General features: G+C 43.4%; 2 protein-coding genes and 3 long non-coding RNA genes across 11 annotated transcripts in view; 4 read left to right on the forward strand and 1 right to left on the reverse strand.

Annotated features, from left to right (window-relative positions):
- LOC110394844 lies at window positions 7816-18282 on the forward strand. 2 transcript variants are annotated; one of them, XR_002435957.1, is made up of 4 exons: window positions 7816-7906; window positions 8014-8138; window positions 15740-15995; window positions 17191-18282. It is a non-coding gene; the product is annotated as an uncharacterized LOC110394844 (long non-coding RNA). The 2 variants fall into 2 exon arrangements; XR_002435958.1 differs by having other exon boundaries at window positions 15740-15897.
- On the forward strand, window positions 19601-26625 carry C1QL3 (complement C1q like 3). Its single transcript, XM_021387732.1, has 2 exons — window positions 19601-20404; window positions 23852-26625. Exons 1-2 carry the CDS (start codon window positions 19817-19819, stop codon window positions 24029-24031), a joined length of 768 nt encoding a protein of 255 aa, XP_021243407.1. The 5' UTR covers window positions 19601-19816; the 3' UTR covers window positions 24032-26625.
- On the reverse strand, window positions 26422-47887 carry PTER (phosphotriesterase related). Of its 5 annotated transcripts, XM_021387730.1 has the most exons (7): window positions 46900-46918; window positions 43746-45832; window positions 43511-43627; window positions 37087-37566; window positions 34440-34705; window positions 30817-30957; window positions 26422-27587 (listed from the first exon to the last, which is right to left on the reverse strand). In XM_021387730.1, the coding sequence occupies exons 4-7, from the start codon at window positions 37516-37518 to the stop codon at window positions 27377-27379; spliced, it is 1050 nt and encodes a 349-aa protein (XP_021243405.1). In that variant the 5' UTR covers window positions 37519-37566; window positions 43511-43627; window positions 43746-45832; window positions 46900-46918; the 3' UTR covers window positions 26422-27376. The 5 variants fall into 5 exon arrangements, with proteins under 5 accessions (XP_021243405.1, XP_021243403.1, XP_021243402.1 ...); XM_021387728.1 differs by having other exon boundaries at window positions 43511-45832; XM_021387727.1 differs by lacking the exons at window positions 43511-43627; window positions 43746-45832 and having other exon boundaries at window positions 46900-47887.
- On the forward strand, window positions 48137-57046 carry LOC110394974. The gene is made up of 3 exons (XR_002436074.1): window positions 48137-48510; window positions 56248-56396; window positions 56881-57046. It is a non-coding gene; the product is annotated as an uncharacterized LOC110394974 (long non-coding RNA).
- Window positions 61831-71225, forward strand: part of LOC110394870 — a 10732-nt gene continuing 1337 nt past the window's right edge. The window contains exons 1-4 of one of the 2 annotated variants that reach the window (XR_002435988.1): window positions 61831-63693; window positions 69131-69291; window positions 69621-69716; window positions 70079-71225. The exon at window positions 70079-71225 is cut by the window's right edge and continues 1337 nt beyond it. This is a non-coding gene — a long non-coding RNA (uncharacterized LOC110394870). Of the gene's footprint in view, window positions 69292-69620; window positions 69717-70078 lie in introns of both variants that reach the window. The other variant, XR_002435987.1, reaches the window with a different exon arrangement.

Consider the following 71225-nt stretch of genomic DNA (forward strand, 5'->3'; position numbering starts at 1 on the left):
GTGCTGGGCCAGATGCTGGCCTCCTGAGGAGAGGCACAGAGAGGGCCCTTCCCATTGCCTCCTTCCCAATGCCTCCTTCCCATTGCCTCCTTCCTGCCCCAGAGCAGAGAGGGGCAGGAGCACTCCCAGCCGCAATGCTGGATGCTCTGTGCTGCCCGGTGCCATTCTGCAGGTGGGAGAGGTTCATGTCCTTCTGCTGGTGAGAGCAGCAGGTGCCTTGGAGATGGGCAGTTCTTCCTGTTCAGAGCGGGTGGGAACTGTTAATATTCTCATGACAACCAGGAGGAGTGAGACTGTCGTCGCTTATATCAGTTGTTAATTTTGTAAATATTAACAATTTCTAGGATTATGGCACAGGATGTGAGCTGTCAGCTCGCTTATTTCCCTCCTACTCCTCCTTGCAGTGACACATCCCTTCCATGCCAGGATTCGTGCCATGTGTTCGTTGCCTTTCGCTGACACCGGGGCTGGCAGATGTGCTGGGAAGGAGCTATTATAACCTCCCAGAAGTTAGATTTCCTTCCCCTGTTGAGTGCTTTGTTTCCTCTGATCTAAGAAGCTGTGTGCCTGTGAAACACAGAGGTCTGTGGATACCTGGTCCTGGTTTCTGCCCGAGGCTGTCATCTCCCCTTTCATCTCCCATCCTTCTGCATCAGGAGCTCAATCACCACTCCAAGGAGCAGTTTCCCTGTTTTGAAAAGCCCTTAGAAGTGTCATTTTTATGCTGTGTATCAGGAGCAAACTTCTTCCATATTTTTAGACCTAGGAGCTGTGGTGTCGCCCCTGCAGCTTAGTTGCTATTTGGAGCCACCTTTAGCAAACGCCTTGGGACAAGGTTAGGGTTAGGCAAAACGCTGGGGACAGCCAGACAACAATGCTTGTCCACAGACCACCTCATTTCAATAACAGTTTTAATGGGGTTTTAATGGAAATCAGGCTCCTGCTCTGCCTGGGCAAGTGAGCGCCATGTGTTGCTCCTCTTGGTTTACTGATCATCGTTTTGCCAGAGTTATGGCAAGCTGCTGGCCCTGGAGCATGGGGCTATTCCCAGGGCAAACACTCACAAAGCCTGAGGAGCAGGAGCATCTCCTGGCCCGCTGATGGCCCCACAGAGCCTCATATGCCAGCAGGCTCTCACCCCAAGCCCTGGGGCTACCCCAACTCCATCAGCAACACTGCCGAGCACCGAAGTGCAGGGAACAGTTGGGCGTAATGTGTGCTGGGGCACGGGCAGCTCATCCTCATGGGAGAGTGGATTTCTGCTTAATAATGGTTATTGGTTTCCCTTCAGCCCTGTGGATGTAGTGCAGTGGGGACATGGAGAGCTGGTGACCTTATCAGTTGATACTACTGTGGGCATCCGCTGGGGGAAAGGTAGGAGGCTTGTTCTTGTTACACGTCTGTTTGGACACAAGGGTATTCATAGAATCATTAAGGTTGGAAAAGACCACCAAGATCATCTAGTCCAACCATGAACCCATCCTCGGTATAATGCCCATTCCTATGTATAATTAAACAAAACAAGCGAATGTGGAAATACTGCTCCGTCAACATGTCCGCAGGGTTTTATACAGTGGTAGCTCCACCTGAGCTGGGGAAATGCCCTCCCTCCCCAAGGAGTTGTTCCACTTGTTGGTCAGGTACAGCACTTTGAGAAACCATACAGACGGTTCCTGGCTTTCAGCTGATTTGGGTACCCTCAGCTGCCTCTTTTTTGTTCTCATATTGATGTGGATACTTTAGTTGCTCCTCAAGCATGCCTGGCACATGTGGTCACACAGAAAGGAGCAGCTGTGTTGGAGTAGAAGTGGTCTCTGATCCAGAGAACAGGGTGCATGAGTACTTATTGGGACATGAGTTTACCATCCAGACCATACAAAGCAGCTTTCCTGCGTTAATTTCAGGTATTTGAAGATTTCTGCTCCAAGGGTGATATCCATTAAACACCTAGTAGATCAAGAATTCAATACTAATCCATTCTGAGGGCAAACAGACAAAGCAGAGCTTTGATTTAAATTCAGGAACCTTGCAAATAACTTAGGCTCGGAGCTTGTCAGAGGTTTTCAGCTTCTTGTGTAAATAGGAAGAATGACCAGCAGCATCTACAGATGCAATTTTCAGCCTTTGCCAGCAGTGGGTGCAATAATACAATTAGAACACCAAGGAAAAAAAACAGACTCGGGGAAAAAAATTAAAACATAGAAATTAATCCCTGCAATTCTTTCATTTCCTTGTGTTGGTGGTATGGACACGTGCCGAGACAGCTCCTGCCTGGCCCCGCTGTCACCCCCGACGTGGCAGGACATCCCCAGGGAGGCCGCTAGTATTTCCTCTCCCCTCCTGCTTGTGCATCAACGCCTCCAATTAAGAAACCAAATAATTTGAAGGCAGCCATGCAGCACCAAGCTAAAAATAGCCCCCAGAGCTCAGGAAATCAACCGACTCCTGGGCTCAGTGAGAGCAGTTCCCCACTGCAGTGAAGGCAACGGGACCATGACCCTGCTCAGCCCGTGCTGGGGCCTCACCGAGCCCCCAGGCCGGGCCTGGGGCCTCCTGGCCACCGGGAAGCCCCAGGAGCAGGAGGTGAGAAGGGGAGGGCAGGCGGCTGCTGGCTGCTCCCTGGTGCTGGATTTGCAGTTGGCCACCTTGCCACGACATGGTGACCAAGACGTCCCCCTTGTAGATCCAAGTGACTCAAACACCTGCTGCCAGGCTGCAGCTTTGCTTTTTTAACCAAGCGGTGGGAGGAAAGTACTTTCAGTTTGTTCTTGTAGTTCTCACTGTCCTGTTCTGTAATTAATGGGCAATGAATTAAATTAATTTTCCCAAACAGAGTCTGTTTCGCCTGTGACAGTAATTAGTGAGCAGTCTCCCTGTCCTCACCTCAACTCATGAGCTGTCCCATCCTATCTTCTTGTTAGGTTGTTGTGAGGTGGGGTCGGCCTCTTCTCCCAGGTAAAAGCAATAGGATGAGAGGTTATGGCTTTAAGTTTTGCCAGGGGAGGTTCAGGTTAGGTATTAGGAAAAATTCTTTCTCAGAAAGAGTGATGAGACATTGGCACAGGCTGCCCAGGAAGGTGGTGGAGTCATCATCCCTGGAGGTGTTTAAGAAACGTGCAGATGTGGCACTGTGGGACATGATCAGTGGGCATGGTGGGGATGGGTTGCCAGCTTGACTAGGTGATCTTAGTGGTCTTTTCAGCCTTAATGATTGTATGATTCTCTCCCCAGCCCTGCTGAGTGAGGGGCAGTGAGAGCAGCTGGGGGCAGCCTCCCATGCAGCCACTTCAGTCCCGTGGCCACCATTCTCTGCAAGACCTGTAACAGCAACATCTACTCTGAGAGATGAAGGTGGAAAAATGATCTCTCCAAAGTCCTTGAAGCTTGGGTTTGGGGGGAACATAGAATTTTGGTGTGTAGTTACTGAGGTAGCAGGGAAGGCTGGGCCACCCAGCAGAGCCTCACAGCCGCAGCTTAGCTCAGGCAGGGCACAGGCTGCTATGAGAAATAAGGCAGTGCATCCAGTTCTGCACAGAAGTTTTCTGTTCTTGTAAACCAAATGAAATTAATCATTACATTTATCTACAGGCTGTTCTATAAAATCAATAAGCTCTAGCACTGCATAGCAATCAAAATATGACAGGCACTTAAACTTTGCCAACTCGATCCAATTAATGATATCTTCGTTAGAAAACAGTCATTTTTATAGAGTCGGTTGACTCTTCAAGGACTATAATATAAGCTAGCTATAAGCTCATTGATTTTTACTTTATGATTTCCAGTTGAAAGCAAACAGAGATCACTTGCTTTATAAAACTGTGAAAATATGTGTGTATTTAACATACCGATATTATTTATAAGCAGTAGATAATATTTAAGTGCCTCTTGTACGCCTTGATAAAAGTGGTCCATGAATTCAGCCCGCTCAGATGTTCAAAGGATGTTCTCCTACATTATTACCACCATCGTTTGTCTTGCATCTCTGACATGCAATTTTTTATGTAGGAAAACTCCGTCAGTGAGGCTCGTCAGTAAAGAGGAGGGCAGTGTGAATACCTATGAGGTGTCGATGGAAAACAAGTGCCTTGTTCGTGTTGGCACCTCCAAAGAGCCCAGCATGGCTCTCCCATCTTCTCACATGACAGCCTGGGAGTTTGCAAGGCATAAGAGTGACCAGCAGGACCTACAGAAAGACAAACTGGGATCATACTGCAGGAAAGGAAAGGTATAGGGGGAGTAGAGGTAGGGGAAATCTTATAGGATGGTAAAGATATCTTGTGGCAGTGGGTAGACCTGTTTTGGGATAGGGATTGGAGAGAGGAGGACTCCAGGGCTCACCAGGTGCTTGTGAGACTCACAAGCTGTCTTGGGAAACAAGAAGTAAAAGATGGCAAAAACATCAACCAGGAGGTGAGCAGCATCAAACCCAGCTCCTGTCCAAAGATTTCATTTTCCAGGAGCACCCAGGCACTGAGAAACAGATGATGGACCTAAAGGGAATTTCAGACTTCTTGAGCTGATGTTTGTGGAGTTAACATGGGAACTCCTGGTCTGAGCCATGGTTTCACTGTCAAGGTTCAGTATCTCCTGCCTTCAATAAGCGTGTGGAACAAACCAATTTAACCACCAGGGTGGTGCTTCTCCTGAGTCCTCAGGACAGGACAGTGAGTCTCACACCTGAGCCAAGCTGGTGGCCCTGTGCCAGGCCATGTCCTCACCTCCCCTTGCACTTGTTCCCTTCACCCACAGCCAAATGACCATTTCTAGTGCGTCCTCTCAGGGGAGATGATAGCCAGGCCTGGTGGAAGCATGGGTAGGTTGTGTTTGATGTGTGTGCTGCAAAGCAAACTTCACTCAACCAGAGGGCTTCCTCTTGTCCCAAGTCCCCATACAAACTCCAAAAGACAGGCTCTAGCAGTTGAATACAGAAAAGCAAATCTATCAGCAGTGGCAGGAACACTGAGGTAAATCACATCGATGCCACACATCTCTTAGTAACAATCCTGAACAAGGCAGCAGCATTAGTGAGCACAAAATGAGCCAATAATGGCAAGCGCTTGGATTTTGGTAGTTTATTATCATTAATAGGAAGCTCTTGTTAAAAGTCTGAATCTGAGAGGGAAGAATGAGCCATGCTGCTTCCTTCCCATCAACACCTGTCTCTCCCCAGAATTCAGAAGGGTCTCCAGGGAATACACAGCAATAAGGACCTAGAGTTTCAAAGATAAAGATGAAAAATGAAAAGAGGAGCAAGTTTTGTTTCCTTTCCAAAGGCACGAGTCTGTCTTCAGTCCTGCTGCAGAAGAGCTGGGGAAGGCCAGTGGGCAGCCAGGACCATCACCACCTGGGCACGTATGCCTGGGCTGTGCTCAGCATACGGCCAAGACACTCCACAGCCAGAGGCAGTAGCAGGGATTGCAAGGCATGAAATTCTTTGTGCCCAGGGAGCAGGGATCTTCAGGGAGGCAAGCTGTAAAGATCACAGGTGGAGAACTTGTCTCCATCCTCCAGCTGCTCATTCCCCTTTCTCCATGGGTTCTAGATGCTGGAAGAGATATAAAGAGGTGAATAATTGGATGAACCTCAAGACAGTTTGTTTTTTTGACAGTGTTGAAATCAGGCAGGTTAATAACAACTCCTCAAATCAGTAGCAGGGAAAAGGAAGAAAAAAAAAAGCAGTGTCAAGGAAAGGAGATTAACAGGCTGCACCTGAGGGAGCCCAGCCTGGGTCAAAGGGAACTGGTATGCAACCAGTATCATTTATCAAGGCTTGCCTAGGGCAGAAAATTCCTTTCTGACTAGAATTAAGTGTGAACATGTGTCATGGAGACCTTGATCCATCTACTGCTCCCCCAGTGTGGGCTGATGGGCGTTGGGTCTGCTTCCCGATGAGGATACACACATCACTCAGCCTGTGAGGAAACACCACAGAGGGCTGTTGCTTGGGGCAAATGCCTTGTGAAAGGAGGTGGTGGCACCCAGCAGGCCACAGCTGTGCCCCTGGCTGTTCCCTCCTTGTCTCCTCACCCTGCAAGGGAGGGCTGCCCTAACTTCACACAACCAAGGCAGCAAGATGTCTCTATCAGGAGTAGTGAGTGATGGCAATGGGAGGTTGCTACGGAGAAACCTTCTTAGTAATTCACTGCTCCCATAATCTCCTCTGAAGTATGGTTATGACTGCAGCCTGGCAATTTCTTTGCCTTTTGCCTTAAACCAGTTGTAAACTGAGATAATCAGTTTCTGTGGGATTATTAGGAAAATTACACATCTATATGCTCCTCAAATCGGCCATTTTTCCACTTTGTCTGAATGCCTTTGCACTTTTACTCACACTTTGAAATGAAGAAACCAGAAATAGTTTGTTACTCATGCCTGCTCTCATGGCGGACCACAGCAGACATTTCTACCAGGAAGGCAAGCCAATCTGGTCAAAGCTCTTTAGCACCCTGCAGGGCATCGCAGCCCATATCTGCAAGGTTTATGGTATCTTGAGTTGGTGGAGCACGATATGACACTACAAGAGATCAAGGAGGCCAGCAGCCTTTCTCTGGTAATAGGGGTCACCCCAAAGTAGGCTGAAGAGCACAGATAACACAGGACTGCATGTAAGTAAGAAGTGCAGCAAAGCTGGAATCTTTGGATACCTTGGAATCATTGCCTATGTAACGCTACCTAGCAATCCTCTGTACTGAAACACAGGCCTGGCTTCCAAGCAACCCCATGGCCCAGGCACTAGCTTTCTGACCCATCCCAAGTGCAAAACTGCCAGAAGCAGGTTTCCTGTGCCTCCCACCTTGCTTATTATCAGGCAGGGCCTCCACCCGCTTCCCTCCTGCCTCAGCTTGTAGAGCAGCTGTGCTGGGAGGGTGGGGGCCTTTATATGCAGTCTGCAGCACCATTGCTCAACAAATCCAAGTCTGACTGTGAGAGGGGAGAGAATGCTGTGTTTTGCTCAGCTATTTTCTGCTGCAGCATTACCAGGTAGCAGTGGAGGCTCAGCTGACTTTGAGGACACGTTCCTGCAATGTCTCTAGCTTGCTGATGTCCTGCGCAAGGGCGCTGTTGAGGGCCAAGGGCTGGGCTTCAGCATGGCCCTAGAGGAGACCCATGGCAGCACTCCACATCAGACCTTATCCTGCATGCTGCCACCTCCCCTCTACTCATTCACCCTGCTGGGATTGCCTTGGGCTGGGCTCCTTGAAGTATATCTTTTCTCTACTCAGGTCTGTGACAAAAAGCAGTATTCTCACATTGCTGAGAGCTAGGCCTCTTCTTGAGGTGCTCTTGAGGTATTCTTGAGGTGTGTGACAATGGCAGCATATTGGCACCCTCTGCTCTTGCTTCACAGAGTACGTCCCTCACAATTTCAAGTAAGAGAAGTTGACCATGAAGCTGAAGTATTTCCTCTGAAATCCACTTCTGGACACAGTATATGAAACCTCTTCTGAATAGTGCAGAGGGCTTTAATCCAGTGCTGTGTACCCTGGTATGAACATCATGCTTCCCTTGGTTACGGCTCCTTCCAGGCCCTTTGTGAGGTGACATGGAGTCACTCCCTTGGGCACAGGCGGTCGGGCTGTGTCAATGCAAAGATGCCGAAAGCTCTGGTATCACCACTATCATGTATAGGCATTATCATTTGGGTGCACACAATCCCTGAGGCGGGCTGTGGTGGCTGGGAGCAGCTGAGGAGGAACGTGAACAATTCTGTATAGGGGATCTGATCGATATTTGCCTGAGCTGGGGGCTCAGTCACATCGAATCACTCTCTCAAGGCAGTTGCCCCACTACCTGCATGGTGTTGGCATCTACACAGTAATTCATATAATGCTGTTAAAACTGGGGAGAACAATTACACAGCCTGTTTCATTAGGAAGCTGTCTGAAGTAACTGCTTTGATTATGGGGTAAGGCAAGGAACAGAAGTAACGCAGCTTCCTTGCAGCTTTTTAGATATTCTGTTGGTATTTCTAAGATTTCTCATCTCCTGTCATGCCGAAACATCCATCTTCAGATACAGTGAAAACCCACAAGCTGGCAGAGAAGTCAAAAATTTGTCCTCATCTGCTGTCTGTGATCCAATCAGATGTTTCAGCCCAGCAACTCTGGAGCATCTCATCCCTTCGGCAGTTTGCTCAAGTGAGTCCACTTGTCCCGAGTTTTCTGCTCCTCTCGTGCTGTTTCTAAGATAATGGCTGTGTCTGAAGAGGGCTTCACCACGCACTTGCAGCAATACGAACATCAAGAGCTTTCAAGGTGCTCTGTGAAGAGGTTTTTAAACTACTGTGCAGCTGGAGGAAAAAAAGTGATATTGAAAGTAAAAGCAGTGTGGCAGGGCCGTTATACCTCACAGAAACACAGCAACAAAAACACAAGGGGTACAGGAGGACTAAGTTAAATGGAACTACGGGATGATGCCAGTGGGGAGAATGCAGATGCATTTCTCAGACAGAAAAAGAAGGGAAATATATTGTAATTCTGGGCAAAAGTCTGAAGCAGAATATACCTCCCAGCTGTTGATTGTTTTTTCCTGAGCTGGTGAACAGAATAATTCCTATGGAAAAAAAACAGAGCAAAGATGGGAAGAAAACATATTAGTAAATCAGAATACATTTGTCAATCTAAATCACTGAGGCTTAAAAAAAGATGGAATACAAATAACATTCATAGCATAATCCACATCCATCCACACAGGTTCATGGGGTGCTGGGGCACTTACGGGCAGAGGGAGGCTTTCAGAGGGGCAGAGGAAGGGGTCTGGGAGCTGAAGGAAAGTGGTTTTGCTGCTCCCTGGGCAGCAGCCTGGCCCCAGCCATGCCCAGCTCCCACTGCGTGCCTCAGTGCCAGTGTGGGAAGAGCAGCACCAAGTGAACTGTGCTGGGGAGGAGGAGGTACCGTGTCTGGAGGGGTGCTCACCTCTGTGATCTCTGTGGATGAAGAAGTCCTGAATTAGCCGGATTTTTTTCAAGCGGGAACAATTGCACTTTTTGGCTGTAACAGAGAACACACTTCATTCATATCAAAATTGGGTAGCACTGTGTGAAACATATTGTGTATTCCAGCATACAGTTCGTAAGCAAAAAGCTGGTGCTGCTGGCTCTCTGAAATCTCCCAGGTAATTACATGTAATTTTAAAACTGGTGGAACAGCGGATGCCCTGAATTAACTACAGCAATTAGAAACCAATTTTGTGTCGCTGGCAGAGCCCTGCACGTGGACACTCTGCCAGCAGACGGAGCGCTGCGATTTGGCTCGGCTGTAGCTGGGCAGCAGGCTGAACCGATTCGGCCGGGCAAGGCGGTGTTGTGCTGGGGTAACTGCAGTGCTGGTGTAACTAACTGGGGTGCTGGTGTAACTGCGGTACTGGTGTAGCCGGGGTGCTGGTGCTGTTAAACATTGCACCTGGCACTGCTGCTGGAGGCAGTTTTCTTTGACATGAGGGTTTCTTTCAATTTCACCCTTAATTCCTGACTGGAAGTTGTTGTAAGTGGATGCAGTGAATGTTTCTCCAGCTATTGCTTAGGCGTGCTCTTCCTCTTATCTCCTCTTGCATGACAAAACAACAGTGGTAACTGGCACTTTGGTAGGCAAATATCCCCTTTGCAGTGGACTACGGAGCTATCAATCTCTTCTCTTTCCCCTACAGTAGCTATGAAATTGTGTATCTATATCTCCTGTATTTTTTTTTCTTTTAAATAAGCGTTTCCTTTGGAAAAAGGCTCTTCTGGGACTTTGAATCTGCCTGCCTTCAGAGGGTGATGCTACCAGAGTCCTTGGCTGTACAGAGGTTGTGCCTTGCCAGGCAGCAGGCAGCGCTCCCCTTGCAGACCAAACATGTCCGGTCCCTTTTTCCCTGTGGTCCCGTGTCCCAGCAAGCTGCTGCTTTCCTGGCACAAGTGGGCGGCCACACCCTTGGCCTTTCTGTGAGCCTGGAGGCCTCGGAGCAGCATCCTTCTTAAAGGGGAGCAGTCAAGGAGAGCTGTGCTAATTGTCTCGGGTAGAGGATCCTTTAGGTCTTTGCCAGTTTTTATCAAAGCATAAAAAGCAATTATTAAAATTAATGCAATTTACCATGTGTTCTACTTCTAGCAAAGCTATTTTTGGCATGGGTTGCCATCTGTCCCATTCAGCAAGCTCAGCCGCAGACTTTTGCTCTCTGTTCCACTTCCCACAGCTCTCATGTGGAGCGAGGCAGGCACGCGCCTGCTTGCAGAATCAAGTACCTCACCTGCAGTGCTTAACTCACCAGAGCATTGTCCATCGTCTGGTGGCGAGAGTCCTCTGCATGGCAAACATTTCTTCTTCCTCCTGATGTCCTCCATCAGAGGTGGGTGGGTCAGTAAGGGTGGTGCCTTTCCCCAGACCTTGCAGCCATGGAGCTGCATGGACAACATGGGGTAGCGGCTGGCAGGGGTGGGCAGAGCTTGTCTCTCTGCTCAGAGATGTGCCCTGGCACTGCCCAGTATTCCAGTATTGGCACAGTATTTGAATCCAGCAGCATAGCTGGGACCTGTCCCCCTACGTTACCCTTTTCTTCCTTCTTGTTTCAGATTATGGGTGTCAATTCTATAAAATACAAATCATGCTTTGTTTCTCAGCCAAGAGCTGGAAAGTCCAGTCCTGGCCTTTTGTAACTCCAGTTCTTTAGGGACATGGTTCTGTGGGCATGGTGGCGGTGGGATGACAGTTGGACTAGATGATCTTAGAGGTCTTTTCCAACTTTAATGATTCTTCGATTTGCTCTTTGTAAAAATGCTGATGCATCATTTGCATCAGCAGAGCCAAGCATTAGAACACCTTGTTCCCAGGTGTTCACAAAATACATAGTTGGGGCTTCAGACTGAGCCTAAATGTGTTCCTTTACTGAGAGAAGATCAGCTTTTCAGTCTGACTGGAGCAAGTGGAAACCAACTCACTTAAGTTTTTGTGTAACTGAAGATGAACCAGTGCACAGAGAATAAGTGATGTCCAAGCGTGTCAGGAGCAAAGCCCAGAGCTCAGGTCAATGTCTGTGGGCTGGGGGTGTTCAAAGTGCTCCCAGGAGGAGATCTGGGGAACTGGCGCAAGATTCTGAGCACAGGGGAAAACTACAGCTGTGGACATCCCAGCAAAAGAAACTTCTGAGTGAGTGGGTGTCAGAAACAGAAAGGATGACTGAGTCCATCCTCATGCCACTCATCTGTAGCTGGGTGGATAAATGAGACTGCTCCAGAGTTGTGGAGTTGTGGTGAGCCCATTAAAATCTCTTCTTATTGGAAAATATTTTTTTTTTTAATTGGCTTTTTTAACTGTTCACTGAGCATAGCAAGAGGCAGAGAAGCACAGATGTGAAGGTGTCGCTGAGATACCCGCTTACTGGCTTCAGGCTAGTTACCTATTTGCATGTCACAATGCAGAAAGTTGTAATAAATGGAGTGAGAAGGAACAGTAGCGATGTAATTAAGAACAGAAAGCTGTTAACAGATATACGTTAAATGCAGAATAGAAACCTAACAACCAAGGAAAGATCTGTGGTATAATCCATAAGGAGATGATTAAATGCGTGAAGAAGGAACTCTGACTCGAGGTCTGCAGGCTCACACTGCTCGATGGCTGGATCTCACAGCATCCACGCCTGGCAGCGTGACAGCGTGTTGCTTTCTGCTTGCCATCCTTCCTGAACGGAGGAGTCTGAGTGACAAATTTAGCACCAAATTAGTCTGTGTAGAGAGCAGTTAGCATTCCTACCTGGTGGGAGACAAATGTTGGAGGGGCAGATACCAGATGAGAAGTCTAGAGGAAGAATTTGGTTGAGGCCGTCTTGAGGTTGCTGCTCTGTTCATTGAAGTGCAAGGACTCCTCCTGTATGCGCACTCTCTGCTTTGTGCTCTTCCTTCCTCAAAATTAATTTTCAAAACAGTGCCCAAATTTGTCCAGTGCACTATTATCCCAACATTACTGCTGGAAATGCTGCTCTCTGGAAGTGATATTTCCTTTGCAGTCCTTGCCCACAGCAGCTCCTCGTCTCACTCTGCTCAGAGGCACTGCTCTCTCCTTGTGTCCTTTCTCTGATTCCCCCCGGCACCTCAGTGAGAAGCAGCATTTGCCAGGGTACCCCATGCACATTCTTTGCATTTCATCCTCTCTCCCAAGCATTAAGCTTGATAAAAGATTCTTGCCTCTTTTAGATGTTTAAAGACTGACATTAGTGGTTTAAAGTTAATTAAACAAAAGATCTCCGTTAAATTCTATTCTCCCAAAGACCAGGGAAACTCTAATACAGGCTCAGTCAGCTTCACTGCATAGTAATATAAGAGCGAGTGCTGCTTTTAGGCCAATGGAGTCGCCCATGTGTTAAGTGCAAACACAATTTGGCACTCTGTCAATTAGCTCAGTGGAGTAACTCCGTGTGTCCGCCAGTGACTGAGAATATTTTCACAGAATATTGAGTATATCATCCTGCTCTTTTTGGTTATATTTCAGCAATGATACACAAAATGGCAGCTTGCTGAAATATAGTAACTGAGAGGCTCAGAGTTCTGCTCTGATTCCAGCAAAAACATGCACAGTTTTGTCTGTGTGTGTACATGTGCACGTGCACAGGGCGGGGAGGGGGGAAATTGTAAACATGTGTATAATGTCTCACTGTATGCAAGGAAGATTCTGGCTGGGATTTTATCCCTCTGGAGAGAGAAATCCTCAGTCCCTAGATGGTAGACGTGCTCTTCAGCCAGTCACATTCCTGTTCTCACTTGACGATTTTCGGATTTGTGCAGTAATTGTGGCATCCTAGATTTGGGTTTTTTTTGCTGTATAGAAAGAATACCGACAGCCTAGCTAAAAATGTATGCATAGCATAAGAACACATACATATCTCTGAAGGTGATAAAGACTTTGATTTTCCTCTCCAATCTGCACTCTTTTTTTTTTAGCTGTTGTTGCTAAATGTATAAATGCAAGTTAAATTCACAAATATCAGAACTATAGTTACATCCATATAGGATAGCCTAATAATAATGACATCAGCACAAAGCTGAGAAACACACACAATGGTTTCCTGGCATGGCTCGTATCTCTACAGTGCTGCGAGGAAATATCCCGGTCCCCTCCTCATTGTGGAGGCACAACCTGTCCCTTTTGGGGAAGAGTGTATTTGTGGGATCCCTCTGTGCTTTGCAGCTCTCCAAATGCAATTTAAACAGTGGACTCAGTTATGATCCCATGCACATGTGTTAACTTCTCAGCTGTATCTTTTTCAGTAGAGCTATCCCGATTTGTGATGGATCAGGTCTATACAGTAACACGGTCTTTATTAACAATGCAAGGACAAATTTTACAATGTCCCAAGAGCAGTTGCCTGCCATAATAACTGAGAGCTCAGCATCCTGCAGGATCATGCCAAATTCCACTGTGTGCCATTTTGTTGTAAGGAAAACTGCTTGGGACCAAAGAGCCTTTTGCTTTAACAAATGAAACCTACAGAAAGAAAAATGAATTATCAGAAATAATTGCAATTTGCAAAGTAAATTATACCATTAACTACTCCAAAAATCAATAATCAAGCACAGTAAGAAGATTGGTTGAGGGGATGATAGAGGAAAAAATAAATCTCTTGGGCAACTTGCCACTCTTGGGATTTTAATTCTGAGTTTTCCACTCCCAGCTATCCATTCTTATTGCCCATCCATCAACCTCCTGATGAATATAAAGGACCGTGGTATGACACACCAGAAGATTGCTGGGTTGGTATTACAATGGAAAGGGAGTCTTTTGGATCTGGAGGATGTAGGGTAAATCGTGGATGACAGTTTAGAAAAGCCGGTCTCTGCTCTTGCATTTTTCCCCCACTGTCACTCTTTAACAGTCTAGTAACCATTTCAAAGGTAACCAAAACTGTACTCATGGGCAAATAACCTGGAAATCTCCTTCTGATTGACTCTAATAACTGACATAATTTGTAATAGAAGTGCAACGTGATTTATGCCTTTGCTTACTGGTATAGTTTTAAGCAGGCACAAAGTGGTTGTTTAATCTCACTCCTGTGTTAGAGGCATTTATCTTCCATCTCTTTGTATTTGCTATTTACATCTTCATAAGAATTCCGACACCGTATCCTTCGCCATTACCAGTGCTCTTTGATTGAACAGCACTTATGAATACCTGTATATTCGGGGGTTATTAATGAACATTGTGAGTTCTTCTGTCTGCCTGCTTATGACAGATTATCTGCAGTGGATTTTGATCAAGAGGGAGCTAAAGGTGAGGGTCAAGCAGAAAGCCTACATGAAAAACATCTCAACCACCAATGTACTTACCAAGGTGGTTGCAGAAGCCAAGACCTCTACACCAAAAGAGTGATGAGTTACCGTGCCTGCTTTACAGGAGCGGTAGTGGGGAGGAAGAAAGGTCCAGCTGACCCAGACCAAGTGAGAGCTGGAGCCTGCCACAAGCAGGCACTGTCATGGTCCCTGGGCCACTGGATGCCCAGGCTCCTCTAAGGAAAGATGGGAAGAGCTGTGTAAAATAATTCATTGTTTTAAAGTCATTCCAAGAAATGTAGTGCATTTACTGGCAAATCAAGGCTATTTATGGAGAGGCATTTACCAGCTGGTGCAAGGTACTGCTCAGTGACAGTACCACAGTGCCACTGTTCTTAGTGATCTCTTCAGGAACCATCTGAGTGACAGGTCCACTGCTAAGGAGAGCAGAGACCAGCACTTTGCAGGGAGGCAGATCAGAGAAGGGGTTCAACAGGTACCGCGCTTCCCAGACAACACAACACTGACCTTGGGTAATGAGTACAGATCCCACAGTTGCATACTGTCACCAGTGCAAGAACCATCAGCTGCTCAAGTGCCCCTGGTGCTGGCAAAGATATACCAGTACTGCTTCCAAAAAGTATCTTAGGGTTCACAGTACATCCCATGTGCATTGCAACAGCTTTGTGTTTGGCACCTTAGGGGACGGGGAAGGGAGGAAGGGGCAGAAGACAAAGACAGGGGCAGGCCTGCAGGCACACATGTGCAAGGAGAGGAGAGGAGAGACCTGAAGGAGCAGCCTTTTTGTTTGCAGCTGATGGCTAATCTTTGGAATAAACAAGGGCACTTGCAATCATGAATACCTTTTATGCTTAGTTACTGTTATTTAGGTTAACAATTACCAAGTATCATCTGCGATTATTTTATATTCATAAAATTGGTCAGTTGAATGTGCAGTCTTTAGTTCTTGCTATGTTGAAGGCTTATTTTTACATACGTGGTCTGCAGTAATTCACTCATCAAAACATGACCTGGGTACAGATCTTTCCATTTTAATATCTCCTCCTCCAGTAACCAGCCATGTTTGACTGATCTTTTCAGATTAAAAACTAAAAAGGAAAAGAGATATGGAATTTATTTTCAAATTCTCCTTGAGCCCTGTCACTCTAGTGACAGTCCACCCTGCATTCTCCCCCCATTTGGCTTTGAAAAGCGGTTGTAACCCTTGCAAGGCCAAAACAATACTTTCAATGATACTTTGAATCATTTTGCTGTTTGATTTGAGGGTCAGAGACTGATATTCATGAAGCTATTGAAGGGCATTATTAGTTATAGGGAAAAAAAGAAAACAACAGCAAACATCATTAATCTAGACTGCTTTCAATCACACACACAACGATTTAAATCCTTGAATAGCAGAGAATATCTAGCTGAAGGACTTCTTAAATATCAAATAACAGGTAAAAATTCCAAAAGATTAACAATTTTTTTCGTTGTACACAGAAGCTGAATTTCCTTCAATGAGCACAAAAATCTTAATTTTAAAATGAAGTCGGTGGGCAACTCGCATCACTATAAATACAAACATTCTTCGTTGCTGACGGTGCTGCCTGCACCATCCTCCACCAGAAAGCGGAGCAGGAGCCTCCCCAAGACCCACGGTATGAAATATCAGTGAGGCGGGTGAACAGAACTGAAACAGTACCGGGAGTGGCTTAGGATAGCAGCAGCAGCATTTGGACCGCTCGTCATGGTGCCTGTGAGCCATCTATACCGATATGATTATTTTCCCCCCATTTATAATTCAACTTTATTCTGTAGCACTGAACCCAGTTTCCTTTTGGGGTGAGCGCTTGTCGCTCTTTGACCACACCACAGCAGAATTCAGCCACTGGTGCCCAAGCTGAAATGACAACACTTACATACATGGTTCAACCCATATTTCTGAAGATGCAGTATAGCAATGTCCTAATTTGTGAGTTGACTGGAATTCAAAATGCTTCCCTAAAAGATTTTTTTAAATGAGTTAAAATATAAGCAAAAGCAAAGCAGATGCAGATAGAAGTGAGTGGGATGGCTGGAACTTGGCCTGGTGTTGGAGCAGTCCCTTGCTCAGCATTTGCCTTCCTCTGTGTTACTGCTGCTCGCTGTGGTATTGAAGGGTTGCCCCTTCCCACAGGCTGTTTTTCCCAGGCTCACACTTTGGGCTGAGCAGCAGAGGCTGAAGGAGCCATGTTGTGCCTGGTGACTGCAGAACACCTTTCTTTGACAAGTTGTTCAGTTTTCTCACATTTTCCCCTATCCCGGTGGTGAGACAATGGCACCTGCTCTCTCACACACGCAAGGAAAATTAACATGCATGTTATGCTCTACATCTTTAAGGCTCTGTATGAGCATTAGCTAATTAGTCAGTGAGGGAAGGAGCTGTGGGCAGGCTGCTTCAAATGCTGCAGGGGATGCAGCTCACATGGCAGCCCCAAAGAGAAGGGGAGGTAAAGGACAAAAAAAATGTAGCACTGGTCACTGCATTAGGTCTGGCGGCAGCAAGCCTTGGTGTAATAGGTTTGTTAGGAATGGACGTCCATCTTCATTTTTAGCCTCTCGTGTGGAGAGGAGATAATATTCTAACAGAAGTGCTACTCAGGCCTTAACTGCAGTGAGTCGATCCTTTGACAAGTCACTTCAGAGCAACAAATGTCCCATTATAAAAAGAGGTTTCTACGTTTTCCTTTTTCCCAGAGTACTGAGCCCTGCAGTGCATAAATTTCAGCCCTTTGGTTTTCCATTTTTAGTTTCCTTGGAAAATGTATTTTTACCTTGAGGCCCAAGGATGGCCAGGTACCTGAAGCACTGGTGTAGAGCTCACGATCCCAGGCGGTGTTCCCAGTCAGCACACAGTCTTCATGGACAACAAAGCACAAGCACTCACCCTGTGCTCTCCTCTGCTTGCTCAGGCTGTGACCTTGTGGCTGGCTCAGACCTTCTTGGAGAGAAAGTCTGCAGGATTAAGTGAGCCTCAGAGATGGCTGACAGCACGCACGAGGAGAAATCGTTGTATTAAGAAGATACACGTGGTAGGTTGGTAGGACCTTGCTTTAAGAACCAGGATTCCAGAGCTGGAGCAAGGAACTGAGAGCGTGCATGGCACACTGCTGCCGACACCGTGGCTTGGCAGAGCACAACGGGTCCGTGTCCGTCTGAAGGTACAAGTGCGCTCCTTCCCAAAGGGTAAGGTGCAATGGAGGCTTCAGCACATCCTGGTGCCGTGAAATCCTGCTGGGCCAGAGATGACGGAATGCAGCACCCCGAGGGCCATCTGCAGCCTGACACCGAGCTGTCACTCTGCACAACTTTTCTTCTTGCACAGACTAAAGAGCAGCGTTGAAAGCCTCTTCCTGTGGGGCAAAGAGAGCAATGAGATACAAGAGTAATCCTCCCGATGCGTTCCGCTGCCTTCCCACGTCCTGAGCGGGAGCCCTTCGCTGAGGGAAATGCCTCGCTTGTGCCAGCACCAGATAAAGAGTCTTTTAAAGACGGAGCATTAAAGAAAAAAATAAAGAAAGAAAAAGGGGGAGCGGGGGTATTTACAAGTGTGTGAAATGGAGGCTTTATCGGGAGTTTTCTGGGGAGATAAGGAGCTGGGAGGGCCCATCTCTGCGTGGCGTGGACACACTCACTGCCTTTGAGTCTCCCAGGAAAGAGCAAAAGGAGCCGCTGACATTTCTGCTTAAAAGGAAGAATCAATGAATCTTTGTTTCCCACTGCCTGCTTGTTTGACCTTATTGTGCCGTGAAACAGAAAAGAAAGAAAAGAGAGCGGGGAAAGGGAGAGGGGATTCGTGCTAATAAAACCCGAGACAAGATCACAGCCCGCTGATCATCGCTGGAGATGCTATTATTTGGTTGTTGTCCTACTCGCTGCCGCCGCTCATTTCGGATTCTCGCCTTGCCGTAATAAGTCACACTCTTTCCAGCCATCATCCCTGTATTGACAGGCAAATGTCACCCACATTTGATTGACGTCCATTGCTCCTGAATACAGAAGTATGATTTAGGAATCAATTCTGTTTGTTTATTTAAGCAGCTCTTTGTGTACCTTGTATATTTGTGAGCGAGACAAGTTGCTTAATATTTCCTTGGGAGAAATGCCACCAGTACTGCACATTCACCTTCCTACTGTGGCACAGAGGTGCACACCAGCCCTTGGGGGAGGAGAAACCTTTAGAAAAAACAGAACAAAACAAAAAAACTGAACCAAACGCTTTGCTGCCCTTGAGTTGAGGCAGAGACCATTTTCACTGGTCTGGGCATCTGCTGGTCTGCGTATGCCCCACACTTTCCTTGGGTTTCTGAACAAGAGGAAACCGCGTTCCCCTGTGTCACCGGCAGCAGAGGGGTGGATGCTTTTAGCACCGGGAGACGCTGCAACCGGTGATGAGAACATCAGTTTTAATTCATGGAAAGAAATGTTTCCCTCTCTGCATTTATGGCTGTAACTGGGGAGAGGTGAAGAGGGAGCTCCGGAGTTGTGAGAGGCGCCGATCCCTGTGCCGGTGCTCGATGGCAGATTGTCGCCTGATAACTTCCACCTGAGCAGTCGGTAACTGCAGAGCACCCCTACATTTAAAGCGCTATTTCCCAAGAAACAGGAGCGCGGCGGGACGGCCCCGGGGCAGCGCTGGGGGCAGGTGGGGTGACCTTTCAGTTCTCCGCCTGTGGCCCGGGGGCTGCCCAAAGGCCGGCACAGCTCTGCCCCTCGCCGCGCTCCGAAGGAGCTGTCACCGCGCGGCGCAGCACTGAGCGAGGCGCACGATTTTGCTGTTCATCCGTCTGCGGGGGGGGGAGGGGGGCAGAGCGGGGGGGAGACGCGGGGAGGGCTACGGGGGGGAGAGAGGAAAAAAATATATATTTCCCACACTGCCAGAGTAATGCCAAACTCCCTGTGAGTGGGAAGAGCGGAGCAGATGCTGGAATGAGATGCCAAAGCAGCTCCCCTTTCCCCTGCGCTTTTGGGTGCCTATAAATTGCTCCAGCGCGCTCGGCAGCCTCCTCCTCTGCTGGCAGGTTGGCACCGGGCGGGATCCCGCTCTCCCTCCGGCTCCGGCTCCGGCTCCGGCGGCGGCGCGGGCTCTGAGCGGCGTCGGGCACCGGGCAGCGCGTCCCCGCTGAGCGCCGTCACCTCTGCGGGGAAAAAAAAAACAGCGAGAGAGAGAGAGAGCGAGCGGGGCGATCGCGAGAGGAAAGGCAAGTTCCAGGGAAAGTTGACTCGGACTGGCACGGTGTGCAAAAAAAAAAAGTCGATCGCCGGCGGGAGCATAAAAGTGCGGCGGTCGGGGCGGCGGCAGCGCTCCCTGCACACCCGCCCGCAGCGGCCGCGGCGCAGCGCCGGACCCGCCGGCAGCGGGAGGGCCAAGCCCCCGGGAGCCGGGCTCGCTCGGGCTCGGCGTTTTTTCGGCTCTGAGGAGGTCCCCGCACAGCCATCAAGATTCTGTCCAAAAGCAGGCAGGAGGATCGCCCTGCGCTGAGCCGGCTGGTGGGCAGCAGGCGGCGGCTGATCGCGGCCGGAGCGCTGGGAGTGGTGATGGTGCTGCTGCTCGTCGTCCTCATCCCGGTGCTGGTGAGCTCGGCCGGCACCTCGGCGCACTACGAGATGCTGGGCACCTGCCGCATGGTCTGCGACCCCTACGGCGGCACCAAGGCGCCCAGCACGGCGGCCACGCCCGACCGCGGCCTCATGCAGTCCCTGCCCACCTTCATCCAGGGGCCCAAGGGGGACGCCGGCCGGCCGGGCAAAGCGGGGCCCCGCGGGCCGCCGGGGGAGCCGGGGCCGCCCGGGCCGGTGGGGCCGCCGGGCGAGAAGGGCGAGCCGGGGCGGCAGGGGCTGCCCGGGCCGCCCGGGGCGCCGGGGCTGAACGCGGCGGGGGCCATCAGCGCCGCCACCTACAGCACCGTGCCCAAGATCGCCTTCTACGCCGGCCTGAAGCGGCAGCACGAGGGCTACGAGGTGCTCAAGTTCGACGACGTGGTCACCAACCTGGGCAACCACTACGACCCCACCACCGGCAAGTTCACCTGCTCCATCCCCGGCATCTACTTCTTCACCTACCATGTGCTCATGCGGGGCGGCGACGGCACCAGCATGTGGGCCGACCTCTGCAAGAACAACCAGGTGGGCCGGGGCGGGGGGGCAAACCTGCGGGAACGGAGCCGGGACGGGACGGGAAGCCCCGGTCTGGGCCGCCCCGAGGGAAGCGGGAGCCGGGAGGGGGCGGGGAGCCCCGAGCGGGGAGGAGAGCCCGGCTCTGGGCACCCTGCGGGGAGCGGGCACCCCGCGGTCTCGGCGGCCCCGGGTCCCGCCTCGGAGCGGGTCGGCGCCGGGGGAAGCGCCGGCGGGCGGCGGCTTTGTGCCGAACACCCTGAAGAACACCATCGCGGCCCCGGCTCGCCGCCGTTCCCCGCGGGGGGATGGCGACGTTCAAAATAATTAAAGATCTTGCGATGCCGCCGCGCGAAAGACGACGGAACAATCCGTTTTAATTAGGAGAGACGCTGCCGCAGCGATCGCCGGGGCTGGGGCGGGTGCCGCTGCCCCCGGGGCCGCCCCGCGCTCCCTCGGCGGGCCCGGGCACCGCCGCTCCCGGCGCCGCGCCCCGAATTGCCGTCGGGCAGCAGCCGCGTCCCGGGCGGCGCGGGGCCGGGCGGGGCCGTTCGCTCGCTCACCTCCGCCGGCGGCGGCAGCCGGGTCCGTCACGGCGCTTAACCTTTTGTTTATGGCTCCTCAGAAGCGCTGTGAAAACGGGATAATGAGGACATCAGCGGCAATTAATTAAATTAGAAAATGTCTACCGTAAATATCATCGCAGCAGATAAACCGGGACCGGTAAAGCAGAGCGCGCTGTAATGCATTCGCTTTGATTACTCCGTATAAAGGCAGCGCTGCCCGCCGTGGGAATACCACGATGCCGGCAATTAGAACGTGAATCCATTCCCGGTCCCTATAATAACGCGTTTTAAAGTGTTTATTTTCCCAGACCCCGGCGCTTCTAAAAAAAAGTAACGGGCTGTAAATATTAAACGGGGCCCGAAGTCGGGGATTCCAAACACGACAACTTCCAGTGTCAGGCGCGAGACGGACTGAACTCTGTGGCTCACATTAAATGAGGAGGGAGGTGTCTGTGTGTGGAGCTGCAGATGTGCGTGTAAATATTGAGGCAAATATCCGCACGCAACTTATTTCTCACAGAGGCGGTTTTAGCACAGCAGTCCTTCCTTTGGCTCTGCTTTATCCTTGCAACACCGGTGGCTGGTGGCATGTGTTGTTTGTAGGAAAGTGCAGGTATTCTGAAAGTGAGGCTCCGGGGAGCCTGACAAAGATGACACGGTAAATGCGATGTTTTCTACCCGTGGAAATGCCGGGTGGAAAGCGTGTGGCTCGTGGAAAAACCTTCCATACCCACGCAGTGCCAACGAGGAATGGGGAGGCCAGCGGCGTTCATCCATCACAGGGAGGTGCTGAGTGCGGAGCTCAGAGCCGTGTCCCCGTGTGGCTGCAGGATGAGGTGAGCGCCGTGTGACTCCCGGCCCGCACGCGGCTTCGCTCTGAGACACGCTCACACTCACTGCAGTGCGTGGAGCAGTCACCGGGGCTCTTCTGCCAGGCTTTACCAGGAAATGATGCTGGCTCACCAGACCAGCGGGTGTGAGCCGCAAGAACAGCACAGCACGCTGGGTTTACAGGACGTTTACCATCGTGCACAGAGCAGTGATGTCTGCACTTGGGCTTCTGGGTCTTTTTTTTTCTTTCCTTCAGGCACACGGTCTCAAATCTTAACATGAAATGTCTGTTGCTGTACTCAGTGTCCGTACGCTGACCTTACGACAGTCAGGAATACAATCTGAGTTTGCTCCTACTATCCACAGTCGATACAAAATTTAGAGAAATACACTAAGTCGCATTTAATTATGAGCTAAATGGAAATTTGGAAAGCGTTTTAAGCCATTTTGTTTGCCAGCAGGCGAGATAGTTGTTCTCTGTGAAAGTTTCTCCACCTCATCTGCAGCCATTTAACCCCTTTCCATTTGCCCTTTCCATTTACACCACCAGCAGTCTCAGCCCATGCTATTTTCTTTGGGGGTATTTCTAGGGTTAATGCCCAGAGCCTTCAGCTCCACCCGCTGGTCATTAACCCAGAGGAAACACCCTGTGCTTGGAATAATTCTTGCTGAAACACCAGCAGAAGGGATGCGCTCTGTAAACAATACCAGGCGGTTCGGGATCAAGAAGCCCTGAAAGAGCTGGGGTTTGTTAACAAGCAATAATAAATTTGCAGGCTGTCAAAGCACTGCAAGGCTTCTCAGCCGTTCTCACCCATGCAGGATGCACAAAGAATTCCCACCTGCTATGATTTTTAATGCTATGCGATCCTCCACGGTAAAGACCCCTCCTCCCTTTTAGCATCTCAATATTAATGAGAGATCATATCCCATGAAAGTTTAATCTGGAAATTTGTCATTTAAACTTGAAAGGGATCCGTGGCAATTTGTGACTTACAGCCTATGTGTTCAGTTCCAAACAGAGAAAATCCCACACGTAGTGCACCAAGTCATGCATTATTACTTAACTCAGGTTTGCAGCGCCACTAAATCACTTACTGCTCCGTAACCACGCCAGGACAAAGACAAGCAACAAGCAGATGATGTGTTGCTCTGAAATAAATCACACACAGCCAAGTTTAAATATTTTAACAAACGGGGTCAAATTATATATACACGATTTGGAGACTCACAGTGCCACAGACGTTACTGGAAACCAGCGTACGTCCTGAAATTACAGATTGCATCCAGTTTGCTGGAATGTCACATCTAATCAGTAGTGGCATAGCCAGGGGGAAACGGGACAAAAATGAATGTGTGAGTGGAAGTTGTAAATGAAATTAGAAGTCTTCCATTGGTTGTAAATCCCCAAACCTCCCAAAGTAAACAGCGACGTACTCGTCATTTTTCAGATGTGCATCGTTTACACTGCATAGAAATTAACTGCGTGCTCAATGAAATGTGGCACTAAGAGCTTTTCCAAATCCTGACTGGTTCCTGACCTGCTCGTGTGCGTTGGGGCGTGATGTGGGTGTGTGGGTGTGCCCTTCTTGATTCTTCTTGCAGCACGATCCTATTCGCTGTACGGCAGTAAATCGGCTCTGGAAGAACTCCAGCCTGGCATCCATAGGGCCTCGCTGCGGACCCTCACCAATGTCAATCAATTGTTCCACTGAGAGAAAAGTTGCACCCATGTAAAGCTGGCACATGACCAGACCCAGTTCTCCCAGCTCCAGCTGTTATGACGTATATGTTTTCAAAGGCACAACACATTTACTGGAGTGCAGGAGGTTTTGTATTAATCAGATGGCTGAGGAACGAGCAGGTCATTGCTTTAGTTTCCAATATTGTCTTGTAGGAGAAAAAAAGCAATACCCATAAGAAAAATGGACAGTGTATGTTTTCAGACATGTAAAGTGGCCATGTACGGATGCTGAGTAAAATGCTGAGGCTATGCTTTAATCTCACCACGCTGGGAAGATGATCTGGGTTTCCTTAACCACTCCTTATGTATTTTACGTAGGTTCGAGCTAGCGCCATTGCTCAGGATGCCGACCAGAATTACGACTACGCCAGTAACAGCGTGGTTCTTCACTTGGAGCCGGGAGATGAAGTTTACATTAAATTAGATGGAGGAAAAGCACATGGAGGAAACAACAACAAATACAGCACATTTTCTGGATTTATTATTTATGCCGACTGATAGCGAGTCAAAAGACCCACCCAAGCACTCTGAAAATGAAGCTCGCTCTCCTAAGCAATGGATTTGCGTGGCAAAAGTCAATGAAACAAGCACCCCAGCAGAGATCGGCCGCTACACCTCACCAGTGGGGGAACGTCGAATGCTACCTGATTCACATCTGTACGACACAGAGAAACTTTATGTTAAAATGATTACAAAACAAGCTAGACAGATGTGCGATCCACTACCGCCAAAGCAAATACTTCCTCATTGTTAGTGTCCGTGTGAATGAAGTCTTACATAGATCGAATTTTTATAGGAAACAAAGAAACAAACACAAAAAGACGCTGAGTTATTTCTTCAGTGTATATGATACTTTGATGTGTTATGATCTTGCTGCTTTATCCATACTTCAGCTTTGGTTCTTGTGACTTACCTGCTAACAATGATGCTTGGAGTCCACTCGTAGTGTGGTGAGGAATGATTTTACAATAAAAGGAAGAGGTAATCCAAATACACTTTCTCTCTCCAAAGGAATTGTTTGCCTTGTACTTTTCTTCTCCTTCCACTTAAAACTAGAAACTAATCAGCTTCGAGCCTTAACTCAGTGTTCCTGCTTTGTAGGTTTACATTAGACTTTTAACATAATATCCAACCACCGAAGCTGTTAAATTTTGTCTTCCCCTTAGCTGTGTTCTAAAAGAAAAAGAGAGATAGAAGAAACACTTCATTTTTTTCCTGAAAAATTTAACAGCTGACAAACTATTATATTGGACCAAATCCCCGATTACTCTGAAGCCAATGGCAAAACTCCCATTGATGTCAGTGGAAAGAGGATTTGGCTGTTAATTTGTAAACATGTGTAAATATATATTTAGCCAATGTTACGGGCCCGTTCCTGATCGTTAGCTGTGTAAATATTTAGGCCTAGAATCCACATCCTCAGACCCAGGTCAGATGTTTTCTTTGCAGCAACTAGTCTTCATTAGTCCTTGAGCACTTAGTCTGTACTCGGCTGCTATTTTTAATAAAACAGTAAGGACTTAACATACTGCAGGTGTTCAACTAGAATTCTGTAGGAATGGGTCAACACTTAATTGTCTTCAGTGTCTTGTCTCACTGAAGTTGGTGGGATCATTCCCACAAAGGAAGAGTGGGAGGTGTGATGTAAGAGAAAATGTTGGGACACAGGCCTTCTCCGTGGTAGCGCGCTATCAGTTTGTAGTAAGGTGTGCCTATGAAATGGACACAGAGAAGCATATTACCAAAAAATGAAAACACATATGCAAAGAAAGAAGCAGATATTTACATGCAAGAGAGTGTGTATTAAAACCTATTTTTCTCATTCATATATATATATAGATATATATATCTAAAGTCTCAAAGAAAGACATTTAATACATATAAAGGATTAATAGCTTGGAGAATTAAACTAAGCACAGGTACTATGAGTTACATAGTTATAAAAATGCTTTAAAATCAGTCATACCAGGAATAGCCACAGAATACTTTTATTCCAAAAACAGATTTATTATTTGCTTTGTTTGGGAGAGGGGAGGCTGTCTATTTCTCTCAGGTTAAAACTTGCAAATTTCCATCTAAAAATGTTATCAAGACAATTAACTAGCTCCTCAGCACAGCTGGTTATGTTATTTTTAACATTTTGGCAAATTCAAGGTAAAATTGGTGTAAATCACTGAAGAGTAATAGAGGCAATCCCTAGCATTTCAATTTCATGCCATTTGCCACAAGCAACCTTGTCTAATCTACCAAGGGTATGATTTCTCTGCACTAAGTTGCCAGCAGAGTCTGCCACTGGGACAAAGAGCTCTCCAGTGCTGATTCCTCAGTAAAAGTCTGATGAAGATTTTAAGAACATCTCTAAAAATCTCGTTCGAATGACTAAAGCTTTTAAGCAGAGCACAGTACTCATTCTGTTTCTGGTTTGAGTTGTCCAGTTCAAACAATACGCTGAGACCGTCCAGGCTAAGGGGATTGCCGGCCTAATTCATCTTTTTACAGAGGTACAGTGAGTTGCAGATTGCTTGTGTATCATCTCATCAGAGCAGTTACGCTTTTAGTCTGCGACAAAGCGCTGAACTGTATCTGTACATCGCAGTGATCACTCCTGGCTTTTCACTACTACGTGACGCATTTCAATAGCAGATGTGGAGCTGACTTCTTGTCTGTTCATTCCAGGATTGCTTTGATCACTTAGCGCACTGCCAGCAGTGTAGCTAGAGATTGTCTGCGTAGTATCAAGCAGTAATGTAACAAGCTAGAGATCATTTGCAACTAGCAATGCGTATTTACTGAGGTATTTAGTGGAAAAACTTCAGCACGACAAGACATATGAGGTCAAATCTGAAGAAGCTTTTGAAATCAGGCTACCATTGCTACTGGGAAAGACCTTTTTTTTTTTTTTTTTTTTTTGATAAATCGCTTGCCCTGGTTAAAGATAGACAAGAGGAAAGAACACACTTTATGTGAAAAACACATATAAGGCAAACATTTCTTCCTTTTTCATCATATCTTGATATACTGATTTGTAAAGACTTCTACCACAACCTTTGTTATAACTATTGCAACTCATTAAAACCATATTATGTAATATATTTTGACTTTTGGTGTTGCATCCTTACAAAAAGCAGCTGGTCTGTATGCAGTTACACGTGATCACTGGGAGATTCCATAAATTCAAGATGAAAAACGAATGTTTAAAAAAGAAATCCATAACGCTACCACATACAGGGGTCTACAGATTGCTTTATTAAAAAATCATTTCATTCACTTCTTTTCTTTTTACACTTTCAGTTAAAAAGAAGTAAATTGTTCAACTAGAAAGAAACAGTGTCTTTTTACAATTATTTGAAATTTTGCCCTCTGTTCTCTTTGGAAGTGATTTAAAAGTGCCAGACCTTATATCATTTAAATAATGCTTAATAAAAGGATAATTAGCAGATTATCAATATTACACAAATTAAAATCACACCCTGGAGAAGGGGAATTTAATTGAAAACTGTAATTTCTTTCAAAGCCCACATGATGCTTCTTCAAAAATATTTTTAGATAATGTAATAATAATATGAGATTGCTCTTTGGTAACAATTATTTTAATACACTGAAAAGATTTTGCAGATGGGTGCATATCCAGTAAATCATTCATGAACAGACGTTTAGAAGGGAGAAAATACAGAGAAAATATGTAATTCTGTTGTTCTAATTCAAAAGTCATCATCACGTTGTTCGTAACACTAATACCTTCCAGTTCTCTGAAAGAAGCACATATTTAAATGGCTCCTCTCCTAAATCACATCTGAATTGTACCACTCTTCTCTATAAAGTAGAAATATTAATTCACTGTTCTTACTTAAAAGTCAACCATCGCTTTGGATTTTCTATCAGTATTTTATCAATTCTATCCTGGGATATGCCTCTAATCAGCATTTTAGGAACGATATTTTTAAGAATATGCGAATATCCATGACCTCCGTATTTCATCAACCTATTCTTCGTGTGCACATCATGGGCCATCAGAATTCTGTCTTCATAGCCTTCATCCATCAGCATACGAATCCTGCAAAAGCAAAAAGTGTTCCTCTCACTGACAGGTTCTCAACACAGGACTCATCAGTATTTAAACTTTCTATATCTTTGTACTCCTACATTGCATCATGACTATTTTTAGGTACTGAAAAGACGTATTCCTTATATTTAATTAAAACTGATAACATTTGTTTTATTGAACTGAAAAAGCCCCACACTGCCACACATCTCAAAGTGGACAAGGAAAACTCTTTCCAGTTGGAACAACTTTGAATTTCCAACCTCACCGAGTCTATGGAGGTATTCAAGAATGTCACTATCATCAAGCATGGGGCATGGTTTTTATATGTGCAAGTAATAAGTTCTCAGAAAAGCTCCTTTTCAGCATGATCAGTTCCTGGGGTCAGCTGTTGCTGCTGACAAAACACCGGTCCTGTAACGGCCATCAAGGATCCGACTGGTTGTGCTCAGTTACACAAATGCTTTCACTTCTTCAGTTAATTCTTATCTAGAATAACCAGGCTGATAAAAATTCTGAATTGTCTGCACCATATTCCATGTAGACAGTTATCAATCAAACATGCTTCCAATGTGCTCATTAAATTAGAGAAATAAGATGTAGGGTGCTGGCATATGCCAGCAAGTAAGAGGAGTTAATGCAGCAGCCCAACTAAACAGACGTGGCAAACTGCTAAGCTTGACTCAAAGACTTCTGGTCACTGCCTTGTGGCAAGCCTACTACAAAGAGGCCTTCTGTTCCCCATTTCACTCTGGTAATCTTAATCCCTTGCTAAACTCAGTTTTTAGAACTTATTCAGTAGGAGTCCAAACTTCTGCACTGCATGACTTTTTACACCCCTAAGCTTCCGTTTTTCACTTGCACTGGTACCACAGCATTAAAGTGGTGGAGGCAGACAGACCAGACCAGGAAAGTGCTCATTTCTTACTGAGCCACCCAATTCCACCATACGCCAGCACTGTGAAATTCTAATTTTTCACCTTCTTGACTGTATTTTGATCAGTAAGAAAGCAAATACTAGTTTTATAAGTAACCACACCGTATCTGGAAACCCTTACTGTCAGTTTTTATTACAATTACTTATGAGGAGATATATCTAGCACAATCTAATTAATATGGGCACAGTAGGAAAACGTCAAGTGTGATAGACCTTGGTAAGAAAACATCTTTCACAAAGACAATATAAATAGTGCTGTACAGCACACAATGGTATGTATATTGTAGGATTACGACGTCACTAGTATCTTCTCTAGCTTGAAACACAGACACCACAAGCTAACCAGAGAATAATTGCAACAACAGTGGAGGGCTGTCTGAGTTCTTGGCTGACTAAACATCCTCTTAGAATCATCTTCCACATTTAGACTCATTTTTTGGTTTGGGGAGGCATAAGGTCCTTTACATTCCACATTTGAAGCTTGTTCATTCCTCTAAGTTCAGCTGGTGCTTGCTGCTGTTTCAGGGAAAAGCTGCCCTTGCAAAAATTCAGTTTTCTACTTGTGCTGGCAATAGATTGCAGCATAAATGAGTGAGTACACACAAATTAAACTGTGACTGAGTGAATATTGTATGACTACGGAAGTTTACTTATATTTTGAATAGACAAGATCTGAACATATTTTTTTCCATTTAGTTTGGTCAAAATCTGTTCCACTGACACATTTAAAGACCATTTTGATTTCCACCTCTCCGCCAGTGCTTGACTTAAAAAAAAAACAACCCAGAAAAACCCAACAACTCAAGGAGATTGCCATTGTCATCAAATGTCCAGTGTGCATGCACCAAAAGCTTAGCAAAACCCACCTAACAGCACTCCTAACTCGAGTGCAGGTATTCACACCATACAAGAGAAAACAAACTTTCAGCATTTTCTGCCTATGAGCAGTCTGCTGCAAAAAACATTCAGCTGTCAGAGAGTTTAAGGAGAGACGTTGGTGGCTAACCAGGACTCATAGATGGAATGAAAATTTTGCCATGGCTGAACAAACACTTATTAACCAAGGCATAGTTCATTCTTCCGCACGTTCTATTCACAGTGCTCCTATGCATGTTGACCTGTTGTGGCAAAGGAGGGGGGAGCAACACATTCACATTCTCAATGTGAAAACTGCAGACTCATCCCAGCAGTTCAGAATACTAAGCACAAGACTGAGAGTTCTGTTAGAGAAAGGACTCCTAGTGTGAAAAGGAGCAGCAAACGCTTGCCAGTAAGTGGAACAGTAATTACAACAGCCTTAAAGCAGAGAAGTTTTGCAGCTAATCTGATGGTGAATGGCAGAAAAGCAAGGTCTCAAGTGCAAGTGAAAGCAAGCAAGCTACTTGATTGGTGATCAAGGACCTTACAGGCTTTCTCATGAGTGAGAAAGGAAGAATTGTTTCTGACTCTGGAAGTGGAAAAGACGTAAGGCACACTGGTATCCCACCCCTCAGAAACCTGCCGCTTGACTACACATGAACACTGAAGATGAACAGCAAAGGAGGATGGCATCTCTGGACAGAAAGGATGGAGCAACGCTTTGGCAATGCTTTGTGTTAGCAGAGCACAGCAGTCCTGTCATGCAGGGACTGCACGCTCTGGTGAGAAATGGAGAAGAGAGATCCTGCCAGTAGGGCCAACATTTTCACACTGTGAATGCGAAGAGAATGACAGCTCTGAAGAGATAGGAACCTCATCCTTCCAAAGCAGGAAAGGACAAGGGAAACGGGGAAGATAAGTGATAAAAAGTGTGGAAGAACAAGCGTGGTTTTCAGGATGGAAAAAGAGAACCAAATGAACACAAGAAAAACAGTGAGTTTTGCTCACTTGTGAGAAGACATTATAGGCTCAGACAATGCTTGGTAGTAACACTGGGTTTCAAAAAAAAGTCAAATCCTAACACATATCCTGTATTTCCAGACTTCTCTTTTATAATTTGACAGTCTATATACAAGCAGTAAATGATAAAATTAAACCAAATCAGCATGGAATTAGGACAGTGAATGAAGTTAAAGTAGCTTTTGATCTTTTTCTCAAGTTACACTCCATGACTCTCTGACGCCACGTTTTCCTTTGCAGATAGAAGAAATTATACATGGTGCCCTAAAGAAGTGACAGCAGCAAAAAAAAACCATTATTTTAGTATGAGAAAAGACAATTTTGAACTGTAAGCAGAATTGCTCTGTGATGGCCTTTAAGATGTGTACCAATAATATTAATTTGTCAGTGGCAATACTATTGCTTAAACCACACTGAAGCAGGTACCTTGCAATTCTGTCATTGTCGCTCGGCATGTCAATGTCAGGTTGGAACTGGTAATGGATAAATTCTGTACCAAATAGGTCATACTCTAAGTAGCATCCAAGTTTAGCAAATTCCAGAAGTTTCTTTGTATCAAATATGCTCCTGCAGAACATATAGAACACAATGTCAGCACTTTAAAAGGAAAAAAAAAGTCTCATGGTAGGAGGGTAAGGTATTTTGTGACTTCCTATTTGTAAGGAACAAAAACAATAACGTAAGATGTTGAAAAACAGAACTCATGTTTGACACATGCAACTTAACCTGATACACAGCACTGTCTTTCTTCCAATCATGCATTAAATACAAATGAAGCAAATGCAACTCTTCCCCCATGATATAATAAAAACATTTACAATCATCTTTAAGTAGAAACAGAAAGGTTAATTACTTTTGATATCACTAACTAAACTACTAAATAGACAATCTAACAAGGAAGGACATTTAAGGAGGAGGTTAACTCAGCGACATTTAAAAAAAAGACAATGGATTGCTTACATCCGAGACAGATTTACTTTCCCAAAAGAGTTACAGGAGACAGATACATCCAGGGCTTGTTTCATCCATCAAACACCGTTAATACATAACTTTGTCTTTAGTTTCTATAATGTACAGTGATTTTCCAGACTGTCACTGGAAATGCAATATATCACAGTCTGCACTGGGATCTGGCCAGAACACCTTAAGGAAATGCTCTTACGAAAATATATAACGGGACCGCGAGCAGCTGAGGTATGGGTTTTGCATCAGATTTGAAAAGTGAAGAAACAAAGCTACCAAATCTCATCACTCATTTGGCAAAGAAGGATAACTCTGCGGAATTTTTTTTCTTTGAAACATTTTTACCAAGAGTATAAACTATGCAAATGAAAAACAAGAACAACAAGAAAACCCACTATCCAACCCTCAAATGATACCTTGTAAATTTATTCTTACAACCATTACACAATTTTTTCCATCTAGGGAGAAAATAGCTTTCCACTAGGGCAACACAGTTAACCAGAAGGGCTGTAGTTCTATTCTTCTCTTACTGCCGATATTCACATCGTAAATTAATTTTATCCTTTACAATTACATCACAGTCTGTTACTATGGAAATGACTGATGTCACAAATTCAATATATTATGACTTAGGATCAAGGAGGAGGAACAGATGAGTTGAGAGAGAAAATCCTTGTTCAGAGAAGCCTGCCATCAGTAGGAGTCTAAGACTTGCCAACTGAAATTAATTAAAAGTGTTATCTTTAAATAAATGTTACAGTTTACAGAGATTGAACATTTATTAATACGTGTGTTTTCAAGGTGCAGAGCAAGGGAGTGGGTTACTGTAGATCCAGCCTTACTCAGTTCAGACAATAGCCAAGAGTACCTATTCCTGTGCAGTGACCCTATGTGTTTTTGAAAACAAAAACCAAAACTAACCAAATAAATAGAAGAAAAACCCCAAAACCAAAAAACACTCCACCAACAATATATTTCAAAATCACACCCAGAACAACAGGATTTGGAAATTACTCTTAGCTTTTCGAAGCTCTGTCCCACCAAAGAGCAGAAGAGCCCAATTTCCCCAGCCCTTGGGTGTCCTTGGAGGCCTCACGGATGTAGCAGCAGCAGCAGCTCCCAGTTCCAGTGGCTGGTGTGTGTGCTGGAACTAGGTGTTGGGGCAGCACGGCCCTGAGCTGTCCTGAACGCAAGGAAAAGGAGATGGGACGCAGGTCCTGTAGGCTGGACTCCATCTGTAAGTCACCTAAGGGACACCCACCAAGACACATTCAGATCAACCATCCCAGCAGTTGCTGTGAGTCTTTGAACTAAAGCTCCTGAAGCAATGGATGCTGGTCTCTACCGAGATACCTTCACAACTTCAATCCCCGATAAGTGATTGGATTCAGCAGCCAAGACTCAGGAGCTTTTGCTTCCTAGCCTGCATGCGCACTGTATTTCCAAGATGGACACTTGCTACCTTTTGTTCTAAGATGCTAAATGGCAAAACATGGTGGCCTGCATTTTAGTTTTAGCATTTGACTGTAAATCCACCTGAAAACTGCCCCTCTGTGTATGTCAAAAGCTGGCATGAAATATGGAGCTATGTACAAATTCATCTCACATTGAAGGGGCTGGGATGCTCCCACATGGATTCTTCTCAGTGAAAGAGACTTAAAATGTTAAATGCACATTGCAAAGCCAAACTTCACAGCAGTTTAGAGCCAATGTTACAGCATCTGCCAACCTGAATGTGTGAAAATAATGATAGAAGAAAGACAGAATAAGGAAATGCCATATTGTGTATCAGTTGTTGTAAGTGAAACTGCACCTCTGCCTTGACTGTTTTCCTGCTTAGGTTGTTTATTTTTTCCACCAATAATTCATTGAATCTGATAATTTACAACAGTGTATAAAGGCAAAAAAACCAGAACCAATGTTTATGTTGTAGCAAAAATGGGTCCGTAAGAACTGACGCTGCAGCTCACTCAACCATCTTTCACAAAAATATTTAAGCCATCAGTTTTTCTTAAGAACTCAGAAGGAAAAAAAGAGCTATACCTGCAATGGAATTTGGGTAAAAACATGAAGAAAGCCCACATCATTTCTAGATCATTGAATATAAGTAAAATTTCATGACACTGAATTTTATGCTCCTAAAACTCACATACAAAACACCGAGATCTGTACAAATACACAAAACCTGCAGCAAGCTCATAGAGACTATAATGATTAGAAATTTGGAGCTCAAAGCTCTTCCCTGCATTACACTCACACTGAGGACAAACAATCCAATTGCTGAGAGTCATATGACCACAAACAGTCTCCATTATTCAACAACTATCCAAACTAATCAATGCTTGGACTTTTTCCAACTCATCGTGAGCAACACAAGATCACAGAAAACTGATTTGTTAATAGAGAATGTGTTTCTAAATTGGAGTGAGAAAAGCACACTGATTCCTCCACATGTCTGATGTAGGGCTTCAGGTTTTTGCTCTCAAGGAAACTAGAAGTTAGCTCCGTGGTCTAAGATAAGGATCATCCAAAATCCAATGGTTTTCTTTTTAAGTAGTATTTCTTCCGTCTGATAGCAGAACTGAAAAGATCCAGCTTTGATCCAGAATCCACCCAAATCAGTGAGTGCTCCGTTGGCATCAGTGAAGCTTTGGCCAGGCCCATAAGAGTGGCCCGGTTTCCAAAACGCTGGAAGCCCAGCAGCTCCCACCTAGCCTGGTGAGAGCTACTCAACATCCAGTGCTCGTGACTTGCACAGGTAGATGAATTCACCAAATCCTCTTTAAGAAGTAAAAAAAATGCAAAATGCAGCTACAGTTATTCCTAATCTTGCATCCAGAGCTTCTAAAGGAGTGTTTAAAATTCCTGGGTGTTTTTATCAGTATGAACCTAAGAGCTGATCCAGATCAAAGTGCTGGAAACTGATCAAGCTTTCTATAAGCAGTTACCTATTTTTAAGTCAGTAAACATGGAAAGAATACTTCATGTCACGATCTCAGAGCACAATGAAAAATAGCAGAGCAGTTCCCCAGAATTCCACAAGTTGTGGCAGCACAGCCAGTAGGAGAGCTGAGCAGCCCGCTTACCTGTCCAGGTGAGACATGACTGTTTTGGAAGCATCAGCCCCAGCTTCCTGCAGGATGCGGACTATCTGGAAGGGCGCATCGCTGTGCCTGCCGGGGTGGACGATGACGGGGCACCCGATCTGTGCCTGTGCGTGCGCAGCCGCCTGCAGCACCCTGCGCTCGCTCGCAGTCATGGGCCAGGAGCAGCCGATCTCTCCCACCACACCGCACCTGATGTCAGTCCCATCTGCTCCGTGGAGGATCTCATCAACAATGATGCCTGTGAGCTGAAGAACGGGAAAATGAGACTTTTCGTTAGTAATTGTTTTTTTTAAAGAGCATCAAATGTGGCCTATGGACCCTGTGCTAGCTATACTACTGAGGTTCTTTTGGACTTATTTAACAGTTGGGTGTGTAGAAACACTGCACTTAATATTTAGTTTCTGCCGACTAATATTAACCTAGCCATTTACTAAGACCAAAATAAACAGAGAAGGAAATCCATATAACAGTATCTACACTTAAAGAGCAGCTCTCCCTCAATTTTCCAGTTTGTAGGGAAAGTTGGTCCACACACAATTTGAGTACTGATTTAAGCTGGTGGGTCCAGAAGCAGTTCCAGGTTATGTCCTGCTAGACCAGGGCTCAGCAAATAAGGAATCCCTGTCATTCAGACAGGGAAGGAAGAAAGTCTGGCAAAGATTCCAGGCCACAGTCCCCAGAAAGTCAAGTTTAAGGCAAATCTTGCTCTTTGGAATGCAAATGTAGAACTACAATAACTCAACCAACTCCAGAACTGCAAGCACAACACTCAGCTGAGCATATGCCCAACCCTCCATCCTATGATCACACACCTTCTGCTTCATGTATAATCAACCTAGCAAATGTTTCTACAGACAACCACATGGAGAATTCACTTCTCTCTTGAGAACAACCCAAAGAACATTGCTCCTGCATCAATAATACCCTCATTTCACTAAAAATCTCCATGACCTTACTCATGTTAAACACCTACATATCTCCCTCACTCAGCTAAGGCTAGCAAAAAATTATTACCCAAATTATCTTTGTCTAATCAGAAGACATATCGTTAAGTCAAATTAATCTTACCACAGATCAGTCACTGTACAATTCTTTGTTAGTAACTATAAGGGATGCCCTAGAAGTAATGCCTCCTATTTTATTATGGTGGCCCACAGCATCAGAAGTGTATGTTGGTGGTAAGGTAGTAGAGGTTGAACCTTCCCTCCAGTATTTCATTACATTTTGTTGCTGTGTGACAGATGGCAGCAGAGGGGCAGTCTGACAAAATGGTGTCTGACATGGAAGTGTGGATGAATCAAAGGTGTGTCACTGAATTCCTCCATGCGGAAAAGATTGCATTCAGTGACATTCACTGATGCTTGCTGAACGTTTATGGAGACCAAACAGCGGATGTGAGCACAGTGGGGCAATGGGCAGTGCATTTCAGCAGTGGTGACAGTGACACTGGGTCACCTCCGCCGGTGCAGACCGTTACAAGCACAGCATGCAGGCAATTCACTGGTAAAAATGCATAGCTAATGGTGGTGACCATGCTGAAAAACAGCGTTTGTAGCTGAGGATTTGCTCTATCAAATAGTGTTACTGTGCTCTTTGTATCTTTTGTACTTTCCATGGAAATAAACAAGAGGTGTTACTTCTGGAGCAACATACATAATTGTCTTTTGGACTGGATTAAGTATTGATTAACTGCTGACTACAGGACACCTGTGGGTCTTCAGCAGTCCATCAAATGCAAGGGGGAAACCTTTGCCCAAAGACATCTATTTGTACCAAATTCTAAATTTTTAGGAAAAGTGGTACCCCACAGCTTGTGCCACTTCTGTCCACTGAGGTTAACGGTACTATATCACATTACATCTGCTGAGGTTTTAAACATTTATTTTTAAAATGAATTTGACTCATTTGTAAACTGTGATAGATTAAAAAAACAACATTTCTCAACTCTACTCATTCAGATTCACAGCCTCCTGCCTTGGAGAGTTCCCTTCGTTCTTCTCCCTATCATCACATTTTCTTAATAAAAGATGAATGAATATGTATTATTACAGAAATATCTGGGGAACTCAGTCATTATTAACACATTGTCTTGGGCACCGTGCAAACAACAGGATTTAGATTCTGCCCTGAAAAGCCTGCAAAACGGCAGAGAAGAGAGAAATAACTGGCAGCTTGAGCAGAGTGATGATTTACAACTGTCCTATAAATACTGCTATTTTTTATGCTTTTTGCAAGAATTCTGGGTGATCTAATTGGGAAGTAATTAGCCAGGAAAATAGACAAATGAGGAAGAAGGGATACGCTTCTTCCCTAAATAATTGTAAAAAGGATAATTGGTGTTGTACCAGATGCCTACACATGAAATATTTTATTTTCCTTTTGCTGCTGTATTATAACTAATCCCTGAGAGAAAACAGAGCTTAAGAACTGGAAATGCTGATAGATAATCCCAGTACACACCAGTAGGGCTGGTCCAGCTATTACACAAAAGCAGGAACACTGCGCTCGAGTTTTGCAAATTAAGAACTTTAAGATTTCATCCATTTTGCTTGAACTCCCCTCCAACTTTGACTCATCCAAAGATAATTCACAGGAGAGAGGCTCCCAAGAAATGGTTAAGACTTACCTGCTCCACTGTCATAGCCTGTGTTTGAGAAGAATGCGTGGAATCCACGTAAAACCCAGCTCCAGCTATAATATGGACTCCTGTTTCTTCAGCAAGTTTCTTCAAAGTCTTCATATCCCGACCAATTCCCGTGGTCGTGTTCTCCACAATAGTCCTACCACCTGCTGCCTTAAAATGGAGCAGCTCCTCCCTCACGGCATCCATCTCCTGACACAGAAGAAGGTTGTCTTTATGGCTGTAGGGATTCTGCTTGATCCAAAACAAGTTCTTCATCTTGATGGGCCCCTCAGACAAAGGCTCTTGGCCTGGTGAAGGTGGACAGAAGAAGCTGCTGTAGTCCATGGACAAGTGTTCGTGAGTCAATGTACAGCCGAGCTGCTCTGGCTCTACAAGGCCCAGCACAGTTTGTGCCTTTCCTCTCAAGGAAGGCATTTTTCTTCAAGTAGTGTAACGAGGAAAAAAAATCAGATTTGAAAAATTCTGGGAAGAAGAAAGGAAACAAAACGTTTTAGAAAAAGCAAAAGCATTTCTTAGAAAATTTCTGAATTCTCTCTCACGCACATACACACAAACACACAGCGTGTGTTTGAGTGGTTTCAACAATGGTTTCAGCAGAACAATCAATACGAAAAACAAAGCACTTATGTTATCCAGTTACAATTGTACCAGTACCCTAACACTAAAAATATCACATTTCAGTAAAAGGAAATCATCATCATTTATTGTGCAATAGCCGATACTGCATTAAGATAAATGTTTCCTATTTAATAACAACCACTGCATGTTCATTTTGGATTCTCTACTCTTCCGCAGCTGTCAAATTGTGTCATCTTGAATTTTGTCAGCTTGAGCCACCAGATGAACACACTTGGCACCCAAACTGAGTATTCCTGACTGGTACTTTCATTCTGTGTCCTCCAAGACATGCCTTCCCCTTCCCACGCGGAGGAGCCTTGCGTGCTCCAGCACAGGGAACACAGGGAGGGGGGACCACGTGCTCAGGCTCTTAGCATGGGCTGAGTCCCGCCAGCCCCTCTGGCCCAGCCCCAGGGCAGCTCCTCCAAGTGACAACAGACACGGAAAACCCAACCTGGCCCCCAGCCAGAGGGGCAGAAATTCCAGTCTGCTTCCAAAATGCTTTTTCCGTCAGCTTCCTTGGCCAAATATTTTACCAGCTGAGAACAGACCTCAGCCTAACATTTAATTTACATGGCTCAGCCTCTAAGCTGAGCTTTTTTCCTTATCTTTAACATAAATGAAACCATGTTATTTTTCAAAACTTCAAATGAATGGTGACAGAGACATACCTGGAGGCTACCATCTACAGTTGGCTCACATCACAGACATCTGCTCGGTGGAAGTTTAGCCTCGATCTCTACAGGTTAGAATTAGCTGCTCCATTGGGATTTGGGGGGATTTTTCTTCTTTTGGGAGTGGGGGTGGTCTTTTTAGTTTATGTGCCGCATTAACATTAAACATAGCTGACTACTCAGTTCATGTTAGATCTTCCCGATGCTAGCTGCAAAGGCTTGAGGATATGTAGTTACAATCCCTAGTCAACCAAAATCAGCAGTTATGAAACAAAATACATGTTTAATCATGTCCGGAGGACAGGACTAACTAGAGCATGCATTATTGATTAAAGAGAGAGGTCTTTCCCATTTCTGTCTCCCTTTAGTGAATAATATCATAAACATGGATTTGCCACTGGTGAAGCCCTCAGAAGACATTTTCCTTTTAACTGCTAATGTTAATCTACTAGGATGGCAAAAAGCTGAAATCTGAGGGGCACTCAAGTCTGCATATCAAAGGGCAGCAGAACACCTATAGCTCTTTGGAGATACTTTCTTTTCATGAGCAAGACTCTGTCAGAGTACACCCGTCACAGTGACCTGTAGAAGGCAGACGTCACCTGTCGAGTTAAGTTTGCACTGCTGGCAGTTCCTTTAGCTGAGAACTCAACCGTCCATAAGAAAAAGAAAGGACCCACTGACCATATTTCTTGCCCTGTGGGTAAGGAGACGTGTATGATAATCCCATTTAGGAAGAACTGTTCTTTTATGAATTTCATTTGTAGACTGGTGCGTTGACTTGTTTGAGAAGGCAGAAGAATAATTACTCTCATAGAACAGACTGCTGGCTGACTAATAGAATGATTTATTTTTTGCCAAACAAATTATGAAGCGCATGATTTCAGAAAATATTATTCTTGAGCAAATACTTAAAAGCAAAATACCTGTCTTAGTCAGAAACTGCCACTAACTGCAATTCAATTAAGTTACCCAGCCACTAACTGCATTCTGGAACAAAGTGGGTATTCTATAGAGCAACCCACTATTCTGGAGAAAGTTCAATGATCTGAGTCATTCTCATACACCCAGCAAAGAGACTGTGATAATTGTACCTTTACCTTTTTTTTTTTTTTTTTTTTGCATTAAACATCAATATTCTGGTATGCAGTAGGACCCCAGCAATGCAAAGAGTGATATCCACTCCGTATTGCAGATGCATTTTTTTCCCTACGTTCATTTACTGATGATTTTCAAATCAATGTATTAAGTTAAGAAAACAAACCTATATAAATATTTAGGTCTCAAAGTAAATATGTACATATTGAAGCTCTTTTAAAAAATCAGACGCAAAGTAATTATGGTCTCTTTCCTTAACAAGTTTCCACTTTATTTATTCAGTTACTTGACAGTTCAGTGACTCAAAATAGCCATTCGATGTGATTCAGAAGTTTTGCTCACTTTCCAATCTTTTTTTTTAAATAAAAACTTAACTTTCAACATTGGCTCCTGCCAATTCCTTTCTGACACCGCTAAATTAGACTACCCTCAATTAATCTGGCCTGAAGATGGGGAAGACCTATGGTTATGTGAAATCTTCGTGCAGCCCGAGGCTGCTGTCTTCTGATTTACAACAGCAGGAAACATCTAGAATTACCTGTTCTGGTGCCAGGATTCTCTTGTACCAGGTATTAATCTGTCAATTTTTAGACTCTGGAGTTCAGATTATAGCATATCTACAAATCTTACAAAACCACTACCTATTATTGAACCTTTTGATCGAGGCCAAGTATTTTTATGACTGTAAGAAGCATCTCAAAAATGGAAACTGACACAAACAGCATATAAAGTAGGCCTAATTTTATCTTACTGAAAAATATGATTAACATTAATGTCAGTGCCTGCTTACTAACACGATTTTAGAAAACCAACACTTCTAATAAAAAAAATATTATGAGAACTAAAGACAACCAACAATTCGTGACTGGAATTATTTTTAAAAACACTGTCCTGTTATCTTCTCTACTGTCATTTACACAGACAGCATGCCATGAATATGCTATAATGATACATTATTCTTGATAAGATTTGCCTAATGGAAGCATAATTTAATTAGTGACTTTAGAACAGATTTATGTGCAAACAGCTATTAAATCAAATAATGACTGCTGCTTAATTTAAACACATATATGTTTCTTCAGAAAGCAACGTCCATATCCTTTACTAATGACTTGCATGCCATGTTTTACACATAACTTTCTTCCAAGAAAGTTTGTGCTTTCACACTCTTGGGGACTGAATTTGTACCCATTTATTTAGCCATCTAGAATGGTGCACATCTGCTACAGAGGAATTGCCTAGATCATTTTTGTAGTGGGATAGAGCACGTATCTATAGGCAATTCATGCAGCCTACTGTGAATGTTCGAGACAGGCCGAGACAAGTTCAATTCTGTATCTATCTGCCTCCTTCCGCGGGCTATGTAGAGAGTCAAGAAACAATCCTGGACAACCAAGTGTATTTTAGGTGGCCCCAAATGAGACGTGTGGATTGTGCCTCCTGAATCCTCACTTGGGTTGAGGGGAGGGGAGAGAATGGGAAGGGAAAAGGGGGAAAGGTGTATATGCCAATGACAAAGGATAAAGGGGCAGCTGCCTACCTGGCCATAACAATATTTTGGGTTTGGAAATCTCTGATTTACTCTCTGGTAGTACCAAAGTACTCCCCCACAGACCAAGGTTTCTCTAACAGAGAAATAAATTATATTTCCCGAAAATTACAGACTGAGATAAAAGGGAAATAGATGCAATCTTTAAGATACAATCAAAATATATTTTTTTTCACAACAGCCTTCAAACAATGTCCTAACATTTCTGTAATAAACTCTGGACAAATATTTACAATTCATTGTATGGTGCACAAAGTACAACTCTCACTGTTAGCCTACCGTTAAATACTGGTGAGGTAAATATTTTTCCTAGAGGTATTATTAAGAGAAAAGAAACTTGCTGCTAAAAAGGTCACAGTACTGCATTCCTTGCTCCAGTAAAAACTCCACTAAATTCAATAGATGTTTTGCCTGAATACTGATGGCAAGATTTGTGCTCCTGCTTTGCCCATCTGAAACGTGCACGTCAGCCATTGTGTCATTTTAATGGTCTTGTAATGGGATGTCTTCCTAGGTTTGGATTAGTTGCTTCCTACAGTAATCTCATATTGCTGAAACATTATAAACGCATAGGCACGGTTTCCACATGCTAACGCTGCACTTGTTTTGATTCGGTAAGCACATTTTAATGCTATTAGCACAGATTCTCTCCAGACTTGTATGAGAATCATTTTATTGTCATTACATTACAATGCGAGATTACAGTGACACTAAACCCAGATTGTGGTGACAAAAAAATTACAAAAAGAATGGCTGGTGAATAGATATTTATTATATGCAAAAAAAAAAAAATTAAGCATGGCTGCCATTTAGAAATACTGGTTGCTCTGGCTGCATGGGGAACATTGTAAGAGGGTCCTTCCCTGTATAATCAGGTAATCCTAGGATGCGTGACACAGCACAGGTTTGCTATGTATTTGTAGCTGGAGGAAATGCTTTGAGCACTCAGTTCTACTGTGAGTGACCTCTACAATGCATGGAAAAGCCCCGTATCAGAAATACAGAGCATATGTGTGGTAAACTACTGCAGAGGTTTATAGGGTGAAAGGAACTTGATACTGCAGGCACAATTCTCCCTTTTCCCCATTGGACAAGCAAGTTTTCTAAGTTCTCTGACATACAAAAAACCTGAATTTGGAAATGGGGTCGAAGGACAATGAAAACATGCAGGTTTCTGGGCAAACTCTTGTCTCTTCTGCAGAAACAGCAGATGTGCTTCTCTGAAGGTGAAGTAGATTATTTCCATTAAAGTCCTAACTGTCCTTCCCCGATTGAATGATAAGAAGTGACACTGGTCGTTTTCTTATCCCAGACTGGAGCTATGAGACTAACAGACTTTGCTGAATTTCATGCTAACTCAGAAAACGGAGCCACGGTAAGTCATCTTACCCTTCCGAGTGGAGGCAGAGCTTTCTTTATTCACTAGCTTTATACTCTATTGCTTTAAAATAATTAAAAAAAAGCGTCATGACAGCTTTTCATTGTATGGCCCCTTGCTTAGAGCAGTACTAAGGGAAAAGGGACATACAGTGCTGGCTTTCCTCCTAGCTTCCAGTAAAAATGCATCAGAGTGGCCTATTAGTACCTCCCTGCATGTAACTCTGGGGCAAGCCTTAGTGTCCTAAGGATCTATGTGTGCCAGGAGTGATTTTTCTTACCTTGACTAAAGCTCTCTGACAGGAGGGCAACACTTACAGCATCTCTCTCTTACAGAAGCTCTCATCTAACCCCACAGAAGCATAAACTGTAGCTCTTCCCTTAATAAGGCACCTGCAGTTTCTCATCTGTGCCTGGCTATACTTTCATGAAAAAGTAAGAACCTCCCCATTTCATGTGTCTGTAATCTCCTGACTGGGTAGGAATTGGCCAATGGATCCAAAAACAGAGATCTTTTGGGGGAAATAATCACAAAGCATCGCCCATCCCTATCTTGCATTTTTTTCCCTTAAGCACATGGTTTCAGAAATATTCAGAATAATGTGTTAACACAGTGGCCTTCAACAACCTAGTTCTGGTCCTACAGCAATGAGAAGCATGAATTCCTTTAAGAAGCCAAGGTAAAATAAATTTCAAATACTGTTTTTCCTCTACAGTTCTTACATACGATTTGAGCAACCAAAATGTTTTTACACAATAGAAGAAGGAATAAGACTTTGCTTTGTTACAATATGTGCTATGAAAAAAAGTTACAAGACCTTTAGCCAAGCACTACATAATCCTGTAATGACAAGGAGAAGTCCCAACAAAACACACATGTACACACATCTCAAGCAGTTACATTGCTGGAATGGTTCTGGCAATATCCTACAAATTAAAAGCAAAGACATTTGAGTTGTAAGAGAATTTAAACACTATTTCAACATAGGTGAAAGGCCAATATATTGATTTGTTGCCCTCGGAACCTTTGAAAAGGACACCTTTGGGAAAGGAACTGGGCAAGTGAGAGCAAAGCTTTTAAAACATTCACCTGGAAGGATAAGTGAACATTCTCACTGCACACCCCCTCCATTGCTCAGCTACTGGCAGACAGGCTGACCTTTCAGCATCACGCAGTCTGAGGGTCACATTCTCATGTCACCTTGGCCTAGAGTCAGACAAGCACAGAACTGATTTCTTCCTTACCGTTTAATACTTTGCACACTTTTTTAATTTGGCTAAAGTTCAGCTGTTGTTAAGACAATAGAGTCAGACTTTCATTTTACCTTATTTCTATGCAGATACCACACTCAAAACAGGCCTTTCACAGCAAAGTCACATGGAAATTTCTCTTCCTCAGAGATCTGAGACCAACATCCCCATAAATGTTTTTTTCATCAGCTTCTCCTTTATAGGAACTCCAGGGGATTTTGTAGTTTGGGCAGCTTCCAAAATTCCTCCTGGTAAAAGGTCATATAAAAATTCTCCCCTAGGATCAAGCATTACATTAATTATATTTTACATGCACAGATAGTGGTTTTAGGCCAAAAATCAGGACTGAAGTCACTTCACACTGTATAACAGTCTGCGCAAACAAGGGCCAAGGCCTGCATGCTGATACATGTGTTTGTATTCCTAAGGCAAAAGGAATCTTATTTGCTTCTCATGGTGCTGGGCTACAAGTGCACACTCTCTTGCTATGACAATGTAATACAGGAAAACAGTCTGTGCTTCTTAGGAATATGTCTCCAGTTTTCATTCCCTCTAAATTTCAGATCTAAAACTTAAGCATACAATGAACTACCATTATTCTCATTGATTTAATTGGTTTTCTCTTTACTTAATATCTCCATAGCATGGATACAAGGTTTAGTGCCTCATCTGAGATGGCAGACTGGAGCAGCTTCTGCTCCAGCAGAAACTAGCCCACAGAGCAAAACACAAGGCAACCGAATGCTGGGGTGCAACTTAGAGCTGTCTTGTAACTCAGAGACCATCTTTATAGAGTCTGTATGCTTTGTCAGCAGTCAAAGTCAATCACAGAGTCATAGAATGGTTTGGGTTGGAAGGGACCTTTAAGATTATCTAGTTCCACCCCCTGTGTTACTGGCAGGGACACCTCCCACTAGACCAGATTGCTTAATGAACTCTTACTTCTAGAACCTGGACTACGCTCTTATCCTCGGCTGGGTACAATATCAGAACAGCAGGAACAACCAACACACAGAAGCTGGCAAAGCTGCCAGCTCTCCTGCATATCCATCTGCTTTTTTGAAGTACAGCTGAACGGTCGCTGCTAGCAAGAACTGTACGTGGAACTGTCTTGTCTTTCCGTATCACAGAATAACAAAGAATGTTTGCAAGAAGATACAAACTCAGTATCTTTGTCCTGGAAACTACTAATTAGTTGCGCTGCAAGAAATCTTTGCTACCCAGAGTGAAATGAGCAACAAAGAGTGGGAGCCCTGCAACAAAGTTTACAGCCCCCAAGAGTTCCAGCAGCTAGACCAGATTAACTTTCCCAGACCTATCTGAAAATGCCCAATGGTAAGCAAACCATGGAGAAGGTGGCAAGTCTGATGCAAGCAAAAATCCAGCTTTCTTAATTTTCATGAAACCTTGTGAAATCTTGGCTTCAGCTTGCTGAAGAATGAACGTTGTTCAATGTTTTAATTTCTGGGAGATGGAAAAAAATATTTTAGATCTACATGAAGTGAAATAAGAAATAAAGTACATAATGTTCAGAGAAACATTCCTTTAATAAACACTCTCTAGTGCCATATGGCTGACTATATACTGATTTTGATATGTGAGGAGCGAGCTGATGTCTTCCTCAGCACAGAGGGAAGTGGTGACTCTTGCTCCTGCTCCACCACGCATTTAAATTAATAAGTTAACACTGGTCACCTATACGAAATGTAATTAAGCATCTGAATGCCATTGTTGCCACCTTTGATTAGAACTACAAAAATGAATGTGATGATGGTGACATGAGGGCAAATATTATGTCTGTTAAATTCCAAAACATGAGAGGCACACATAATAATAAATGACACATACGTAGTCTTTCATGTAACAGTCCCGAAGTACCTGACAAAATGATACAAAATTACCTATTACAAGCATCACTTCACCCATCGCCAAAACGCAGCCCCCAGCAGGAAAAAGGCAACAACCTTTAAACACTACAGAACATATTATGGCAGATAATGTTGAATAACAAACACATCCAGTATAAACCGCGGGGCAATTCTAGACAGACAAAATACTATTTTCCAAAAAGGAAGTGACCTCTGGCTAAAAACCTGTTTCATTCAAGAGCTATCGCATGCTTCCAGCACACAGAAGACAGCATCCTCAACAAGAAATACACCTAAAAAAAAAAAAAAAGAATATCTGCAAATTTCCTAGAGATCATTTATATTAATGATGAACTTGCTCGGCCACAAAAGTTGTTCATCTGAGCTGGTCACTAACATGACGTACATGTTTCAGCTCAGGACCAGGCCCACCACAGCGCAGGACCTGCTGCAGGGGCTGCCCAGTGCCCAGGGCACTGCTGAGTGGTGCCAAGGGAACCTTGCTGAACATCTGCCCTGGCTCAGCGTGCTCCTTCCCGCAGCCCCCACACCGCTGCAGGGCAGGAGAAAGTGGGGCTTCACTGAACCAAGCTTCCTAACGGGTGCTGCACCTCAGGCCACGGCAAGCAAGCCTGCAGGCCAACCTGGAGCTCTGCTGCCGAGCCTTGTGGAGTTCTAGCAGCTATGGAAGCATCTCAGAGGGAAGCGGGAGCTTCCATGTGGAGCAGCAGCTGAAGGCAGCTTTGAAGGTCCGAGTTTGGGATCGAGGCACTTGTTCCCTCACAGAACTACCCTTTGACGGGAGAGTACTGCAGAGGTCGTCGTCCCAATATATAACTCGCTGTGCACGCACCAACATTAAATACCAGCACTAATAACAGCGCGTAGCGGCGCACGCAGCGAAGCAGCCCCAGCTCGCGGCTACTCGCTAACCATCACACAGGACAGGGGATGTTCCTCGACCGCCGCCGCCGCCGCCCGCCCCGCCTCCCGCCGCCGCTCCTCGCTGCCCGCTCCCCAGCAGCGCCGCTCTCCACCGGGCTGCGGCCGCGCGCCGCGGGTGATCCAGGCCCCGCCTCAGCGCCCTGACCCCGCGGGCCTGCGGTGCCGCTGCCCTCTACCGAGCGCGCAGCTCGGCCCCCCCGCCTCACGCCCTTCCCAGCGCCGGGAGCCGCTCTAGGCCGTAACTTCGGCGAAGTTTCCCGGCCCCGGCGCCGCTCCCGCCGGCCTGACGGGAGAGGCTCCCATAGCCACCGCGCCTCAGGGGCCGGCCTCGCGCGCTCGTTCACCTCGCGGGCGGACCCTCTGCCGGCAGCAGCTCAACCCCCGCGGCTCCCGCCCTGCTCAGAGCGGGACTTACCCGCCGCCCTGCCGCGGCCCGGCCCCGGGGACGGCGGAGGCGGGGGAGCGGGGTGGGTCTGAGGCCGGCGGGGAGAGGAGGGCACCCCGGGGCGGGCCCTGCCGCTTCTTCCCCGCCCGCCCTGCGCCATTGTTCTCGCTGCTCCCGGAGGGGCCTGCGAACACCCCGCGCTGCTGCCCCCCGCGCTGAGCCACCACAGGGAGCCGTCCCTGCTCTTGCCCGTGCACGGCAAATAACGAAAGTTGAAGAGGTGCTTCCCAGTGCGCACAAACTGGATGACTCTATATAAAAATGCAGATGTGAAGTATGAAATGAAATCAGTCCTGACACCTGAGTTCTTACACTTTCCACCCAGGGTCTCAAAAGTGTCTTATTTCCTTCCCCAAGGTCCACCGCATCTGTATGGCAGTATTGCTTTTTTCCAGAAGGGTAGACAGACACTGGCTACATGATTGGCAAAGGCAGTAAGGACAGCAAGCTCCTCCAGCCTGCACTCACGGAGCTGCAGCACAGCCACCTTGTGTGCAGTGCAGATGAGTAACTACACTTGGGAAGTGCACATCACACTTTTCTAAGAGAAGTACCCGCTGTTCTCGTCACTCTCCATTCTGCTTTGACCACTTTCCAGTCCCCATTTATACCAGATGGAGCCAGCAATGGCCCTGCACACTGCTGTGTTGAGCCTCAGTCTGTGTTCAGTACTATAGCATGGCACGTGTGAACAGATTCTCACGTGCCTGGCTTCAGTATGGCTGTTTGTTGCCTGGGTGTGGGATCCTAGTTCTTAATCAGATCCCAAATATTCCTGTGATGGTTTCAGCATCAGGCAGAAAATGAGTGGGCAAAACTGGGAATGAAAGCCAATGTGTTATGATTTCAGGCCTTTTATCATCTATCTTACAGTGAAGGACAAAGGTGGAGGTAGTGGATGAAAAATGAGGAGGGCTCTTGAGTAAACAACTTTAGAAAGGTAGGAGGTAAGAGAAAGTTGGGCGTTTATAAAAGAGATGAAGAAATCAAGTTTTAGCTTTAAAAAAAAAAGGGGGAGAAGAAGAAAGAAAGAGGAAAAGAAAGAAAGAGGAAAAGAAAGAAAGAGTCATCAAATCATAGAATCATTATGGTTGGAAAAGACCACTGAGATCATCCAGTCCAACCATCAACCCATCCCCACCATGCCCACTGAACCATGTCCGTCAGTGCCACATCTGCATATTTCTTGAAAACCTTCCAGGCACTGGAACAGGCAGCCTGTTCCAGTGCCTCACCACTCTTTCTGAGAAGAATTTTTTCCTAATATCTAGCCTGAACCTCCCCGGTGCATCTTAAAGCCATAACCTCTTATCCTAAGAAGGAGAGAAAGGAGGGAAGAAGGGAAGAAAGGACGATAGATAGGAAGAAGAAAAAAGAGAAAGAGAGAAGAGAGAGAGAAGGCACTGTGGGAATGCCATGTGGGTTAGAGTCCATGGTGAGGAGTGGTATTGATGTGGAGAAGGCCGGACTCTTAGGATCTCAGCTGAAAGAGAAATTACTGCCCATTAAAGGGAAAGCAAAGGTGAAGCTGAAGCAATTGAAGTGTTTGGGATGTTGTGCATGAGCAGTCTACCACTACAGGTATGCAACAATGATTAATACAGATACATGACTAGAGCTAAGCTGCTGGGATGGTTCCAGCTGTCAGCATCACTTGTTTTTATTTGCTTCTCATATGGAGTCAAGTGAGCATGAGTCTACCAAAGATTAAGTGGAGATATGAAAGCCTGTCATTTATAATGCCTTGTATTTCACCATGTTCATATTGCTGGACAATCAATGCAGGAGAAGTAATGTATGAGAGCTATGTTAAAAATAGTCATGCAATGCTTTATAGGACATCATTTGTCACTGGCCATATCAAACCTATTTTGAAGATTTGTGATAAATTACCAAAACATACCATGCCTGTACTTCTACATCTCTCGTATTTTAAAATGTAAAAGCAATATTAAATCTGGGATAGGTACAAAGTAAAACCATATTCAGTTTGCTTCTTTACACACACAGAATGATCTTCTCTTTAAAGAAATCTTCAGTATGTCCAAATCAAAGTAAGGTACTATATTTTTATTTTTTAAGTCTTTCCTTCACCCTCCGACCAAACAGAGTCTTGTAAAGTAATGAGATGATTTTCTCACTCAGAGCAGGTGTGTAGTGAGCAGTGAAAACAAGTCAGCATCTAGCAATGTACAGGGGATTTACTGGGATAATGCTCAGAAATGCCAGACCCCAGGTACGGTTTCCCAGGACAGGGAGGCTGTGACAGGCCCTGCAGCCCAGGCAGTGATGGAGACAGCTGGTCTAGTGCACCTGTGGGGACCAGGTCCTCTCCAGCCTGAAATCTCATCAGGGCTCAGCTACTCAGGTGTGGCAGCAGATATAAGAATCATGCCATGTTTTGATTTACTCAGAGAGCAATTTATGATGTCTACACTAGCTTAAATGAAACATGTTTCTTCTTTGAAATAAGACCCTTTGTGGGGACTCTGGCAACAGTGAAGTATTATAGCATTTGTTAGGCCAACTGATATACCTGGAAAAACAAACTATCAGATGCAAACTATCAGCATCAGTATGATGCTGCATATCAGCTGCATAGTTGGCTGACTGAAGACATTAGCCTTCAATAAAATGTTAGTCGCAAGAGAATTCTAGTTCACTTTAACAAAAATCAGTAACTGGAGACCACATATTGCTGTTATTCTTTCTTCAGAAGGATAATAAGCAAGGAAAGGAAAAAGAGGCAGTGTGTAAATTAAAGCAATATTTGTGCAAGTGCCATTGCAAACATTAAATATTTGCACATACCACTGAAAAATGTGAAGTGAGAGTATGACTTGCACATATATACAATATAATCCATAGTTTACAAGTTAGCATGTATAAATGAGAACCCTCCGTACACAAAGAATGTCAAAGAAAAAAAGTCATACAGAAAAGTTAAAATACACAAAATTAATCCTTCAGGAAAACTCTTCATTGATCATGACCAAATGGATTTTTTTCCCCTCTTTTTGAAGTGATTCAGTGAGTTGAGAGTGTCAAGGTGTATAATTTGCTTGTCAGTGTGGCATACGCTTGTTTCTCGTAAGTGACAGAACAACAAACAGGAGTCCTTCAGTAAGTGCAGGAAATGAATTGTATAATAGGTAGGGTTTGAATTCAACCATGACTGTTTGGAGGGGGCCTTAGGAGTGTCTTTTTGTTTAGGAAGTTTTCTTGTTTGTTCATTTGTTGTTTTGTTTTGCTTTACAAAATGATTAACAGATGACAGTGGCTGTTCTTGAAGAATGGATGGTCTGGAAGCGGTGCTCAGGGACATGATTTAGCAGTGTGTTGTTAGAGTTAGGGTAGTATGGTTAGGTTGTGGTTAGGTTCGATGATCTTGCAGGTCTTTTCCAACCTGAGTAATTCTATGATTCTATGATTCTAATTCTGCTGTGTGTCGAATTGCAGGTGCTCCAAGGAGCAAAAAGAATTGGAGGAAATCGGTAATACATAATATTTTACAGAAAATAACATAAAGCTGTTCATTAACAGCAAAAGTAAGTGGGTGTTTCTGAAGAGTACTAAGTTACAGTTTTCTGGAGGCAAAAAGCAGAACACTATTAATTTTTGACAAAACAGTTACTCAATATTACATTCTTAGTTTTAATCTGGGATGGTGGAAGGTATTTAGAAATAGCCCAGCTGGGCTAATTGTTATGAAAGTTTGAAGAATTCAGCTTTAATATTGTTTCTGAATGCCATCTTTCTCCTTGCGTTTAGAATTAACATCTGCTTATAATCCACAGAAACTATGTAGAAGAAAATAACTTGTAATAACTGAGGGAGTTTGGAGGACCAAGCATCTGTAGAATAAGCTGTAGCTTTCCAGCCGTTGAGTACAATTGTCTCACCACCTTCATTTATTTTCTCTTTGTCTGACTAGGCTAGGTGTGGGCTGTGTGGTGATACCTCTCTTGTTATCCTGCTGATTAATATTTTAGGAGGATAGGTATTTTCAAGTTTTGGTCTCACCTGAAAAATGCCTTTTTTTTCTTTTTTTCCCTAGAGAGGAGTATGCAGACAAGTTTCACTCTGAGTCTGTAAACTTCAGAGCTATTTGCAGCAAAAAGTACATGTTTACTTTCTGAGTTAAGAGGAAATTTCCAATGACATGTATGTAAATCCACTCAATCTAGATGAGAAGTAACTATACAGACTTTTTTTAGAAGATGACAGGTTTACCAGTCACACATAATCTTAAGCTGCAGGTGCCTTGCTGTGATGATTACACAGTAGGGGAACAGAAGGAGGAGAGAAATGAAATTCCTGGTTGTGCCAGCAGAATGGAAAATGGAATGATGGGGCAATTTGCATGATTTATTATAGGCTTTCAGTTGAGAGCAAAAAATTCCCAAATAAACATTACGGTTTCTTTTCAAGAAAGATTTATTTTTACTGTACAACAACAAAACTAAAAATTAGCATGACTTTTACTCTTTCACTCACTATATTATTGCCTTTAACATCATTTTGTAGTACTAGGTGGAAGAATTTGGGAAACTTGCACTGCTGTGTTTCTATCTCAGTGCTATGGTGGTTTCATTCAGTAGTACAAGACATAGGCTTATTTCTGTTAGCAGAGATAAAGCACATAAGTAAACAAAGAGTGGTCACTTCAGCCTGCCACTTTGCTTTCATTCTTTTGATAAAACCCAAGAGCTGCAGATAAATGACTTTGATACCATCTGTACTTGCAATTAGTACCAAAGTTACGAATATCTTCACGGGCATGTAATTGCAGGCAGAACTCGAGGCCATTACATTTCAATTCACTGTACAAACACAATTTCTTCTAGTTAGTCGCCACCTTTTAAACTTTGTGTCTTTAATGAGAGAAACTGAGACTGAGAAAACTCCTTAATGAGAGGAATTGAAATGGAGATGGCTCTACAAGCTCAAACTAAACCATCAAGTGAGGCCAGGCTATTTTATTTTTCCAATAACTCACCAGATCAAATCCCATCTCCTTAAATCAGTTCCCAACCTCCCATTACTTTATTGCAAACAACATTTGTCCTTTATAGCCTCAGATTACCATATTTTAGGATTAGGCCTCTGAAGGCCATGAGGTTGCTTATGTTTAAGAAAAGATAAAGCCTTTGTTTTGCCTGAAGCACATTTCAATTTTGTTTTAATGTGTTTCTCTACTCATTTGTTCACAGAAAGATGCTGTAAGTAGTGTTCTTTAAGCTGAGGAGTGAATTTAAGGGCATGGAATTGGGTTTTCTCTGCTCCATTCTCTAAGTAGTCCTGTTGAAATTAGTGAGAACATTACCCTTGTTCTATTCAGATGGGTGTTGAATCGTGAACATGATCTAGTCGAAGGTACAACTGATGGCAGTTTAGAAGCATACAGAGTTAACAGGGAACATCCTGACTGCTTTCCAAAATAGAACAGATGGACCTGAAACTGGTTAATGCTTAACCAAGTAAAACTTAAGTGCTTGTATTTATTAATTCTGGGTTACCTTTAGTAAACACAAGGTGCTCATGCCTGCCATAGCTTGCCTGTACTTTGCACTAAGCTAGCCTGATTCAAAGAACTACACAGACAGCAAAGGAGACTCACACAGTGCCTTTAACCATTGCCCTGCTGAGTAAAACTCAATAGTTCTGTCTCTAGCCATCCACATCCTAAAAGTTTTATTTGTTACGGACTCTTTTTTTAAAACTTATATTAGTGGTCTATATTTTTTCACAAGCAGAGTTTCTTTATTTTCCCTTCTTGCAGTATGACCATCTGCTACCACTTCAACTTTAACAGCATCTTTTTGATCATTTATTCTCACTTGTTCACTTGCCCGTTGTTTTCACCTGTCTCTCTAAGTAATACTAAGCATACATCTTTCCATGCTTCAGCGTCCAGTTTTTGCTCCACTCTATCTTCTCCATTTTTGCTCTCTGTCATGGCTCATGAGACACACGGTTCAAAACTTTCTTTCAGAGAGATGAAAGATACTGCATTTTCTCCAGTCTTTCCCCAACTCTTCACTTTAATCTTGATCCTTCTCTCATTTTTTTTTAATTTTGATATAAACCGATTCATAACACTAGACCAAAGAAATGCCTCCCCATACAATGTATTATTATTTCCTCTTTTATTAGAAAAGTAAAATTAGTTTCTGTGCACAGAAAAAAATCATCATTCAGCTCTAGGCGTTATAGAATTTTGTTTGGGAGATTATGCAACAGTTGTTCTGATCCGTGAAATTAACTACCAAACTCTAATCTTGATGAGATTTAGCTTGCTAAAAGGGGATTCAATTAAACATTTAAATACCTGAGAGTTTTAAGTCTGGTTTGTAAAGCTAAAGCTTGTTCTTCCCATATAGCAACCCTGATTGTATTCCATTCCCCTCGTAGCCGACATGCATTGAAAAGAGACATTTTCTTATGGAATCCTCTTTTTAATGCCTCTTTTTGCACAACATCTGTGCACTTGCAGGGACAACTCTTCCACTCTTGCTCTGCTGTCATATTTCCAGTCAGTGAAGCTGCCACGTTATCAGGTCAGTAAGTGACCTGGAAGCTCCCCAGGGAGCAGATTGCAATTTAAGAATTGAGCCCTGTCAGTTTGCCTGCACTGCAAGGAACCTGCTTTTATCTATGGCAGTTGCTTTTAGAGCTGGATAGCAAAGAGTCTCTTCCTGAGATTCCCATGCTTCTTCCTTGCTTGTGGCAGACGGGTGTCACAGCTGCTCCAGCCCATTTAGGAGTCATTTTTCTTTCATCTCATGGATATAAATCTGCTGCATCCCGCCTACAATTGACTGTCTCTCTGCTTCACTTTAGGACTTGTCCATTCAGAACTGCTTAATGATCCTGATCCTTCAGTCCCTTGGCATTGACCATAAGTTGGGTGGGAAAGGGGTCAGCTTTGAGGCTGATTGATAGAAACAGAAGTGACTGCCCCTTTCAAGTCAAACTATGGTGAGCCCTCTCTGCTGGATTGCTCAATCTAGAATGCAGCTGCAGTCCATGCTGCTTAAAAGCAAATGTTTACAGGAGAGAACCAGTTTTCACAGAGCAAACAATTTTCTTGATTTCTTACAGATTTTCTAATTATTGATCAGCACAGCCACTTTTCTGAAAAGGAAGGAAAGAGCTACTAGGTCAAGGAGAAAAGTAGCAAGATTTATACTGCATTAATTGGTATGATACCAACAATATACTCGATGGTATTGCACCTAGCCATATTATTTAGCCATAGAAATTTCAAGGCTGACTACTTGTTGCTTCCAGGCGCTGTTGCAGCACCTTGGGATTGCTGGAGTGAGAGTGTCCTGGATTTACCTTCTTTCTGCATAATTCCTCAGTTGCAAGTTTACTAACAGGGACAGTAGTACAGATCTGAAAGTTAAAAAGTTTCCCTTCTGCCTCATGCTCACCACGCAGGAATTGATGTAGCCGTGGGGAAAGGGGAAAACTGACAGCTCTTCAAGAATAACCAGCTGGAGACCAGGCAGACAAACAAAAGGGATTTTCTCATATTGAATGTTCATGGCGGAAGGACAAGGAAAAATCTGTTTTCCATCTTGTTTTTACAAGGAGTTCCTTGAGTTTTTCAATCTATAGTTTTTGCTCTTTAGTTGAGTGCCTGCTTCAGACAATGTTTTGCATCATGAATTAGCCCCGGATGCAGCAGGCAGCTGCATGTGGGAAGCCCTGTGCTTTTTTTTTTGTGCACCATTTTTAATGGTGCGCTGTGTGGGAAAGGTATTGCCCTCAGAGAGAAACTTTCAGCACCAGTCTCCTGTTTGCTTGTGCTGATCTTCTAGGTAAAAAAGGAAAGTAGAAGTTAGCAAAGAGCTGAAAACCACACGTGTCCTCATGCACATCATGGAAAGGCACACACGCACAAAGACAGGACTGGGCATCAAAATAAACTATTCTGATCAATTTGTATGTTGTTGAAATTAAGAGCTGGCAGTATCTCCTTGTATCCTAAACAGCATTCAGCAGTTGCAAAAATCTCACAGGGAGAGATTTCACATGTTCCTATGTTCTGATTTCAGAGGATATAGCTCACATTAGTATATGTTTTTACGTTTTTATTTCTATTCAAATCTTCTTTTGTACCTTTGTCTTATATCCGGATGAATGAAATCAAGGCTAATTCTCTTTAGTTGAAGCACTCTTTCCTTAAAAATTTGGCTGCTGTGTTCTTTGATTTGTTGCCTGGCTTATGTTGGCCAACATACCAAGTCTCAAGTCACAATATTCTTATTACAAATAGCAGTGTTTGCTGTTCTGAATGTTATAACAGTTATCTCATTCACTGCACTTGGGACACTGTACCTGCAGATTAATCATTTTGCAGAAGCTGTAAGTATGAGTTCCTATATAGTCATGCAGCTTGTATCATCAGTTACCCTCGTGCAAAATGTATGTGAAAGCTGTCCTTCCTGAGACTCTTCCTTTGTTTGTACCATTGGCAGCAATCATACGTGGAAGCCCATGTTTACACAGAGATCATTTTCTGAGAAAAACAGATGGGACAAATTAATCAGAGATAATAGGCACGTTTTACAGATTTTGCTTTTATCTTTTTCCTATTTGAAAAGCTATCAATTCAGAAACGTTGTTAACATGGGTGCCAGTTTGTTAGAAGTATTCAGAGCCAGATCCAACTATTTGTGTTTCTCTTGGGTTGTGGCTTCCTCTATCAAATTAGGAGAAATGCTCACAACTAAGATATAATTTTAGATGCCAGGTGTTTGGACCCAGCCAGACTCGAAGGTCAATAATTGATGTACAGCAATTTAATCTCCAGTGGCCCTGAAAACACAACACGAAGATTGGGCACAACCTCCTTCCAGCCATGCCACCTTCCTCATTAGCCCTGAGAAGTGGATGCCTCTGTTAGCAAGGAAAACTTTACACTGACATAAAAATGCCCTTACATTACTGGATCGTGTGATATTCCATAAAACAACAGGACATTGGTTGCTAATTTGGTAAGGTTGCCTTGAATACATTGCTAGTTTTTTTTTTTTGTTTTTTTTTTTTTTTAGAAAATAAGGTATTCAAAGAGAATCTGCTGCATGGGCAGCAAAGCTCTGCTGGTCTTTTTTTGAGGGCACAGTGGAAGCAATACTCAGATCAGATCCAAAATTTGTCTGTGTGGATAATAGAGGAGAGAGCAGGCAGCCATGAAAAACCTGCAGAAAACTTTATCATTGTCTGTATCAAAACCTGATGAGTGCTTAAAAAAAAGGTCTACTAACATTTAATGGAATAAAAATAATGTTGTTATATTCAAAACAGATGAAGAAGATGTACTGAGCAAGTTAAATATCTCTGTGACCGGTACTATGAAAGCCAATATTATGAAGCACCAAAGAAAGGTGTGAAAAATCTGTAGGACTGTTTATACTCCTGGCCATCCTCCCACAGAAAGACCCTATTAAGTCAAGGTAAATTGTACCAACTGCCTAAAGTGGTGCCTGTCTGTTCTAATTTTATTGATGCAGAGAGCTGAAGCTTGTTGTAATAGTGATTGCACTGACCTATTAAGGCTGAAACAGGAAAGTGCAATTGTCGTCTACAGGTTTATTATTGTGATGCAACAGAAATATTCTTTCCTTGCACTGTTCTTGTGTGAAAAGGAGACAGAGGTTCACTTCTTTTGTTTTCCAATTAGATAACATTTGTAAGTTTTGCTAAAAGGATGCATTTTAAGTGATGTTCTTTTTAAAACTTATTTGACAGCCTGAAGACACTACCAGAATAAATTACTTATGCTTAGTGCCACGTTCTAACAGTACCTTTTCAAATGCTTTGAAAATAGAGCTACTTCACACTTGTATCTGTTTATGACAGTTCAGTGTAACTTGTGTTATTGGGCTAAACCAGACTGGTGATTTTTCCTCTCTTAAATTTTTTATGTGTTCATGACAGATGCCAGATTAACAGCCCTAGAGACTTTCTGTTCCAAGGACATCCCAAGGACCAGCAGTGAGAGTCCAGTTTTTGCCATGCTGCCCCTGCAATGTGACATTGATATGACTATAGTGACCAAAGGAGAAGGTAGCTCAAATTGTTCAGGTCAGAGTGTTCAGGTAAGGTTGCCATGGGAAAGTGTTTTGCTAGGATTGAATAAAAAGTACTGCACAGTGATGGACAGGTAGGTGTGAGTTCAGAAATTCTAGCAGTTGGCAACCCTGCCTGTGGCAGGGGGATTGGAACTTGATGATCCTTGGGTCCCTTCCAACTCAAGTCATTCTATGTCTCTAATTACATGCTTAACAGTCCATAACACTGATTTTACCAACAGCACTCTACTGATAATCTCTTTTTATTAATATTGAAAGTTGTTGAGCAGTAATCAAGTCCTCTTGCAACCCTTTATAAAGTAACTTTAGTCCAAGACATATCTTCTCTTTTGGGTACAGGATATTTTTCTGTTTGTTCAAGTGACTTGGGAGCCAGCATTCTGACTGGTAAGCAAGTGTTGTTCCCAGCGCAGACAGGACTTCAGACTCAGGGAGATATTTTTCAAACTATGATATAGAAAGTGTCAAGCTTTCCTTGCTTCTTGTGCTTAGAATTCAATTGTGTAAAGTTTACACCTGAGTACTTGGACCGTGAACAATTTATTTGGAGGTGCCAATCAAACAGGCAGCAGTACAAATACTCCCAGATGTACCTGCATTTTGTTTTGCAGGTACAGAAGGAAAACTAGTTTTCAGTGAGTTGAAAGCCCCCAGATTTTGTTTCTCAGTTAACCCTTTTTATATTTTGTTTGTTTTATTTTATTTTGTTTTGTTGTGTTTTTACACATGTGGAAGGGGACATCAGGATGATCTATCTGTCTTTTCTCCAAAGATCAGCAGAAGCATTTTTAAAACTGTGGTTTCAGTGAAATACCCAGGAAAGAATTATGGCATTATTATCAGTAGCATCATGATAGTTTTTTTTCTCAGGATCCATGAGATTCCTGGACTAGCACTACAATTTTCTCTATACTTAGGGGATCCTGTAATCCAGATGAGGCTTACAGGGATTTTTTGGTACAGAAGTGCTAGTGAAGGCACTGCTAACTCCTCTGGCAGCTCACTTGTGAGGCAGTGAACACGTGGGTCAAGAACAGGGAATGGGCAAGGCAAGGCAGGACTCAGCGATACTTAATCTTCCAATACGTCAGTGTTCTATCAGGAGAGACATAATTTTTCTCAGGCCGTCAGTCTGTTAGCATTGAGTGTTGGTGTACTGAAGCGTGAGGGAGTGTATCTTCCTTTGATAGGAAACCTGTCTGATGCAAACCCACAGAATATATCAGACCTATGTAATACCAGCATAAAGTAATTGGTATGGTTTGATATGTTCGTGGGAGCTTGCTTTGATGTAGCTAACTTAAAGACAAGGTCTTAGGTCCAAGCTGCATCTGGTCCTACAGATTCTGAGGGTGTAAGTATGTGGTACAAAATGCAGTAAGTATGTGTTATGCTGTCCCCAAATTCCTTGTTAGAGATTAGAATAAAAAAATTACATTTTCAAGCCTTGGAGTATGGTTTAGAATTGACATGCACTGTAAAATAACTCTTGGGTTTCAGATTCAAGCTGCCTGTATTTTTTCATTTGTCATGTGATGCAAGAGCATGTAAATCAAATTGGCATCTCCCTGTAGGAAAGGTATGTTCTTTAGGCTAAACCTATGCCTCCAGGGTCTTTCCTTGGAAGGCTCTTGCAACAGGGAGGTTTTCTCTAACTATGAGAGCAAATACAAGCAAATTCTCTCATTTATGATCTAAAAATGTAGACACAATAGTCTAATAGTTGCTAAATTATTCAGTATCTCATTTTAAGAAACTTCCTGTCCTGAAATTAAATTGACATATTGAGTATGATCCAGCTCATACTCATGTGATTTTTCATGACAGGTCTGTTCCCTCATCCCCTCAGAATACTCTTGTTTTGCATCTCCTTGTACAGCGTCTGCATTTCAGAAGTCTGAGATGCTTACAAAGGGGATTTCTGTCCTACCTTAGATCAAGGGCTTAGTTCCTGCCCTCATTACAGACTGAATACAAACTGTATTTACCTTTTCTAACTCTCTTGTCCTTGAATGTGTTTTTTCTTCGTGTAATCTCTTCTCCTAAAGGTACTTCAGAAAAAAAAAAAAAAAAAAGGTAAAATATCTTCTATTACATAAGATTGTTTAATATAGCTCAAGAAAATCATCTGCTATGTGATATGCATGATACAAAATTAGTTTATATTTCTAATGTCTTAGACATCATACTCCCAAGTTCATGTTTTAATGAGAACATAGTAAAAAATTAGTGATAACTATGCTGAAATAATGCTATGTGAAGATTAACATGAGTCTGTTTAGGCCACAGGCACACAGACTATAATTACTTTATGAACAAAGTTAAAGTTATAGATGATACTGATTTGCAGATATTGGTTCCAGATTGTTCTGTAGCTGTACTCTTTGAGTAGGCTTTTAAAAATATATTTAAAAAAAAAAGTGTCCCCAAATTAGAGACTCTTGATTTTTTCAGAGAAGTGCTTCTTCTTCATATAATTTTGATTTTTTTTCAAAAAAAGAAAAACTTTTTTTCAGACGTGAGATAAAATAGTCAACATTTACATTTTACTGCTCCTCATAACAATTTCTAGAAATGCAATTTGAAATTTGAAAAATACACTGTAGAACACGAGATTGACATTATCCAGATTCTCTGGAACTTGGCTACTTCGTCAGTCTCACAGAATAACAGTAAATTGGAAATGGGAAAATAATTATCTAGCATGGACAAGACATCTGTTCTTGGTTCACTGCTGTTCAATTGTCTTGCTAATTATTTTTTTTAATAATCAAATTAAAACAGATGATACACACAAAAAAATGAAGGATACACACAATGAAATAAATTATATCAGATATAGTTACTTGAAGAAAATACTTTTCTAAGTTTGACCGCATACAAAGACTTAGAATTCAACTCAGAGGAAGTATGTTTAAGATGGGAATTTGAATTTAATAGATCTGAAAATCAGATTGAAATCACAGCAGATAATCAAAAGAAGCTGGCTTCCCAATCTGATGCTTTATGCACAACAGCAACATAATTCCTACATGCAAATACCTAATAGAAGTGGGAGACAAAATTACCTCAAGTCCATAGTGGCAGTATCTCAGGTCTAGTTTTATAATTTTTTCTCACTTTTGTATCTTCTTTTTGACTAAAAAACAAAATAAAAAAAAGGCTCAGGGAAGGACTGCAAGAAGAAACACAGGGTAGCAGTACAAAACATATTCATTGTATATTAGTAAGAGATAGCCATTTGTATGTAACTTTTCATTTGGAAAAGTAAAAACGCTGAACTTGAAGCTAGGCAAAATAAGATTAGAAGTAACACCTCATTTTTTTTTAACAAGAGCAGTCAATCACTTTACAATTTTAAAATTATTTATCTAAGGTAAGAACAAAGTACTCATATCAAAGATTTAGTCAGTCAGAGAACTTGAGATTGTGATGCTGAAATGCTGAGACAAACTTCTCCATAGTGCTCATCCTGTTGGAATCTGTTAATGGCTTTCAGTCCCTCTGCTTTAGTGCCAATACTCTACAGCACTACCAATGGCTCTCACATGGATCAGAGAGGCTGTGGGCCTCTCTGAAATGAGCCCAGTGTCAGGTCTTACATTAGAACCTTGGAAACACAGGTCCGTGTGCACTGCGAGCTACTGCTTCCTTTTGCTCCTTTACTTCTCAATTCTTTTTCATTCTGCCCAGTTAGGTCATTAGCTTTGAAGACAAGAATACATTAAAGTACAAACAAAAAAAATAGCGTTGTTGTTTTGTTTCTCTGGTATTAGATTTTCATGTTTAGACACCTGAAAATGACCTGCAGGTATTCATGTTTCCAATAATCAAACCTGAGATATTTACATTTCCACATGTCTTTTCCAGCAGTTCAAAGTCTGCAAAGATTTTGCACTCTTGAATATTGACCTTCACTGTTTATCACATATTTTTCTATATGTATATATATATTTACGTACCCTGTCCCTTACTTCTTTATTCTTGAATATCTCCCCAATCTTTCTTCCTATTGTTTTTTCTCTAAGAGTCCAAAGCCTCTAACAATGGCTTTACAAATAATGAAAGATCATCATTTTTCATCAAATGATGAAAGAGGAGAGGAGAGGGGAGGCGAAGTGAGGAGAGGAGAGAAATAAGGGCTTTTTAAACTTGTTTGCTTCAGAAACAATGTTGTATGGCATCTGCATGCATGGCACATACAATCAAATGGCTGTATCTTGCCCTATGTGGCTAAAACTGTTCTTTTTACCAGATCTGCCAGTTCTTGTCACTGCATTTATAATTTTGTAAAGAGGTTGAAAGTCTTAACAGGCATTTTCCAAGAAAAGTGGAGGAATTTGCACGACACCCTGTGCTATGAGATAGGAGCGGACCCTGACTTGTTGCAGTGAGATGTCTTAACAGAGAGCAGTTGACAGCCCAGCTCCATGCCCTCAGTATGCTAGGGAGCCTCTGTGCCCATCATGTGGCAGAACTGCTGACAGTTGTCCATGGGCTCATGAGAGCCTGCATTGTGAGGCCTTTAGGCAGGGCTCCAGGTGCTGTACTCCAGCCCAGAGCTGTGCACCAGCACCTGCCAGGCTGGTGCCAGGTTGCTTGGGCTGGAGCTGGTTGCTTTCTGTTTTGGTTGATAGTTTAAACAAAATATAATATGAAGATTTATCACAAATTGTCAGGAACAATTTATTCCAAAAATAGGAATGGATTTTTCAAGTGAGATTGGAATATGCTTGTTTTGAAAAAAAAAATCAATATTCAGATTTTTAACAGAAACTTTTATAGGGTGAAACAGTGGAGTTATTTCTTAAAAGTATCTTATAACAATTTTATTTTTAATCAGCCCCAACATATACACCTATGGATTAAGTAACATTCCTAGAAGGCTTCATTCTGCCTTTTAACTCAATTTTGCTGTATCTACTCATTCAGTGCATTCTCAGATGTGACAGACATTCAGATGAACCCATCATGACTTCAATGAATACCAAAGCAATTAATAACTATTAAACACTTAGAAAATGTCATTCTCCATATTTCAGTTAGAAAAGAATTTCGGGCACCTATTTTTACTTGAAGATAGTCACATTGCCCACAGAAAATTTCAAGTGCATCCTCAAAGTTTAGCAATTAGCTGAGATCAGAAGGCCAGGAGCAGAACAGACAGCGCTGGGCATTTGGAGTTTGGGTTATTTCACAGGAGGCATGTTCCTTCCCAAGCTGTTTCTTTCCTAGAATCAAGATGAGAATAAATATGCAAAAAATCATTTCCATTTCTTTTTAATAAGAGGGACAGGAGAGTTTTCTTTGTTGCTGTTGTCACATTTGGTTATGAAAACGTGGAGCAGGAACAGATTGCAGGGCAAATGGAGGCTCCATTGCTCGATTTCCTTTGTGACCACACTTCTTTATATGCATAGACACTGATGGTGGGGAAGGAAACAGGAGACAATCAGAGCAGTTTCATATGTCCGTGGCCATATAAAATACAGTAAGCCCTGTAGCAGGGGTGAAAAGAAGGTGAGGATTTAAGCATCCTCCAGGGATAGTTTGTCATTGATTTATGATTAAACCTTCTCCAAAAATCAAATTGGACTGGTTTCCAGTTCGCATGTTGCAGGCCCCACTGTAGTAGCAGCCTCATTGGCTTCCAAAGGACAAAAGGCAACACAGCAGCACAATGCATCTAACCACAAGGCTACAGAAATTATTCCCCTTTTCTGCCATCATTATGGACTAGAAGGACACGCAACTGCTGAACTTGTAACGAGATTCAGTAGCTCTGATAAAAGTGCATTGTTTAGCAGTCACAGTCACTTTTTATAGTCTTGATGGCTTTTAGGGCTGCATTACAGAGCATCACAACGTGGCTTTCAATGCATGGGATGGCTTCTCCTTCACTAAAGAGAAAGATAGCTGAGCAAAAGACTAGCGTAGCTTCATCCTGATCACTTCTTGCGTGGTGGCCTTTATAAAGAAGAGAACTAGGGTAGAGCAAAGTGTCATTAATCCACCATAATTGAGACATCAGTTTGGTTGGCAGACATGAAGAAACCTTAAGCAAAAGGGCAAAGCCACTCAAGAAATGTTGGTTGTTAGTCTCCAGTAGCAGGCTGATGGAGAAACCCTGAGGAGGCTCACATCAGTCTGCTGCTAAGCGGCCTTCAGGGAGGCCTCCCAGCCTCTGATCCTGCAGAGCACAGCACGGCTGGGGATCAGTGTGAGTACCTTGCTCGGGTATAACTGCCCCAGCTCTATGCCTGGCTCCTGCTGCATGACAGCTTTGTCCCCAGAGGTGCACAGGATTCTGCTGGGTCTTCAGCAAAGGCTGCTGGAAGGAGGAGAATTGACATTTTGCTGATTATCTCGACTGCTTTGACATCTCACTGGCAGTACAAATGATCACTTATGTAAAGGTTATTTCAATGAAGGTAACATCCCTTGGTGTGACTTATCTGTGAAAGTGTTCCAGTTCCCTTCAGGTGTCCCTCTGGGATTTCTAGTCTCCTAAGGAGTGCATGTATTTCTAATTTGCCTGCAGGCTAAGAAAAAGTTGGAATCTCAAGTCCACAGAGCTTGTCTGAGCTGGCAGAAAGCACTGAAACTGAGGCTTGTTGCAAAAGGCTTTGCAGAGCTACTAATAAAACATGAAAAAAAGGTGAGGAAAATCTGGCTCAAAGAGCTCTTTTAACTAAAAGCATCAAAACAGGGATGGGAGCAGTCAGGAACTGTTGGGATGGATGCCTGTGCCGCCAGCATCACTTGGCAAACAGAGGCCTTGTCCCAGCAGTGTTGGGCTGCTCATCTGGGGCTTGCTTCCATCCTAGCCCTGAGACTCTCATCCCTCTCGAGATGTGCAGAACAAGGAGACACAGCATATGGCTTGATCTTTTGGTAAACTGGGTTTCGTCAAATTAACAACACTTTGCTCAAAAATCAGTGCAAGTCCTCCATGGTCACAGCTCAGCTCCTCCCTTCCTGTGAGTGTAGTTTTCAGGAAAATCAGGCGTGCAGCTTGATATATCTTTGTTTAGGATTTATTGTCTTTAGGAACTCTTGGATCATGTTTGTAGGGTTTGTTTGGCAGATTCCCTTAGAGGAGAGAGAGACATGTTGGATTGTTTTGTCTTTGTTGTTTGGGTTTTTTTTTAAATGAACATTGAACATTTTTAGATGGAACTATTTACCTCAAGGAGATGAAGCTTTAAGAGCCACCAAGGACTGCAAAGGGCTCATGGTACTTCAACAGCAAATCTGTGGATCAGCCACGGCCTGGACACACTTACCCTCCTGTACTCCTGTTGTGGGGAAGCCCAGGGTGGGGATGAGGCAGAGACATTTGTGCAGAGTCCTTCTAGAAAGGGAAGGCCAACATCCTGGTGCCCTACACCAACTGCGCTGTGCACTCTGCTGCTAGATCTCTCATTTGCATGCCCATATAGGCATTTTTTTCACTAACTGTATACTTAACAATCTCACTAATGTACACAGACGTATGTGAAATTTCTTTACATATCTATCATGGAAAAAAGCAAGTATAATTTTAGATATTGGTTTTCCTCATGTCTGAAAAATGCACACATACTTCACTGCACTGATACTGTTAGATCATGAGATAACAGGCCAAAATGAAATTACCTCAGGTTAGTGAAAATGCCTTGCCTCTGTAGGTCAATAAGCAGTTCATTTTCTGAGTACTTGCCGTGAGCTCTGAATTAGTCCAATGCAAAATGATTCTGAAAAGATCAAACCTGGGGATTAATCTCAGTGCTACTTCATTGCACTGCAATGTGGGAATGGTGTTCAGAAGCACTGGAAACTTCATCATATCTCAGTAGTTCCCTCGGTTATCCACCTGTGATATACTGGAGCTAAGGGAAACAGCCCCCAGACACAGTATTAGTAGAAGTGTGTTGACTACCTCGATAATTATGCTCTGGTCCTATGTCCAGGCTGGAGAGGGGTTGTGTAGAAAGATAGGTCCATGTTGTTGGCTTACAAAATCTCCTAGGAAGTAGTACCATTGTAAAATCATATGAGGGGCATGTAGTAGTTACCTGAACAGATTTCTCAGTGCTCCTTTCTAAAGAATTTATGTCGTGATAACATGTTCTCATCAAATACACAGAAAAAAGCCTATGTCCATACATTCCATGCAACATAGCTAAAATTCTAAAAGTAAAAACCTAAAAGTATTCTTCAGGAATCTTCTCATATTAGGCCATGCACCAGAAATCCATGATATACCTTAAAGATAGTAAAACATGACCTGATCCTGTTGCACGGAGAAATTTCCATAGCTCTAGAGCTGATGGCAGGATTTCTATCAGAGGGGCACGAAACATCAGTTAACTTTCACAAGAGAAGATCTCAACTGACACAGAAAAGCTGTAATACATTTGAGTCTGAGTGTAGGGGAGAGAAAAAGTGTTATTTTCCCATGTATTTTGGTTGTGAAGTTTTGCTAAAGCTCTTTATTTTAAATAAAAATGTGTACCATAAGTACACTAAGAACATTAGCTGATGCCAAGCTATAGTGGGCATCTGGAATTGCCTGTTGGATTCAAAACTGCAATAAATTAGTATACGATGATTTTTATAACAAATTCTGAAATGCCAAGTTAATTATTATTTATTGGACACTTGTTATACAGTATTGCCTGTCAATGTATGACTCCATCTGGTCTGAAACTGTTGCAGATACACTGAAGCAAGATTATTTAAAAGAGTAGAAAGAGCTTCATAACGTGTAAAGTGGAAGGATGACAAAATAGGAAAGAACAAATATTTCCAACTTTCAATTTCATTTGCTTGGTGTTTGGGTTCAGTGAAATTCTTGTTAAGCCTCTCAGAGTCCTGTAAGGGGCCATACCTCCATGCAGAGATGACTGCATGAAGTTCCCACGAGGTGCAGACTGACTACTAACACGAGCTCTCACCAACACGTGGGGCCGTCTTCTATTCTACAAGAGGAGTATGCTGGCAATGAGAGAAGAAAGGATTTCTCTTGTAATTGCCAATTTTAAAATAATTTCTGTGCTGAGGAAAGTTGGGCATCAGTATCACCATGAGGGATACTAAATGAACAATGCAAGGTGAAGTGAATTCAAAGCACTGGAAACCCAGACTAGAGGAGCCATCTTCTCTATAGTCATTCCAGGCAGCACATGTGCTGAAGCCACATTTAATGACCCTGCTTTGGCAGACTGTTCATAAGAACTAGCCATGCTGGTCAGATTTATATCAAAATGTCCCCAAAATCAGTATGCTTTGTCACCCCTCACTTTGCTTTTTTGCAGCTTTCTTGGTTTTTGTCATATTTCACCATTTGCTCTCCAGGAAGAGCAGAATGTTTCCTGTGCTGAATATGTTGGTTGACCTCCCACAAGGCATCTCCATCTCCTTCTAACTAGGCTTTTCAAATGAAAAGTTGCAAATTAATTGCTGAAAAGGAATTGAGCATGCTTTGTGATATCAGTATGATATTGGAAATAAGTGACTTCACCGATGTGACTATTAGTCACTGTAATCCCGCCATGCAAGTGGGATGTGATGAGCTGGGCCAGCTTTGTACAAATATTGCTCAGACCCAGAGCTATGAGTCTTCCCAGGATCTGGATCTAGATCTTTTTTTCCTCAACTTGAAAAATAAGACACTAGGTTTCTGTTGGAGCTCTCAAACCTCATGGAGTCAATGAGGATGATTCCTTCGTCTTTTGGGTTTCACTCTGATTTGGTTTTGATGATACATTTGCAGTCTCCTGTTAGAAAGGATTTTACTTGAGTACACATCTGTCTATCGACAGCCAGCTAATCACAGCCATTTGAAATCTTTGGGCCAGAAATTCCATTGATGTCATTTCAGTCGACATGTACTGATTTACCGAAGACAGCTGAGGATGTGGCAAGATACACAGACCTGTCTTGCAACCTCTATTACCTATGAACTGTTTGACTGATCAGTTTCTACTCAATGACCAGTTATTTTCTTCTCCTGGACCACAGTAAACTTGTAGGTTCTTTTCTCCTTGCTTATTTTTCCCTCTTCCTTCTTAAGCACCAGTGGCTTTTGAGGTTTTTGTCTTTCTGTTTGTGTGTGATGTGTTTTCTGAAGCTTCCTCTTAATTCCCTTTTTGAGTCATTTCTTTCTGCTTCCTGCAAAAAACATTTTGCTTTTATTACTAGGCAACATCTGACCGTCTTTCCTATCCTTCTTGGTTTTCACCGTACTCCCTGGCAGAGTTGATGCTATAAGTCATAGAAAAAAACAGATGTCTCACTTGCCAATCAATTTTCCACTTTCCTTCTGTTGTCCAACCAAAAAGGTTAATTCTCATTCAATCTCCAGTTGCAGGCAACTCTAAAGAGGAGTGTCATACTTGCCACAGTATTCCTCCTCTACTAAAACTGTTTTTAAATAAAATGGTGCAATTTTGGTCCTGACATTACACAAGTGAGTGCTCTCTCTAAAGAATTTTCTGGATTATACTCCAGAATTGCTTTTATTTTGCTCTGAACAAAACAAATTGCTTTCTTGCCAACCTCCAGCTGTCTTAGAACAAAATCACAGCAATTATCAAGTAAGACTGACATTCTGTGACTCAGTTGCCGCTTGACTGCAGGATCCCTCTAGCGCATAGCTGCTTTTTACCTTCCTTTGGGTAGCACTTCTGGCAGTAATCACTCCATCCATCAATGAGTTCTGCTCACCCAGAGCAGCCTCCCATCACTGCCAATAGTCACGATCTTACTAAGCATAGATGTTTCTGGTGTTTTATGAGAGTAACAGGTGCTTCATTTTGGCCTACAGTATTTCCACCAGCAGAGGAATTCTGGGCAGAAGAACTTAATGGGGAAAAACACAGAGAGGGCTCAGGGAAATGTAAGGTCTCCTGAATGCCCATTGAGGCACAGCCTGGCCCTTTCCCAGAACAAAACATCCTCTTCCATCTTTCTGCACAGCTCTTATGCCACAGGCTGATCAGGAAGCTGGATGTGCACAGCCGATCTCAGTAAACCCAGTGAAGCAGGTAGTCAAAGCAGCACAAATTATGCTGTTGCTGGTGGTTTCCTGACAACAGGGCTAACATTTTTTGTCAGTGTTTCAGTTGCACATGGCTTCCTGGGCTGCCCTGAGCACCTGCAATCACCTTTACCCCACAGCAGGCATGGGCCCCAAGTGGCAGCTTGAACTGGCTTACGGCTTGAGGATAGGACAACAGATTCCAGGGAAAGATCCAGACTTTCAGCAGATGCAGTTACTGAGTAATATCTATTCTAGAGAGTATCGTGCAAGAATCCTGGTTTTGTGCTAGAAGTAACTGTCTGTTTTTATGTATGTATTTTTTATCCAAATCCTTGGCACCCAGGGACTGGATTCATATTCCAGAGAACTAGCAGCGAAGGCAGAATTTAGCAGTTTGCTCTCAACGAGCAAACTATGGTTGTGTTGATTTCTTGTTTATTTTACTTCTGTGTTAAAATGTGGTGCTTAAGAACAGCATTTTAATTGTAAATGAAAGAAACATAGCCTTCTTGCTTCAGCGGGGTGAACGCCTACCTTCCAGGCTTGGTTCTTAGCGACTGGCTGTGAGGAATAGATTCTTTTCCTCTTTCCTCAGAACCCCTCAGGAGGATGAGGAGCAGAGGGGAGCTCAGAGGCATCCCAGATCCCCTCAGGAAGATGGGAAGCAGAGCACCAACAGGCTCGGACGTGGCTAGGGTGGGCTTATTGTGTGGTGGTTAGGCCGTGAGCTGGCTCTGATGTTGGGGGAGGCTCCCTGGCACTGACAGCTTTCATGCGTGGATAGAGAGCAGGCTGGAAGGGTTTCCTGCAGTGCGGGATCCTGCAGTGGTTCCTTGAAGCTGTGGGTTGTAAAGGAATCATTAAGCATGAGCTCAGGGTCACCATCCTGATGTATAGTTTCTCAGTAACTTGTTTTCCCTCGCAGGTGCTCAGGCTCTCGAAACTCTACATTTGTTGCCATAGTGAGAGGACCCAGCTCAGACAGCAAAGGCTCACTTTTTTTTGACAGAAGTCCAAATTAAAAATAAGGAGAATCCTCTTTTGACTTCAGTGTTTGTCTCTTACCCAGGGAAAATTCATACTCTTAGAAAGAAATATGCTGTACATGGCGTGCCCTGGGGAGCTGCATTCAGGACTAGAGCCACTGGGACATGGCAAAGAGACAAGGAATGCAGAGAGAAGATGTAGAAATGTGGAAAGTGGGGTTAGTTTGCCTACTGGCTGAGAAGGGTAAGTGGTGTGGGAAGGGAGAGAAGCAACCTTGTCAGTATTGCCTGCAATGTGTGAAGCAGACTCCAAGCCAGAGGAGAACAATCCCACAGCCAGGAGGGAAGGACAGACTTCTAAGGATTCGCAGTGCTGTGTGCCTGGATCTCTGTTGAGCTCTGGCTTAGAGCTGCTCCATGGTGCATGTGTATCCCAGGGGTTTGAGAAGATGTTTTTCTTTGACCCTTCTGTCCTGCAAGTCAGCAGCCAAGCTCTCACTATCAAGAACTTTATACTCTTAATCTAAATACCAGCTGTTCTGCACATTACTACCTATCTATCTCTTTCTCTAGACTTACTACCTGAAAAGACTCAGATGTAAGGCTTTGCTCATCTCTGTTAAATGACCATCCTCATTTCTGACAGTGCCATAAAGAGAAGCCCTTCAAGTAAGCAGAACAAGTGTCCTAAGTGAGAAGAAACATGTTCATGTCTTTTGGAGAGAAAGACTAACACGTGGGTATAGGAGACATTGATCATGCTGTCTATGTGGTCAGTTGGAGTTTTGCCAATGGCTCCAATGGGAATGATTTGGCAGGAAAGGGAATGGGAAATATTGGTGAAGAAGTGAATTGGCTTTGCATTCGTAGAAGAAAATGCAGCTGCATTAGCAAATGTCCCATTAAAAGGTGCCCAGGGAAACCAAGATTCATTACTTCTATCTTCCAGGCATTAACTGAACATTTTTACTCTACCTTCTGATTAGAATATGTAATTGAACTAACCCCCATCTTTTCCCTCCTGTATGCAGTGTAATCGACTCAAGCAAGAGTTAAGCTTAAAAGAAATGAGGGAAGTGAATGAGAATGTTCTTCCTTCAGAGACTGAGATGCTGGCAATGCTCTCTTCCGTGCCATGGGCAGATCAAGAAGTGACACAACTGTCATGTCCAACTAGACATGCAGGGAGAGCACATTTAAACATGACCTTCACTACTGCATAGAAGTAGAAGAAAAGTATCAACCCTCAGCCATCTCATTCCTTCACAACTTTGCCATTACTCAGACGTGAAAGCAGAGGACCTTACAAATCCAGAGAGTGGGACATTAAACTCGATCTACAAATTTGGAACCTCCTCCTGAACTTATGATCCCTCATGGTAAAAAAAAAAAAAAAAATGTGTTTAATGATAAAGGAAGCAGGAATAGTCTGATTTCATGGACTGGCAAAAGTGCAGAACATGCTCTGGAGGCCACCCTGGCGATTACCAACTCTCTGTGACCTAATGTCAGTCACTTGAAAAAGTTTGTCTTGGCTACCACAGCTGAAAGCAAGACTTATTAGAACACCAGATATCATGTTAGATTTGAGCTCTCTGGATCAACATATCTCCCATAGCTGACAGAAGTTTTTCTTTATGAAATTGAAGCATATTCCCTGACTTTACTAATCAGCTAAGTTTCCATATGTGGTGTGATTTTTTCATTAACCAGATTTGTTCCTTCACTCTCAGAAGTTCAATAAAATACCAATTTCAAGGCTTTACCAGACTATTAATTCTTATTTTCCAAAAGTCACTTACAAAAAATTTTGGTTTTGAAAATATTGCCTTTCTGTGAGCAATCTCAGCAATCTTCTGAAGTAATGATATCTCAAAATACTTATAGAGAACAATATTTACAATTCATTACAGAAACAAATGATCCTTTTAGTGGAAAATGGATGACTACTTATGTGGCTCCCTTCTTTATCAGTGATATATTTAAAAAATTAAGCAGAACAAAAATGTGGTTGCAGCAAAGATGAATCTTTCGGTATTTAATTTTTCCTTCTTTTGTGTAAACAGCATATTTGCATGTTTAATATATGAAATATGTTATGAGTATGGAAAAATGAATCCATTGGTTGAACTTGCATTTTCTGCTAGTAAATGGGTTAATGTTATTACATAGACAATA

This window comes from Numida meleagris, chromosome 2, assembly GCF_002078875.1.
Source record: "Numida meleagris isolate 19003 breed g44 Domestic line chromosome 2, NumMel1.0, whole genome shotgun sequence".
NCBI lineage: Eukaryota > Metazoa > Chordata > Aves > Galliformes > Numididae > Numida > Numida meleagris.

Bases quoted from the DNA above. Each gene is read 5' to 3' on its own strand.
- C1QL3 (XM_021387732.1), top strand. From the start codon at position 19,817: ATGGTGCTGCTGCTCGTCGTCCTCATCCCGGTGCTGGTGAGCTCGGCC. The intron at 20,405-23,851 runs GTGGGCCGGGGC...TATTTTACGTAG, and splicing joins ACCTCTGCAAGAACAACCAG to GTTCGAGCTAGCGCCATTGC.
- PTER (XM_021387727.1), bottom strand. From the start codon at position 37,518: ATGCCTTCCTTGAGAGGAAAGGCACAAACTGTGCTGGGCCTTGTAGAG. The intron at 34,706-37,086 runs GTAAGTCTTAAC...CCCGTTCTTCAG, and splicing joins AGGCTATGACAGTGGAGCAG to CTCACAGGCATCATTGTTGA. The intron at 30,958-34,439 runs GTAAGCGGGCTG...TATGTTCTGCAG, and splicing joins GTCATGTCTCACCTGGACAG to GAGCATATTTGATACAAAGA.